Source organism: Mytilus trossulus, chromosome 2, assembly GCF_036588685.1.
Source record: "Mytilus trossulus isolate FHL-02 chromosome 2, PNRI_Mtr1.1.1.hap1, whole genome shotgun sequence".
Lineage (NCBI taxonomy): Eukaryota > Metazoa > Mollusca > Bivalvia > Mytilida > Mytilidae > Mytilus > Mytilus trossulus.
In genome coordinates, this window is record NC_086374.1 from 52,227,987 (window position 1) to 52,300,075 (window position 72,089).

The 72,089-nt window shown below is 32.5% G+C and overlaps 5 protein-coding genes and 2 long non-coding RNA genes across 7 annotated transcripts in view; 3 read left to right on the forward strand and 4 right to left on the reverse strand.

Annotated features, from left to right (window-relative positions):
- Positions 1 to 19,499: 19,499 nt before the first annotated feature.
- On the reverse strand, positions 19,500 to 19,934 carry LOC134705847 (uncharacterized). Its single transcript, XM_063564561.1, has one exon. It carries the CDS (start codon positions 19,932 to 19,934, stop codon positions 19,500 to 19,502), a length of 435 nt encoding a protein of 144 aa, XP_063420631.1.
- A 3,547-nt stretch (positions 19,935 to 23,481) lies between these two features.
- LOC134705848 (putative nuclease HARBI1) lies at positions 23,482 to 24,018 on the reverse strand. Its single transcript, XM_063564562.1, has 2 exons — positions 23,727 to 24,018; positions 23,482 to 23,696 (listed from the first exon to the last, which is right to left on the reverse strand). Exons 1-2 carry the CDS (start codon positions 24,016 to 24,018, stop codon positions 23,482 to 23,484), a joined length of 507 nt encoding a protein of 168 aa, XP_063420632.1.
- Positions 24,019 to 29,424: 5,406 nt separating this feature from the next.
- On the reverse strand, positions 29,425 to 31,036 carry LOC134705223 (uncharacterized). The gene is made up of 3 exons (XR_010105500.1): positions 30,897 to 31,036; positions 30,068 to 30,146; positions 29,425 to 29,507 (listed from the first exon to the last, which is right to left on the reverse strand). It is a non-coding gene; the product is annotated as an uncharacterized LOC134705223 (long non-coding RNA).
- Positions 31,037 to 31,624: 588 nt separating this feature from the next.
- Positions 31,625 to 32,883, forward strand: LOC134705224 (neuronal acetylcholine receptor subunit alpha-7-like). The gene has a single exon (XM_063563987.1). It carries the CDS (start codon positions 31,626 to 31,628, stop codon positions 32,796 to 32,798), a length of 1,173 nt encoding a protein of 390 aa, XP_063420057.1. The 5' UTR covers position 31,625; the 3' UTR covers positions 32,799 to 32,883.
- A 4,443-nt stretch (positions 32,884 to 37,326) lies between these two features.
- Positions 37,327 to 38,391, reverse strand: LOC134705225 (uncharacterized). The gene is made up of 2 exons (XR_010105501.1): positions 38,233 to 38,391; positions 37,327 to 37,680 (listed from the first exon to the last, which is right to left on the reverse strand). It is a non-coding gene; the product is annotated as an uncharacterized LOC134705225 (long non-coding RNA).
- Positions 38,392 to 45,841: 7,450 nt separating this feature from the next.
- On the forward strand, positions 45,842 to 49,422 carry LOC134705226 (acetylcholine receptor subunit delta-like). Its single transcript, XM_063563988.1, has 2 exons — positions 45,842 to 46,153; positions 47,957 to 49,422. The coding sequence occupies exon 2, from the start codon at positions 47,987 to 47,989 to the stop codon at positions 49,193 to 49,195; it is 1,209 nt and encodes a 402-aa protein (XP_063420058.1). The 5' UTR covers positions 45,842 to 46,153; positions 47,957 to 47,986; the 3' UTR covers positions 49,196 to 49,422.
- A 21,493-nt stretch (positions 49,423 to 70,915) lies between these two features.
- Positions 70,916 to 72,089, forward strand: part of LOC134707537 (uncharacterized) — a 16,399-nt gene continuing 15,225 nt past the window's right edge. The window contains exon 1 of the mRNA XM_063567384.1: positions 70,916 to 71,101. The gene's annotated coding sequence lies outside the window, so the exon portion shown is untranslated. The remainder of the gene's footprint in view (positions 71,102 to 72,089) is intronic.

Consider the following 72,089-nt stretch of genomic DNA (forward strand, 5'->3'; position numbering starts at 1 on the left):
CAAGATATCACAAAAAAAAACACGAACTACAAGGACTGATTTTAAATATATGATTTATTCTATCGTGTAATTTGCTTTTAGCACAAATAAAAATCTCTAAAGAACACTGATATTCAATTGATTTTATCGTCTATTTAATATTTATCCCATAAGGACGCGGTGTGTCAGTGTAAGATCACCCCAATGACTTGAGGGTGATCTAACACTGACAAACAACGTCCGAGTTGGATAATTTTTTTACATCCCAGTTGTTTTAGATTAGACGAAAAACATGATGAGTAGATATCAAACAATGTCAACTCGCCCCACTTGCCAATCGGCCCACACTATATCGCCACTTGATAAAACAAAATCGGCCCACTCTTGTTTTTCGACTCGCCCACTATTTGAAAAAGTGTAAAATCAAATTGAACAATCATTCTAAAAACTCACTTATTAACGACAAAGGTTTAAACCCCACTGATTAAAGGTCTGACAACTCATCCCACTTTATAAAAGATCTTGCTTTCTTTACGTACGTCAAATTACTATCAGTTCGTATCCAGTCGTCCTGGTGTAGTGGTATGTGTAGTGGCTTGATATGCTAAATCCCAACATATACACTAAATTTTCCTACGTGAATTTTGATAGGTAGTCTTTTCCGTATAATTAATTAAAAGTTTTATAGTGAATTTGACATTCCCGCCAAAATGTTACAAAACAAAGGAAAGCATGCATAACAAAGAAACTCAAACTGGGGTGATCTTGTAGGGATGATCCGGCTCAGATCACCCCTGTTTAGAGCAAAGGAGCTGATATGTTATTCATATGATTATTCTTATATCATGCATATGATGTGTTATATAAGTTGACGCTCGTGATAAGAACAAACTCACCTTAATAGAGAGTCGATTTGTGAAATTATGTTGAAACTTTATTTATAAAAATTACTAGAGCGGGACACAATTTGATGATGACTTGTCAAAACAGGTTGTGGTATAATAAAAAACAGTTACTTTGATGCCAAACCTCTTTTTTCCCCATTTGAATACAGATTGGCTTTTCTGAATATACAGACTTGTCTATAGTCGAAGTACTCATATGGTCCTAAATTATATCACAAGTAATTGGCTAATATTCAAAATTTTTTTTTATTAACAACAAATGACAATATAAGTAAAACACAATTCAAAATACAATATTCAAATATTTGTTTCATTGTCATTGGATTTTTGAACACACGAATATTCGCTTACTAAAACGTAACCCTTTTATTAACAGTTGATTTGATTTATACTATTAAAATAATGAATATGTATCTTAATTCTGTATTAAGCTTTTTAAACAATAGTTACTGTATATGTTTTCTTCTCTTTCAAATCTGAATAACTTATATTTTGTACCGCTTGTCACTATCTTTTAAATCAAATGAAATACGAACCTTTAACCAATGCAATATCATATACTGTATATTTACTATATTAAATAATTAAATCAAAATACAACATGATATTTTTTCATTTTATTTGCTATTAATATTTATGAGAATGATTAGCAAGTATAATTCTCACGAGTCCCAATCAAACAAACTCCAACCTACATGTAGTTTATCGACATTGAATGCCGCATAATAGCACCTGGAATATTATGCTTTTGGCTATATATAGATCTGTCATCAAGCATATGATTAACAATCTCTTGCTTTTTCCAAAAGAAAACCACAAGAAACTCGTTAATATCGAAATTTACCTTACAGTTATGTTCAATACTATGAACCTGAATGATTAAAACAAGTCTTATAATCCATTTATATTCCATTGTTTTCATAAAAGACAACTCGGCCTCTGTTTTAGTTTTTAGACTTTGAATATATATTACCTACATTCGATGCTATCCGTTTCTTTTTCATCCCTCTATCTGTTATCATTTCCGAAAAAAAAGCTTAACAAAGAAAATTTAAATTACATTGTCAAGGACAACAAGTCCTTAAGGGAATCAATTGACGCATCGGTCATGTTGGATTCTTTGAAAAAATTGAGAAATGGAAAATTATCATACATGGCAAATAACTTCTTTAAAAAATCAGCTGGTTTACTGTAAGTTTTCTTGAGTATCAATAGTCCAAGTGGCCTGCTGTGCTTCAAAACTGGCATGAACATACAGAATTTTTCGTATTAAAATTCGATGTTACAAAACATAGAAAAAAAATCAAGGTCGATAACATGAGATCTGGGGTTTGTTGAATATTTTGTGTTTGAATCCTAATATAGCGACATTTTTGCTTTTTGAAAGTTACTCTCTAATAGTCATAGTTTCTGCAAAGATGCAAACATACATTTAAATATTATTGCAAGAGGAAAATCAGCGTCCGATTGACTAATTCGTCCATGTTAACTATTTTGTACATCTTATTGTGATGAAAAATTGTAGCAGTTTACAATTTAACTTTTACAATGTTTCTGGATCTAACGTTAAATTTAGGTAAGTTTTGCTAATTAGTTTCAGGTGAGTACATTTTTAGGGTACATGTTATGGCAGGAGAAGCAGCTGTCAAAAAACGGAAAACGACAGACGTTGACGGATGTCAAGCGACATCCGATATATCTGTTAAACGGTTATTCCATAACAATCAACCAACTCGTGATGGCGTTCGTAAATTTTACGAAGGGATGATTTCAACTGCACTATCTGGAACTCTTGGTTTTATAGCTTCTCAATGAACAGAAAGTTTTATAGGTACCATGCAAAGTCGGATTTGTCATCTATTCTTAATATGACTTTTAAGTTTTGGCTAATTTTGGAGAAGAACGAAAACAACGGCGTCCGGATATTGTTTCCGTCATCAGATCGACGTCTAAGTCATACAAGACTTCCGGTTTTAACTTGCACTTAATTTTCATAAGAGTAATCGGGGACATGACAATAATTTTCGCGTTGATAGAGACTCCTGCTCTCTATATAACATAGCAGTGATCGCCTTGGAGAAGAAACTTGAAATAGCTGGTCAATAGCCAACTACACTTTATTTATAAATATACGCATTCATATTATACAGAACAAATATATGCAAGAAAACTAAGGACAGTGAAAAACATAAATAAATAATATTATAGTACATTTGTATCAACGACACGAGACGGTAAGACTTTTTAAAAAATGTGAAATACAAAAGCATGAAAACTTAACAAACTGTGACACAATTCCAATTTAGAACCTTTACATTCACTGTATAATAGGAATTTATCTATATTTTGGTTAAAAATTATCAGAAATGGTAGTAATTGTCTGTTTAAAATTAACTGTTAATGGTAGTTTACTTCTATGATTATCCAATTTCTTAATTTTCTTTTTATCTTTTTTACAATCGAGCATAGTATAAAATGGCCTGTTTTACTTTGATTGCTCGTATGCATATCAATTGCATCTTTATTAGATAATTGCCGGCAGTTTGTTTTAAAACGACGAATTTAGGAATCACATTTGTGGGCAAAAGTTTATCTGAAAGGTGTAAATATTTATATATATATATAATGATGAGTTGATGAAAAATACACCTCAAAACTCTATGTTTCAATAAAATCCGACTAAAAAAGTGCGTCATAAAGGCAACAGTAGTATACCGGTGTTCAAAAGTAAAAAATCGATCGAGAAAAAAACATATCCGGATTACAAACTACAATCTAGGGAAACACTTCATCTATAAAAGGAATATAACGGAAGAACAGAAACACTGAAGTTCAACAAAAAAATCCAACATCAATGCAACATACATGGAAACGATCTGTGAGGTAACAACAGCCATATTGCTAACTTGTTACAGTTCGTTTTAAGAAAACAAATGGGGAGTTAAACGTAGTCTTGTGGCTAGCAAAACCTTGCCTTTATGGCAATGTTAAAAATACCGTTAAAGTGACAACATTACAGAAATACAGTACAAATACATGCAAGAAAACTAAGGACAGCGAAATACATAAATAAATAATATTATAGTACATTTGTATCAACGACACAAAAAAAGTGACGTCACAGGTAAATTTAAAAATAATTGGATACAAATCGAGATTAGGTTTGTAATTGTGTTATTTGATGAATGTTATAACAGTTATTAGAATATTAATATAGCATTGTGTAAGTGATTATGTAAATAATTGTATTATCTAACTATGTCAGTTTCTTCTAAATCAAACGGTGTAAAACATATAAATTCTGTGCATGACGTTGATTTAAATTAAAACCATTTAAATAAACTGGGTGATTAATTATCTTTACTTTTACATACGAATAGAAAATGAACAAACGAGTTCCTATTAAAATAACAAACAATAAGAGAACAAACAATATCCAATCATAATTCCAAAATAAAACATCATAACTAAATACATGAATGTTGAATGTACAAATACCGAGACACGGCTTATAGCAATGCGAATTCACACCCAACCGAACAGTCATATTCGGAAATAGGTACACCCCAGTCTAAGACGTGGTAAAATATCCTCAGTTATTTAAGACACAGACATATGGTATGAATCTATCTATTCACAATTTACGGAATGCCATCTTTAATCTTTCATTCTAATAACTTGGAGCAGTTTATGTGTAAGAACCACACTTTTGTATTTAAGTTCGTATAGTTCGCACGTAGATAATTTCGAATAGAGATTTCCTTCTCCCTACATATCCCCTGTGTAGGGCCGGAATATTGCCATTTATCGTCCTTCCCTACGTCTATATCAACCTGCTCTGTCGCTCAGTAATTGTTGAATCAAGACTTCAAAACAAGACCAGGCATTATCAGCGACGACACAATGTGAGAGGAGAAGTTATCAGCGACGTCACAATGCGAGAGGAGACGTTATCAAGCTTGCTTTCGTCAAGTGTAAATCTGCCCTACGGATCGGAGAGGATAACAGACCAGTAGTGGATCGATAAATAGATAATGGGGTTTCTTCGTATAGATATCGTAAAATATCAGCCGCTCGACACAATGTGAAACTTTTTAGCTCGTTCGCTACGTTCACTCGCCAAAAAAGGTTCACATTGTGGCTCGCGGCTGATATTTTACGATATGTGTAGAAAAATCGATAATCTATACATAGGTCTCTAATTACCGAAGATACCTTAAATAAAAAGAGCAGCTGTAGGTATTTTTTTAATTAACGCATGATTTAGATGATACTTGTTCATCTCAATCTTTGAATTATATAATTCGACAGAAATAGAGTCACCAGAATTTCCAAATCAACCTAGAATTTCTCAAGAGATACATCTCAGGGAAAACATCGACAATTATTGAAATGATTCAGGAATTTGAATTCGAACATATCTTTGTGGCATAAAACTTGTTTATCGGAATGAGTACTAAAATTTATTCTAATTAGTTAATTAGTAAATTAGTGGCGAGCCAAACATAATTTATAGTTGAAACGTCAAAATGAAAAAAAGGTCTTTTTTTTTGTTTTGTTTTAAATATTCATGTCCTGGTGAAATTGGGATGTTACATATGCATCCAACGATTGACCGAAGATGGAAAAAAATCCATAAAAAATAAAAAAAAATACTGCGATAACTTTTATGGAAATGCGTTGATGACATTTAGGAAGTAATGATTTCCGACACCTCTAAATGAACCTTCATCAAGCAATGGTTGTACATATCTTATCTCTTTAATTGCGTAAACCAGAACCTCAGTTTAATTTTCATCCTGTATCAATGATTTGCCATTAAACCAATAAGCAAATGCAATCAAACTATTTTGAATATCAAACGGACATAAATATGTAAACATACACTATTTTCTGCTTAAGTAAAGTTAATTTCTTTTATGTGAGTGACTATTTTATAATGCATGTATATACTTTTTGAATGTTTTTTTAAACGATTTTTCAAACAATTAAAAGATAATTATAAAATTTGTATGATTTTTTTTCAACATACATTCATTAATCGTTTTCAGAACATGATAACCAGTTGAAAGAAAATCGTCGTTCGTTTACAATTGAAAAGAAAAATGCAGATGTCTTCCTAAAAAACACAAATAAAAGGTTTATGGGAGGCTTATGGGAAGAATGTAGAGAGGGTTGATCTTATGTGGAAGTTTATAAGGTTGTTGGTGAGTATTGTTTAGGTTAGATAAGGATCAAAACATAATAGTGTTTGCTTAGCTCTTTGTTTCAACATCAAATTAAGGTTGTCTTCTCAATATCACAAATTTCATTGGAGATACATGTAAGTGAAACTGTTAAGATATGTTTATTTCAACATAGTTAATATTGGTTCCTAGCATTTGCTCGTCGTTGTCGTTCGGCTGTTTGTTTGTCACATGCCCAATTCAAACATTCTAAGAAAAATAGAGAACCCATAATGAAAAATACAGATATGTTTTTGCCACAAAGTTTATTACAACTTAACGAATAAAGGTGTCTTCGTAGAGGTCCGCGTTTATCGCATGCACATATTATCAAGTTTGTTTTACACACGAATCTAATTTATATACGTATCCGTCTGACCCGTGCATATAATTAACTAGACCAGGTCAATTTCGCTACAATGAAATACTCCATGAATGTCTGTTTTTCAGACATTTTTGTCAAATTTAAACGTCACTCATTTCATACAAACCTTTTGTTGCGATGAAGTAACGCCTCGCAGAAGGAACCATGCATCATTACAATTTTAAAGACAAGACCTAGAATAACTCCTGATTTGGTAAAATTGAGAATGGAAATTAGAAAAATATACTTTTATAAAATCCAGGGACTGATGACCAAAGTGTATCTGATAAATGCATCAACGATCTGAATTACTGTCTTTGATATATGCATAGCTGTTGTATCTTAAATTTAATTATAAAACTAAGATATACACAAGAAGCGAATTGAGCTTATCGTTAACTTTCGAGTAAGTTTTGAAACTCCAGGTTTAACACATAACTTATAGATAAAAAATGAGAACATCATCTCCTTTTAGAATTCAGAAGTCATCATTTTTTTAATTTTTTCAGACCTTACTTTGACTTAAGGGTTAATAATTCACCATTTGAGAAGAACTGTAGAGAAATGGCATCGAAATAATGAGTGCATTTGATTACAAGTAATTATTCATTAAAAAGTTTCCTGTCATTACAATTGTCATGCACTAAAAAATGAAACATGTAAAGATTTAAAAAAGTAGATTAGGTTAATTTTACAATAAGTTCGATACCACTCTATTTAATGTAAAAACAAAATCCTCCGTAATGCAATAATACAATAGGAAGATAAACATGTAAATAGGTTGGTTATGTCGAGTAATGACTTCAATACTTCCATTTAAAACTTGCTCACTAATCAGATTGGATTTCAATATGGCGGATATATGATTATTGAAATAGTGCAGCATTTTATGTAAATAATTAAAAGCTTATATGAAATAATGTTTATTTACCACTTTAAACATAAAGATAACAATTTGAAATTAACATTAATGCATCAAAGTGCAATCATTAAAAACTAGATGTGTTAAAGTGACACGAATGGTCCCGTCCCAAAATGATGAAAAATCTGCAATTTCAATAGCATTAGTGGACACAGAAATGATGGTAGTTTCACATATCAAAAATCTGTTTCAAAATCTGGAGGTGTAAAGAAAAAAATGCATATAACTGATTGCATTGAAGTCCACAGCCTGTAATTCCGGCACAGATTAGTGGAGCAGAACGAAATTTAAACTTGATCTGTAACTCATCATGGTGAACTCACATATGAGCCCAATATCTGAAGGCGTTTAGAAAAAAACTCTGTATAACTGTGATTTTCGACAATTTTTCAAAGCCCAAAGCCCTTCATTTTGGCAAAAATTAGTGGAGCGGAACAAAACTTAAACTTAAGCTGCAACTCATCATGGTGAACTCACAAACCAAAAATCAGCCCAATATCTGAAGGCATTTAGAAAAAAAACTCCGTATAATGGTTTGTTGCGGAATGACGGAATTACGGAATGACGGAATGAAGTAGTTTACGAAAAAAAAAATGACAGACATGAACCACCGAGGTACAGGCTCCTGTCTTGGGCTAGGCTGTACACATGATGTGTTCACGGTATGCCAAAAAAAAAAAAAGAACCCCAACAAAAAACCATGAATTTATAGACAAAATATAATATTCAAATTTAAACGGGAACAAAAACTTTTCAAAATTGATAGTGATATTAATGCTAAACGGATAACACCACTAAAGGTGTTTATGACAAAATCGGATTAGCATTGACTTGGTTTTATTGGTAAAGCAGTAATAATTGATAACTGTTAAAATTTTAATGTATGTTTTTGAAATGGAATGGTCTCTATACATTAATACCGTTGCAAAAGTCTTCATAGAGCTATATTTCTGACTCAGTACATGAAAAAAATTACTATGTATAGTTACCGTAAATCTATAAATATGGACACTTATCTGTTATTTTTTTTTATCAAAATGAAGCTTTTGATTTCGTTTAACTAAATTATACCAATCAATCTGTTATCAAGTAGTATACATGGAATTTTCTGGAGAACAATTTGTAATATGCAGTCAAAGATTCAAATCGTTTTGCGAATAATACGAAATGCACTAACTGACTGGTTTCAGTTGTATTTGAAGACAAAAACATACACTGGAATTTTCGTTAACGTCATTTAATTTTTATGAGATAAATATATTGTAAACCAACTTATTTTCGCGGATACTTTATTTCGGTTTTTACTCTTTCTGGACCACTTCGCGGCTATTTGATTTCGCGATTTTCTGATTTACTTGATGAAGTTTATTTAGGAAGATCCAAGGTTAACATATTCGCGACGATTTATATTCGCGTTATTTTTCTACTCGCGAAAGTCGCGAAAATAAATCGCTCGCAAAAATAAGTTGGTTTACAGTAGTTGAAATCACGATTTTGTTAATCTTCACATGATCTACAATAGGTATTACTGTGGATTCACTTATTTTCGTGGATTAAGGAACATTTATATGTTCTTGGATACTTAATTTCGTAGTGTAGTCGAAATTTGCATACAAGCCTAAAGGAAATTTATGATTCGTTTCATATTAAATTTCGTGGTTCAGCTTTACCCAAGAAATCCACAAAAATTGGTATCGAACGGATATTAACAAAAATCCACAGTATCATAAGATCGCGTAAATACACGTTTTCCATTCCCTTTATATCGATTTGTTACAGGTATCTTTTAATGAATTGTATGAGCTGTTGATATGGTTACATCAATGATCTGAATGTATGCCTTTGACAAAGTATCTTGAGATTGATTAAAGCATAATGATATAACAAAAATCGAACATACCTTTTACTTTCGAGTGAGGTTTACTTAAGGTTAACCCTATAACTTTTAAATAAAAACTGAGAATATCATCTCGTCTCTTTTAAATTGATTATTTTTTTATTTTTACAGAACACACTTTGACTAAGTAGTTAATAATTAAAAAAAAAGATGCATTAGATTATCAAATATTCTCTTTAAAGTTTGTTGTCAATGCAATTATCATGCGGTTCAATAATCCAACATAAAGATTTAAAAAGTAGATTAGGTTGATTTAAAAATAAAATTGATTCCATCAATTATGTGTAGTCAATGCATCCCTCTGTAATGCATCAATACGTTGAGATAGGGTGGGTATGTTACGTAATGCCTTTTCTATTGAATATTTCTGTTATATCATAGTGCAAATAATGTTAACTCTTTACTCATTTGCAAAACTTCCATATAAAACCTGTTCACTAATAAGATGGGATCTCAATATGATGGACACATCATTGTTGAAATAGTGTAGCATATTAAGTAATTATTTTAAAGCTTTTATGTAATAATGTTATAATTTAACGATTATATTTGAAAATTAGCAGTAACGCATTAAAGGTAAGTCTTTTCATTCTTAAAATTAAAGTAAAAAATAATTAAAAAAGTAATGACATAGTTGATTTTTTTGTGTGGTACAAGCATCTACATTTTAAGGTTCATTTCGGTCTATACGTTTACTACATCCCTACATTTACTCATAGTAGTTATCGAAGGTATCAGGATTATGATTTAATACGCTAGACGCGCGTTTCGTCAATCTAAGACTTATCAGTGACGCTCAGATAAAAAAGTTATAAAGTCAAACAAATACAAAGTTAAAGAGCATTAAGGAATCAAAATTCCGCAATGCAATCCTTGCATCTGGAATCTAGAACCTGGATGGTTTTTTTTTATTTTTTATTAAAGAAACCTTTAATACATTGAAACTGCAAATTGCTTAATTGTCGTTTAGCCTCCGATGGTATCATCAGCAAAGTATGCAGCATTCCTGTGTTGATTGCCTGAATATAACTGTTAGAAATATATGAAAATTTCTTATATCTAATAGTTTTCACTACCAAAGCGTGTATAGCCTTATTCGTATTTGGGAAAAAATGTTTCAATACTCTTTAACTTCGTGATGAGTTTGCCTTCTAACAGTATTCGTAAATTTTTTGTAGACCTGATTCAGCGAATTGTGTAGTCCTGAGAAATGCATGGGTTTAGGATCATTTTCATTATTTGTTCAAACTGCTTGGACATGTAGCTACTAGTATTCTGTATATTGTTCGGCAATACAATGTAGCTCATCAGTACTAATCATTCAGGAACGAGATACTCCATATATAAGACCAATACAGTGGCGGATCTAGAACATCGCTGCAGTGACTGGGTGAGGAGGAGGGGGGGCGGCTGACAACCAAAACTTTTCAAGACTTTTGAAGCATTTTTTTCACATAAGACTTATTATAATTAATCTTTCATAAAAGGTTGATGTTGTGGTGGTGGTGGTGGTGGTGGTGGTGGTGGTGGGGCGGGGGGTGTAACAGCAACAATTTATTATTACACATGTGTATTATACTTAAGCTCTAGGTCATTATGAAATATGTATAACATATTTGCCTTTGGTAAATAAAATTATCAAACTGAGAGACAAGTTCTTGTGGGTAGAAATTGAAAGATTAACTGAAAAAAATAAATAATTTGGGTAAACAACTTCTGATTTCAAAAATGCAATGTGCATAATACCTAAGTTACAAAGTCGCCATTATGTTAAAAAAAATAATAATGAGCGAAAAAAAAGAATACAGAAATGAGAGACCTATACATGATCATACATCCATACCCTTAAATGTGTCGGTTATTACATTTATTTAACAAGGAAGGCAGGCATATAAAACATAATTTTCATTTTAATGACATGTTGATAGATTGTGTTCTACATTGTTAATATTTAGGTATATAACATTTAGTGCATCAGGATCTTTTTCCTTTGCTTAGAAGGAATTGTACAATAAGGCATTGAAAGCATACTACAAGCTACGAAACGACTTCTTGTCACTGAATCCAAATATTAAAAACACCCTCCACGTATTTGATCATACAATTAAACCCATTCTTTTATATAATTCGGATTTTTTTTTTAATCCCTTCGAAACAATTAAATACTCAGACTTCTACAGTTGATTAAGCTAACATCTTTCTAAAGTACTGACTACTATTCTTTCTACAGTTAAAGATGGGCTTCAAAAATATTGTGAGGAGATAAATTCTACCAGTGGTGTTAACCAGATGTGGATTCTCAAAAATTCGAAAGATCTACTGCTTAACCTTCGATCACAATCTTTGCAATTTTGCAGCAACATAAAAACTTTTGATTTTTCTACGCTATATACTACTATTCCCCATGCTCAGTTGAAAGATCGACTTCACCATCTCATAAAACAGAGCTTTTTCTATAAAAATGGGAATCGTAAATACAAATTTCTTGTTTTGGGATACAATAATTCATATTTTGTGAAGAATCACACTGAATCTTTCAGAAAATATACTGAAGATGATATTATTAAAATGCTGGACTTTTTGATCGACAATATATTTGTTGAGTTTGGAGGATTTATATTTCAACAGACAGTCGGTATTCCAATGCGTACTTATTGTGCACCCCTGCTGGCTGATTTGTTTTTGTACTCGTATGAAGCAGAATTTATTCAGAACCTTCTAAAAGACAAAAAGAAAAAGCACCTTGCGAAATTCTTTAATTTTACTTTCCGATTTATTGATTATGTTTTATCATTGAACAACCCATACTTCAGCCAATACTTACATCTCATATATCCCAGTGAACTTGAAATTAAGGATACTACTGATAGTAGAAGGACTGCTTCATACTTTGATCTTTTCCTCAATATTGACGTAGATGGACAACTTCACACGAAAATTTATGATAAACGGGACGATTTCAACTTCCCAATTATCAATTTCCCATTTCTCAGCAGTAACATACCCTCTGTATGGTGTTTACATATCACAATTGATACGTAATTCACGTGCTTGTTCACACTATACGGACTTCATATACAGGAGTGTGCTCCTTACGCAAAAACTGCTCCAACAAAGTTATGAGGAGGACAGATTAAAAATTGACACTCCGTAAATTTTATGGACACCATCACGAATTGGTGGATGCATACGATGTGTCTTTAACCAAACTAGCTAAGGACATTTTTTCCACATGGTAGATTGTGGTTTGTCATTATCTCGTCTAATCTTTTAATTACCAAACGTGCCTTATTCCCGATTGTGACTGTTTTGCTGAATGTGAATTCGCATTACTATAAGACGTGTTTCTGTACTTGTTTATCCCAAATTTATGTATTTAGTTTAAATGTTTAATGTTATATTTGTAATTCTCATCGGATTTTGTCAAATGTGTTGACGTCTTTTTATTATATTTAGGTGTTACGGATAGAAAAATTAATCACCGCCTTTATTAATTATATTTAATCTGGTACGATTATTTTTGTTTGAAGTTGGATTCATAACAAACTGGACATATATATATATATTACAGTTAATTGCTATTAATAAGTATTGCAATATGCATTTTGTTTAAATGTAATATCAGTGTTTAGTTCTAATATAATCTTAAATCAATCCTAATTCTATCTTACTTTTGAATTATAGTTTTTCATATGTGACGTCATGCTGTTTCTAAATTTCATAAATTCAAATTTGGCGTAACGTTTGTGCCTTTTCGCCATCGTATGTGACGTCATTTTTATGATTTATTGCGGTGACGCCTGGACTGATTCGGGTGTGTCTATTCTGTGTTGGTCTTAGCATTATGTATTTGGGTTTAGTTTTCTGTAATTAGTTAATACTTCAGTTTCATTATGTATATCTCTTTCATATTCATTTGATAATATTTACTGTTTGCAATAGCATAAATTGTTCTATACAATAAGGATGTTCTTATCCCGGGCATAAAAAACAATGCCGTATTTGGCAAAACCTTTTTCAACTTTTGATCTTCAGTGCTGTACAACTTTGTACTTTTTTCACTTTCGATCTTTTATATCTGGGCGTCACTGGTGAGTCTTGGTTGGATGAGACGCGTTTTTGGCGTATTGAATTTTAAACCTGATGCTTTTTGTTATCTATTAATCATGTGTTTCTTTGTCTAATATGTTCTCCTATTTATTTGTATTGTAGTCCTGTAATATTATGTTGTCATTTCAATGTTATATTTAACTTTGCCATTAAAGTGCGAGGTTTGACATGCCACAAAACCAGGTTCAACTCACCATTTTTATTCCCCTTTAAAAATGTCCTGAACCAAGTCAGGAAGATGGCCATTGTTATATAATTGTTCGTTTCTGTGTGTGTTGCATTTTAACGTTGTGTCGTTTATTTTCTCTTATATTTAAGATATTAAGATAAGACGTGGCACGGTACTTGTCTATCCCCATTTCATGTATTTGTTTTTGATGTTATATTTGTTATTCTCGTGGTATTTCGTATGATGCTTGGTCCGTTTCTGTGTGTGTTGCGTTTCGGTGTTGTGTCGTTTTTATTTTGTAACCCCGATTTTGTTTTTAGTCCATGGATTTATGAGTTTTTAACAGCGGTGTACTACTGTTGCCTTTATCTAGGTCACAGTGACGACAGTATAGTTTTCCGAAAGACAGTGTAATATCATTGGGATAATAAATAAAATCAGAAACGAAACCACTTCGTTTCTCCTTTGTTAAAGACAAATCCTTCTATTCAGATCTACCAATAATATCTTCTTTATATTTTATATTTACTTTAGGTTAGGTAAAAGCTTCAAAATTAGCAAATAAAAAAATGGGGTCACCGACCTCGTTTTCGATTTAAAACGCCGTCTTTTTCATGAAATTTGGAAATCGGGACTTCTAGTCAATAGCAGTGTAATATTTTTTTTTAAAGTTGGTTTCCCATAAAACTTGTTTTTTCTGTTAACCAAGTTGTTAATACAAACTATTTTAATAATATAACCAATTTCTGAGTGGAAAATAATAGCGATAAGTTGCTATAATAATGTTCCCGCCTTTTTTATTGTGAAATAACTATAAAAGAAGGATGTTTAATAAAAATTGACCAATAATTTCTCGATGAGTATTCAACAGAATATGCGTTGTTTATATCTTAAAAAAATCATGAAATAATAAGATGGGGTCACCGGAATGGAAAAAGAGATATTTCTACAAAAGGGTTTAATAATTTGAAATGGCGGGAATACATTGCGCCAATTCTAAAACAACGTCGAAAGCCGTTCCGCAGGTTTTGGGCGATAGTCCTATACAAATTACGGACAAGTCAATTCTCGTTATTTGCTGTTATGTTGTTTGTTTGTTTTCAACTACAATAAATGCATATTAATGTCTCGATTAATATACACGTGATAGTACTTAGTTTTCAGTTAGTTTCACAGACACGTAATATAAATGCGGTGGTTGGAAATAATGCGTTGAACCAATGTACACGCGAATGGATTATGCTTCTATGAACAACATTTCTATTCAGGTTATTTATAGTGCTTATGTGTTGAACAGAAATTCTTCTTAGAATATTGAAAACGTTTGTTAAATCTTTTCATAGTTCAGTCAAAGTATATATGGTATTTTCGATCATATGAACGAGTAGCTAGGCTAGCTGCAATTAATATCTATGTAGCAGCTAGGCTAGCTACATGTTCAATAGTCAAACATCTACGTAGCCCTATGTAGCCGCTACCATATTGAACGAAACCCGAATCTTTGTTTAAGTTTAAACGCTTAAGATAAATCATGATCGACTTTTCAATCGATCGACCGATCTAAATTAAAGTGTTTTATGTAGATATGAAAATAAATCTGCGCATGGTCAGTTTAATATATTCATATTAGTAACTGATTTCAGAGTTTCATCAGTATATTCAAATGATTTGACAGAATGTAAAGATAAAAAAAGGGTTTTTTTTGCGTCATTTTTCTTAAAAGATAAAAAATGATAGCAAATAACACAACTTTCCACAAGAGACCAATTGACACAGGAACTATTTATAATAGGTCCCCGTACGGCCTTCAACAATGAGCAAATCTCATAATGCATATAAAGCTATAAAAGACGCAGACATGCCAAATGGAAAACAATTCAAACGAAAAAATAACGGCTTAATTCATGAACAAAAAATAAAAAAATGAAAAACAAGTATGTAACACTTAAACAAACGACAACTACTTAATCACAAGCTACTGACCTTGGACAGGACCCGTTTCAGTGCTCGACTGATACCGTTAATAAAATTATTCTGACATTTCTTTGTTTTTAAAAGAACTTATGACGTATCAATCAAAAATATAATTAATAAATGCAGAAGCACATCTTATGAACCCAACATTTTCTTATTCTATTTATTAAGAGGTTTTTTTTTTTACCAAATTACCGATTATTTTAGGATTGCAATGTATACTAAATTTTACCGCACAATTCTAAAAAAAACCGTAAATGCGACTGAGATGCTCCTAAAAGATCGATTCAATTTCGTTGAAGTGTTAACGGGGTCTATTTAACATACTTTCTGTTTGATCATGCATCCATAGGCATCTATGCATATCGAAATATTCCGTCATGTTGCTAGAAACTCAGTCTAAGTTTACTCATACACTGTCAGTTGTCATACCGTGATTATGAATGGAACCTAGTCCGACCTCTTTTTCTCAAATCAACTATTGATTTTTTTCATATGCATTCCTCTTTAATTCTTCATTCCGACAACTTTTAAACACAGGCAGGATTATGGTGTTTTTTTTCATATAAAAATTGCGCACCTAGTACATAAATATAAAATTTGGCAAATCGGATCACACTTGGAGTGGTCACATACAAAGACCTACATATGTTAGAAGCGTATATGTTAACTTCTCTATATGGGACTTTCTTTTACACGTATTGTTTCTGTTTTGTTGGTGTTTATCAGAAATCTAAATATCATATTCGTATAAAAATGTTATCGCCTTACACATTCAAAATACGTATGTGCAATTTGCCATATCCATATAGGAACGTAAGGTTTCTAATTCTATAGATACATTGAATTTTGATGACATGATTGATGATTTTCGTATTTTCTTAATGATTTGTGGAAATATAAATATAATTTAAAACCTACCAAAGAGATTGACTCTTTTAAAACAGATAAGTCCATACACGTAGCAAATTATGGAAATTAGTTTTATATTATAATATGATTGGCTCATCTTGAGGAGGGATAGGAGGGATCCTGATCCCGAAATCCCGGACTTAAAAAAACGAAATCCCGAGGTCCCTTATTTAAATAAAGTAAAGTGAAAAAAGGATTCACAGAGCTCTAAAGGATCAATCCCGAAATCCCGAGCTTAAAAACACCCGTTCCTGGAGTCCCGATAAAGGTCCTATCCCCTCGCCGTCTTGTTGTCGAGTATCCAGATTTTGTTTCTTGACAGTTGTTAGATTGCTGTATAGGTGACCCTCTTTTTATTCATATATTTTATCATTTGCTGCTTTGTTGTCTGTTTCAGATACACTTAATGTGTATATCCAATTCTGGAACATGTTTATTATGTAAAAACAATTTTTCTTTCTCTTCTCGGCAAATCTACCTATCAACACGTTTGTCACTGTCTCCATCGGCTCAAAGAGGAATAACTCTCATTAACGTTTCGAGTTCGCGGAAACCACGACGTCATAAAACACTGACGGCATAGTACTATTGCGATTGTATATGCGCATAAACAATAGTTTCGTTTTCATTTCCTCCCAACAAAATTAACGACCTATTAAATGACCCAGCTTGCGGACGTGATAGAAAGCATTGTTGTTTTTTAAAAAGGCACACACACATATCTAAACTGCTAGATGGAAATTTGGAAAAATATGAAACTGCTACAATATTTTGTTTTATAATTACACCGGAGTTGGATTATATATTTATAACTTCCATCGGGGAAAACATAATATCAACCTCGTGTAACATGTGTGACAATTAAACTAGAAAAAGAGGGGGTGATACATCCGCATTTTCATTGACGATCGAAGACCATTGTGACGGATGGGTTAACTCAAAGTCTAGACAGGCAGTAAAACAACGTCTGGTTCGTTTGATCGTATAATCTCAACTCAATATAGTAACATGATACATAACAATAGCACAACGTTAACAGAAGATAAGATAACGTTAATAATGTGAATGGCAACGGCGTTAAAAGTAGTATTAACGTTTGACGCGTAAGTTAAACTGTCTCTAAATCACCGACATACTCTGGGCCACCACTTTGGTAATGGTAGAATTTCTGGTGCGGGATAAGATTTTCCGATTACTTTTCGGCACGTTACACATTTCATCAATATAGATTTCACGCACTGTCTTAATTTCGGAATCCAAAATGTTTGTTGTATGTATGCCAGAGGGATATTTATACCTGAATGTAGTGTGTTCTCATGTGCTTCTAACACTATCAAATGTGTAAGACGGTCCTTTGCCGGTAAGAGATATGGAAACTTGACTGTTTCTCCTACTGTTGCATTGTCTATTCAGCGGACACCACATCGTAATAATTGCTTTTCGTCTAAAAAGAGCTTTAATTGACGCACAAGTGTTTTACGTTTTGTAGAATTATCTATACAATTTATTTCTTCACTAAATATTTTACCTTGTGTATATCTTATCCATAGGAATTTTGCCTTTTCAATTTCATCACTATGAATCTCATTACATATGCGATAATGCGTGTTAGTTTTCTATAAGAATTGTACACCGCGATATCTATGATTTCTCCTATACCAATACGTATATTTTGATTATTCTCCATAGTTTCAATTTTTTCATCGTTCTCCGACATTGTTGTACATACACTAGACGTTACATAGTTTCCGTTCCATGTCGGCTAATCTTCTTTGCTGTTTCACCATTTAGGTCCACTAAACCATATTTCATTCTGTTGCAGTTCTTCAGATGTTATACCACGTATAAGTAGATCTGCGGGATTGTCTTTCTTAGGGCAGTATCTCCATACATTATCTCCACAAACACTTTTAATTTCTTCAATTCTGTTTTTGATAAATTGTCTCTGTGGTTTTACGGATGCAAGCCAACTTAGAACGATTTGATTATCACTCCAAAATTGTATTTCACTAAAAGTTTCTGCAAATATAATCAGCAAGTCTTGCTCCAATTACAGCCCCCATGAGCTCTAGTTTTGGTAAAGCAATAGTCTTGATAGGCGCAACTCGATTCTTTGCCATTACTATTGTTGGTTTTCTGTCATACAAGATGTACGCGCATGCGCCGTACGCATGAGTTGAAGCATCGGTAAATACATGAAGAGTTGGTAAATTTCTGTAATTCTCGTTCTGTGTCTGAGTACTTCGATGAATCTCTGTTTCTAAGCTCGATGCTAGATCTCGTGAAATTAATATCCATTTTGATTGGATATATTCAGGTAATATTTCGTCCCACTCCAAATTTAGCCTCCAAAGTGATTGCATAAAGATTTTCGCCTTTACAGTAACTGGGCTTAATAGTCCTAACGGATCGAAAATCTTGTTTTGTCAGTTTTCTTTTTTTGTCCATCTCGAACGTGTTACTTTGATAAAACAACTTGTCCGATTTAGCGTTCCATTGCATGCCAAGACTTTTAGTGAGCTCATCTTTGTCTAAGGTTTGTTCTTTGCTAGCGATTTCTTGTAATTTTGGACTGTTTGAATTCCATGAGCGTAGGTTGAATCCGCCTTTCGTAAGTAATTCTCTCGATCTCCTGTAATAATCTATTACGTCATTTTCGTTATCAAAGCTAGTTTAAATGTTGTCAACATATAACCCATTTTCAAGGGTATCTGAAAGTTTCCCCGGATTTTCTTTAAAGTGCTTGAGAAGTGTGGCGCTCAAAATGAATGACGAACATGTAGCTCCGAAGAGTACGGACGTAAAGCGATATATTATTAGCGTGCTTGATGTATTTGTAGGATCGCTAAGCCATAAGAACCTCGTTGCATCTCGGTCTTTCTTGTCGAGCTGTATTTGTAGAAATGCCTTTTCTAAATCTGATGTTGTAGCATATTTCTTAGCGCGAAATCTCATAAGAATTCCCGTAATGTCATTCATAACAGGTTGATGTGATTCTATGCATTCATTTAGACTTGGATTATCTCTTCCATCTTTGCAGCTTCAATCATAAACCATGAGTATTGGCGTAGTAGATGATTCCTTGGCAACAGGATGATGCGGGATATAGTGTACGGGTCGATCGGTAGGAAGTTTTGTTTCCTCAACCTTTTCAATAAAATGTCTTCTCTCCTGCTCCTTTATGATATCTCCGTACATTTTAAGTAAATCAGGTTTGTTTGCTAAACGTCTAATAACGCTACCTGTTCTCTTTTTAACCAATTCCATGTTATGCGGCAGCGGAAGAAAGTCTGGTTTCCATGGTAACTTAGCTGTGTACTTTCCATTTTCTAGTATTATAGACTTTTCTCCGTATTTTCTTACAACTTCAGACTGACTTTTAATATTATCGCTTCCTGAAGCCCCAAACGATTCTAAGTTCCAAAACTTTTCCAAGTCGCTAACAACTGCTGTGTGATCAGTCAAAATATTCATCATTGCCGATTGATTTGAACTACTTCCGTTCTTAGTTAATACGGGTCCCGACAAGAGATAACCTACTCTCGACTTTACTGCGGTCGGTCCATTTCCTCTTATTATTTCGTCTTCAACTATTGACCAGTAATAGTCTGCACCAATAAATAAAGATATGTTAAACTTGTCTTCTGCGCATATCGGATGTGCGAGTCGTAAACCACGTAAGTATGACAGTGCTTTGATTTCCTTTTGTGATTTTATCTAAATAGGAGCGGCAATTTTCGGTACAATTATTACATCTATTTCTATTCTTTTATTGTCAACTGTTTCAATAGATATGTTTGCTTTATCAAGATGACGAACTTGTCCTTCGTTTCCTCCAAATCCCGATATTTTCAGTGCAATCTTTTCGGTGGACTCACTTTCTTATTTTCTCGCTAAATCGTCCGTTATGAATGAGTTCTGTGCTCCCTCGTCAATTAAATATTTGTCATGATAGATCGATTTTCGGACCAAACTGGAGTTACGGCAGTTTTCAGTAAAACATCTGTATGTGCAATAACAGTAGAATGTAAGGATGTGGTTAGCTCCAGTGGTGTTTCCTCTACGGCGGTATGTGCTACGGTCTTTTGTGTACTACTAGTATGCTGGTTTTCAGTCAAGCTCTTTGGTTCTGTGTTATGTACTTGCACATGTATACTCGTGTGATGTCTCTTTCCGCACTGACGGCATTTAAATTCAGACTTACATTCAGCTACTCTATGACTTCCGAAACAGGTAAAACATACCTTTTTTTCGCTTCACAATTTCTATTCGTTTCTCTAGATCTTTCACGTTTTGCATGTATTTGGATGGTGGGATTCTTCACAAAATAAACATTTCTTACATGACTGTTTTCCGTTCTTTCCTTTAAATGTTTCGGCAATAAACGAAGCGGTCGGTAACATTTCTAAATCTTCATTACTTTTACCTGTAGATTGCGACCTGTACGCATACTTCCCTTTTATTGCTGTTCTCAATGATTCGATGTCCCAGTCGTCGTTTCCGCGGTCTCGGGTTATGTTTTTTTGTACATCGGACGGCAATTTATTGTATATAATAGGCGTAAGAATGGCTCCAAATATACTCTCGTTTGTTCCTAACGATTCTAATCCGCGTATGCTACACTCAATTCTGTCGGAAAAGTTTCTCAAAATGTCTGCGTTTGACCTAGGTGCGGGTAAATTAATTAAATTTTGAATATATGCGTTCGTGATTTTGTGGTTCTGACCAAATCTCTCTCTCAGTATTGATACGGCTTGATAGTAATTTGCACTTGTGAGTGGTAAACCGGGGATACATTGCGCGGCTATTACCTGAATTTGATTTTGCAAAAACGTAAATTTCTGCACGTCTGTTAATGTTGGCATTAAAATATGGTATATTCAATTTTGGTAGCCTGTGGTAGATGCTTGAATTTGTTGCGCTCATTGACGATCTGTATTGCATATCATTATTCTGCATGGGATGTGGAGTATAACATGTAGATGCGGAGTTGATACAAAATCTGCTGCATTTGGATTTAAGTTCTGATTAGAGCTAGTTTCATTTGATTTATTTTTCTGTTTTGAACTTGATGAATTGCGCACTTTTGTCAAAATTCGTTCTATATCTAAAGCATACAGATCTGAGTCTTCTATCTCTGCTTCCATGTTTTCTTCTGCAATCTCCTCTAATATTTCATTATCAAGTTCCGAAAGAATATCCCTCTTTTTCTTCAAGTTTAAGGTTTCACATAGGCTTTCTATTTCGTCGCGTTGTGTTGTATCTTTCTCTAATTCCTCTTCAATCTTTGAAATTAATATCCTTGCGGCTCCTCAATGGCCCACTCTAATGGCTAATGGTCACGGCACCAATGTGACGGATGGGTTAACTCAAAGTCTAGACAGGCAGTAAAACAACGTATTCACTAAAGATACGATACAACTTGTCGTATCGTAATTATTTATCGTAAATATACGACATGCATACGACATGTTGTAATTTGTATTCTCCAACGTTGTGGTAGTACTGTTGTAAGTTTCTCGCAGTTGCTAATGTCGTAAATCACCAGAACAATCATTTTACGTAACAGAGGAGGATTTTGGTCAGCAAGTGCCCGATTTGAAATCAAATTATAATTTGAATTTGAATTCAAACACTTTCAATATATGATGTCATATTAAATGCACTGGAACGATCCGTGTTACACTTAACAATTCAAAATAAAAAAAAATTTGATCAGGGTTTTTTTTTCTCATCAAAGTATTGAAATATAAGTATTCTAAGTTTCAGTTTTTGAAAATGTCATCAAATACTTAAATTATAAAATTTGTTTCATCTTGTTAAGTAGATGTTTAAGCAAACTTTGAAAATGCTAAAAACTTGACGAGCAGTTTTGATCATATATATATAGATTCTTACATTGGTACCAGTGGATTATCGGATTTATCCAATCGAGATAGTTAAATTATCAATTTTAAAGTCCGAGCCGCCTATCGAGATTGGATAAATCCGATAATTCACGAGAAACTATGTAAGAATCTGTTTCTCTAATGATTAAAAAATACATTTTCTTTTTTTGTTAACCAAAAATCCCCCTCGAGTGCCTTTCATATTGCACGAAGTTGTCAATTTCATTAATACCTGTTAGCATATTTTGATTCATCCAGTTAGCTAAAAAGGTCATGAACCTTAAAATCATCCAATGATATTCTGAGATCACCGGCAACCACACGTTGATTAATTTTTTTTATACAATGGGTTCGGAAAGCAATAAATTTCCATAGAATTAGAGAAATCTTTTTAAAGGTTGAAATCTTCAATTTTACATTAAAATTGTAAGAATAGTATCAAATCGCGTTTGAGGTACCTGCATGTAAAGTGCAAAACAAAACAAAACAAAACAAAACAAAATAGTACCAAACGAAAACATAAAAACCAGAGGAAGACGGGGATGAAAGCGGAGGGAAAAATGATTAAAATAGTTAATATATCTAAAAAGCTGAAATATCAAGAAAATAGTCTTTGTTACAATATTTGGTAGCATTATTTTAATTCGCTATAATTTTTCTATTTCTATTTTCTTTTATGAAATTAAACTCATCATCGATATCAACACGGTCATGTTCATGTCTTAATAATTTTTGAATAATTCCTACAACATGCATGCACGCATTGTCCTCATTGTGTAATTTGTCACGCCAATACCTATATTATATGAATAGGTATCTTGTATTGAGATATTTTATTTAAAGAAATTTCAGTGACATCAGTGTATATAAAGTGCGAATCCAGTAAGTTCATTTTCACTGTTGTATGCGAGTATGTTCATTGTAGAATAAAGGATCATGGAGAAACTGTATTTGTTTCGTCTTGAAAATACCAAAATAATTGGTTTAAAACAAAGTTTTAAAGGGATAACACGCGAGTTTTCACTTTTCATCTTATTATGTTCATAATACCATAAAAAACATATTCACCAAGTTTTATTTTGATATGTGTACTGCCGGGCCACCTGAAGACAGCGTTGATAATTTTGAAGTTGGCATCACATATACACTGAACGTTTATTGAAATGAAAATTCTTTCTGTTTACATACTGATATTCATTGTCATTGGGCGCCTTGATTGGTATATGAGTACCATCAATGACACCCACTACATTCGGAAAATGCGCTATCTTGTAAAAGTCACTTTTATTCGTTCTTCTTTCGGCTTCATCTGGGAACTTTATGTACTGATTTATCCTTCTAACTAAAGCGTCTGTAACATCACTTATTCATCTGCTGATACTTGGTTGGCTCAATCCAAATACATCCCCAATGACATTCTGGAAACTACCACTTGCATAGAAACACAAAGCAGACAAAACTTGCAGTTCCACAGGAATACTATGAGACCTAAGAGTTGCCTTCTCTAAATCTGGTCTAAGTTCATTGCACAGCTCAATCATTTTATGCCTCGGAAATCTGTATGCCCTCAATAAAAAGTCATCAGGCCTATCTAGGGGGTTAGATCTATCTAGAAATACTCGTTCTCGTCTAAAAAATCTATCATTTTCTCTCAACATGAGCGCTGCCGCCATATTTGCGATAGTAACTTTGCAACTTACGACAGGCCTCGAGCAGTCGTAAGTCTATAACAATATTTACAACATCTCGCATCGTAAGTTTCTTTTATGAATACAAGTTACAACTTACGATATCGTAAACCTTACCTTACGACAGTCGTAGAGTTACGATAGTTTTGTGAATATATATTTATAACTTCCATCGGGGAAAACATAATATCAACCTCGTGTAACATGTATGACAATTAAACTAGAAAAAGAGGGGGTGATACATCCGCATTTTCATTGACGATCGAAGACCATTGTGACAGATGGGTTAACTCAAAGTCTAGACAGGCAGTAAAACAACGTCTGGTTCGTTTGATCGTATAATCTCAACTCAATATAGTAACATGATACATAACAATAGCACAACGTTAACAGAAGATAAGATGACGTTAACAATGTGAATGGCAACGGCGTTAAAAGTAGTGTTAACGTTTGACGCGTAAGTTAAACTGTCTCTAAATTACCGACACTCATGAAACATCTATTGTGATCTATTGTGTGTTGGTATGTGTGGAATTATATACTAGGATAGATTGTGGTGGGAGAGATGATTAAATCCATGTTTGTAGTCATTTTTCAATTAATTTTTGTAATGTTTACGTTTGAATGGAGACTTTTCTTACCCTCAAACTGAACGGTACACATATATATATAAATTTTCATTGTTACTAAGTAAAATTAATCTTTGTCTAACTCTTACAAAAAGATAATATTCTAAAGAGTATACCTGCATTTCAACTGAAATTGGCTGACTCCTTCTTGTGGTGTGGGACAAATCATTCCGTAGCAAATCTGATATAAATTGGATTGATTCTCTTTTGAATCGAAACCTTGATCGTATCTGTCTATCACTAAGGGTGGCAAGCTCTATCCTATCGCGATATACTCGCTGTTTTCGCAGTGCAAAAACATTACCAACAACAACTGGTTTGTTATCTTTGATTTTCACTGACTGTTAAATATTTAATGTTACCCCTCGGGCTTAGTTAATCTGTAACTTAACTGGGGGAACTAACTGTCAGTTTACTGCTTGTTAACTTTTGTGCAACGCTTTTAATCCCTCGTTAAATTTAACGTCGTGTTAAAGCCGAGATAACGGTTAGTTAGATTTAACTAACGTTCGTGCAACCGGTCCTGATCGATTACTAGTATCAAAAACACTCTGTCTACGTCACCAAAAGTGAAAATTTCGTCCCCGTGTGCTATCACTAATGTATTCCTGCGTTGACGTAAGAAATCGTATTAATTTATGAGCAGATGTGAATTTGAGTTTTTATATAGAAGTGTTATCTGCTTGGACACGTTTCAAGGGTATTTTCACCCCTTTAAATGCATTTCATGTTAGAAAAGAATTTATTTGGTTCAATCCGTTTATCAAAGATGACAGACCGAGTATCTTTTACAGATCTTGGTACGTGAAAGGCATAAGGTTCATCAATGATATTGTAGATGATAAAGGCGAATTTTTATCTCATGACGCTTTTAACAAAAAATATTATCTGAATGTCACTTTTGTAGACATTATATCTATTTCTAGGCTTGCTATACCACGTGACTGGAAAGATTTGTTATTACAACAACATATGTCACCTATCAGCGACTCATTTGAATTCGTTTTTGAGAATGAGAATAAAAATATGCCTGTCAATAAATCATTTGCTAAAGATGTATCATCACTTTTTATCGATCGGGAAAGTGTTTCTCCTTTTTCACAACAAAGATGGGAAGAAAGTTTTAATATAGAAATAAGTGAAAAACAAAGGAAAAATATTTATTCAATAGCTTTCAAATGTACTATAGAAAGCAAACTACAAGCTTTCCAATATAAACTATTACACAGAATAGTCTCAGATAATTATTTTCTTGAAAAATATAAACTTTCCTCAAATTATGAATGTGCCAGTTGTAAAGAAAAAGAAACTATAGAGCATACATTTTTGTAATGTACAGAAATAAAACAATTTTGGAGACATTTTTCTAATTGGTTATAGTTGTTGGAGTAAAGATATTTTCGAATAAAGACAGTGTCATTTTTGGAGTATTGAATTCTGATAAAAGAGGGACGAAAGATACCAAAGGGACAGTCAAACTCATATATCTTACTTTTAAGTTAATTTTTTGCATTTTGCAGGCAAAGTATTACACACAATGACTCAGACTTTTCATATCTGTGCAAGCTTTTCTTACATTTTTGAAAAGATGTCTGGAGATATTAGAATATTTATAGTTTTTTTTAAGACAAACGAGTCATTTGTCAAAAAAAGGGGGCGGGGGGGGGGGCGGGCAATTATGGAAATATGGAATAAAATTAACGGTACCAATTTTCTTATATTTTAATAACACAAAAAAATCGTATTTTCATGCCAGTACCGAAGTACTGGCTACTGGGCTGGTGATACCCTCGGGGACTAATAGTCCACCAGCAGAGGCATCGACCCAGTGGTAGTAATAAAATTAACGGTACCAATTTTCTTGCACCAGATGCGCATTTCGACAATTCATGTCTTTTCAGTGATGCTCGTGGCCAAAATATTTGAAATCAAAAGCTTATATAAAAGATGAAGAGCTATAATCCAAAAGGTCCAAAAAGTATAGCCAAATCCGTGAAAGGAATTAGAGCTTTGCATGAGGGAGATACAGTCCTTAATTTATAATAATTTCTAATATTTTGTAACAGAAAATTTTAATAACACAAAAAATCAGTATTTTCATGCCAGTACCGAAGTACTGGCTACTGGGCTGGTGATACCCTCGGGGACTAATAGTCCACCAGCAGAGGCATCGACCCAGTGGTAGTAATAAAATTAACGGTACCAATTTTCTTGCACCAGATGCGCATTTCGACAATTCATGTCTCTTCAGTGATGCTCGTGGCCAAAATATTTGAAATCCAAAGCTTATATAAAAGATGAAGAGCTATAATCCAAAAGGTCCAAAAAGTATAGCCAAATCCGTGAAAGGAATCAGAGCTTTGCATGAGGGAGATACATTCCTTAATTTATAATAATTTCTAATATTTTGTAACAGCAAATTTTAATAACACAAAAAATACGTATTTTCATGCCAGTACCGAAGTACTGGAAGCTATTCAATTAAATTTATTTTTTAATATGGTTAAATTATAATGTAATCCAAAGTATTCTTAAGACGTATCATATACTGAGTATTCACACCACTAACTGGCAAATTTTTACTATGTCTTATTTGCATAATATCAATAGCATAACAATGCCATACATTTTATGTCATTCACGTATGTCTTGTAAACAAATATGTATGCACTGTAGTTTGAACACCAAAAAGATCATTTGAAAAGGTAATCGTATTAGGTTCCTTTTGATAGCATTTACTAGTTATCATTTTTGCTTCAATCTCATAAAACATGTTTGACTCACCTATTTTGTGCGCCTGTCCCAAGTCAGTAGCCTCTGGCCGTTGTTAGTCTTGTTAAATTTTAAATTTTAGTTTCTGGTGTGTGTTTCGGAGTTAAGTATGACGCCCATTAACACTGAACTAGTAAGGTCCAGTTGAGAACCACTGATAGGTGCTGTTTTATCTCGCTGCACTGAAGACCCATTGGTGGCCTTCGGCTGTTGTCTGCTCCTTGGTCAGGTTGATTTCTCTTTGACACTTTCCCCATTTCCATTCTCAATTTCATTGTATTTTGCCATGAAAGATTGCATCAGTCGTATTTAGTACAACTTTTTGGGCATTCGGTTTTAATTCTCTTCTACGTTTGTATCGATTTATCCTTCCAATTGTTTCAATTCTAGCGCTATTGACGTATCCAATATAGATTAAACGCGCGTCAAGCGTACCAAATATGTTTGATAAAATTGAGAAGTGAAATTGGTATCTTTAATATTTCTTAATTAACTGAGGTACGTTAATACCATTCTTTTGCACAGGTGTGTCATTGCTGTAGAATAGGAAGTTGACGATAGGAATATAATATTTCATAAGAAAGGGTCTGATTTAATCCTGTCAACTTTGCAAATCTCTAGGTTTCAAAATGCATTAAAATTGTATTGTTTTTATACCTACATGTATATTGACTACCAGTTAATCTCATATTGTAGTCATTGTCTTTGTTTTTTAAGTATGTGCGAAAAATCATGTCCATGTATTTCATACATCAAGGATATGTCAGAGAATGGAAACAGGCAATTCTATTCACTTGTCAGTCAATTGAGAATATGACTTTCAAATTGGCATAAAAATTACAGTGAATGTTCTATCAAGCAAATCGTTAATCCATTCAGAGTTTACTGAAATTAGATTTGTGATGCATGTGCCAAGTCGGGAGAATGACGGTTGTTGTCCTGTCGTTTGATGTGTTTTATTATTTGATTTTGACATTTGACCATGGACTTTCCGTTTTGAATTTTCATCGGAGTTCAGTATTTTTGTGATTTTACTTTCTCTTTTTGATTGGTTAACTTCCAGTGATGGTTATTATTTTATTTTATCTTATATGCAATGAGATGGTATGTGAAAATTTGTGTCTGTAGTGCTGGACAAGATAAAACTTACTGATGCCATGCATTTCTTTATTTGAAATAAAAACTAATCCGGCGCAATTGTTTGAAAAGATTATAATAGGTGTAATACCACCATTGATTTTTCCCTATTAGTCTTTGTTAAATTGGCACTTTTAAAAAAATTGTACAGTATTTACCTTTATTTCAACCAAAGAAATACTTTGCATGAATAAAGTTTAATCCTTTCCAGTGCTACAGTGAAAATTTCACACTACATTTCATTGCATATAAGAAAGTAACCTGCACCGGAAGTAAACAACCAAATTTTTACCAGATTATTTACTGGTTACCTGCTTTGGTAACTATGTAACCTTAACTTTCCAAAATATTTTATAAGACCATCAAATAAAAAAAGAATGATGCTTTCAGACACCCAACATACATGTTTATGACTCAGAAAAATTTAAGTGCATTGAAATGCAGGGTTAATTTTCTACAACTGTCAAATTCAAGGGAATATTTTTTTAGACCTACTTTCGTATGCAACCGGATGTGGCGTATCATGATTTGGTGGTATTACACATAAAGAACACCTAATTGTCAAATAAACTTAATGTAATTTTTTCCCTCCAATTGCAAGTTATTTCAAGCATAAATGCCAAGTTTTGTCTCAGTCAGATCTATAGTTTCAGAGAAAACCACTATAATGTAAGGCCATATCCTACGGCGATTTCAGTCTAATTTCTTCAAAAAATCCTTATTTCAGTGTATCATTATAAAATGCAGTTTTGACTTATATCTGATCATATACTCATGATCTAAGCATTCAAACAATTAAATAGGATACAAAAGACAACTTTAAGATGATATACAGTTTTATTGCACCTTTTAGAGTTCATTTGAAGGTCTGTTTTGGTGTGTTTTGGTCCATTGTCCTTCTTCCTTCTTTTTTCATCAAAACTTGGTATCTTTTGCCTAAAAAATAAAACAAATGTAATTATTTTCCCAAAAGAAATGAAAGACATGTAATGTCAAATCAATAATTAAAGTGTTTTAGCTGAAAGAACTGTCTCTATAAATGTTAACAGTCTCCACCGAAGTTTCTATAAGCCCTTATGTGTAACTTGAGATTTTGGTCTGTTCCCCGAGTATGACAAATAACGGTTCCCTTTCAGTCAACAATTTATTGTTACTGATATCAATGTCATTTCATTTATTTATTGCAGTATATTTCTAATAGATTTACACCAAAAAAAGTCCACCTTCTTGTATTTTACATTAGAAAATGGGGAGAAAGAGTAATAAAAAATACATCAAAATGGTTTAAAAAAGGGTTATGTCCCTTTGAATGCGGGTAAAAAATTAAATTGGTAAGAATTATAAAATTTAGGTATGTGAGACTGGATTCTGATATATATGTATAAATCCAAGGCAAGTGTTTAGATGATATTTTGTCGGTGCAAAATACAGACGGCACAATGGCAAATTGTAAACTTTTGCGGCCAAAAAAAAAAATGACATTAGTTGATACATACCTCAATGCTAAAGTGTCATCTGCAGACCAGTTCACATATAAGATTTTTCAACAGAATGCTTGTCACATCATGGTTAACACTGAAATGAAAAATCACATGTTGTATAAACAAAACTGTAAGGGTGATTTAAAATTTGACACAGAGGCTTACGTAAAATGGTGATTTGCATGGCAAGCTATAAGAAAAGTCTCAATGTAATATATGTATGTTGATTCAAAAGTGTATTTCATAAATTATATCATATGAAGAAAAATAGGACTTCTCTTTTAAACCATTATTGTTTTACCATTTTAAATCAAACAGTCTTGGTAGGATTTGTGTTTTCGACACCTTGTTGGGTGTGTACCACGACAAACTTGGCGGTCTTGGTTAATATGAGGCGGCTCGAAAGACAAGTGCTCAGGGTTAATGCATCTCTTCTGGTGACAAAGATGAGACACATGAATTTCATCTGATATGTCAAATTTCTCAGTGTGCAACATGTATGCAAATCTGTGACCATACAAGGTTCTTTTTTTTCTGTCCCAAGGAAACCTAACACTATACACTGAATACAGCCTTGTCTGTCCACCCTTTTGACTTAGCAAACATGCGTAAACCCCCATTTCAATGCAATTTTCCCTCAAACGTGATTTCTGTGTCTCAATCCATTCGGAATAGTCCATTTTTACAACGTATGAACTAGTTTAGTAATAATTTTTAAAAATGAAAGTACAATAAGGTCACGAGTGCACGTGTTGTTTCCCTAAATAGGTGTAATACCACCATTGATTTTTCCCTATTAGTCTTTGTTAAATTGGCACTTTTAAAAAAAATGTACAGTATTTACCTTTATTTCAACCAAAGAAATACTTTGCATGAATAAAGTTTAATCCTTTCCAGTGCTACAGTGAAAATTTCACACTACATTTCATTGCATATAAGAAAGTAACCTGCACCGGAAGTAAACAACCAAATTTTTACCAGATTATTTACTGGTTACCTGCTTTGGTAAATATGTAACCTTAACTTTCCAAAATATTTTATAAGACCATCAAATAAAAAAAGAATGATGCTTTCAGACACCCAACATACATGTTTATGACTCAGAAAAATTTAAGTGCATTGAAATGCAGGGTTAATTTTCTACAACTGTCAAATTCAAGGGAATATTTTTTTAGACCTACTTTCGTATGCAACCGGATGTGGCGTATCATGATTTGGTGGTATTACACCTAATAAGAAAACATGATGGTATTTAACATATCAATCCAAAGACAAATAATTACGATTGACACACTTCTTTATCAAAAAAAGGAGCCTTTAATTACAGATTGATTTTTTTAGATGTTTACGTAGCAGCTGCATATTCTAGTATAATAAATTACTAACGATCATATTATGCAAAATAATATTGCATAAAATGCACATTCTGCTGTGCTTGTTGCAACACAACAAACACAATATGTTTTGTAAACTGAGATATTGATCAAAATTATATATTTTTTAATTGGCAGATTAACTCCAAGACAGAGTTGGAAAAATGAAGATGAAAAATTGTGGATGTATATTATTAATGATGCTGCTGTTATGCCTTTTCAGAGAAAGTTTTTCCGTATCATATAGGAATTTTGACACCTTCTTGAAAAAAATAACCGGAGGTCAGAACATAAATTTGCGACCAGTCCTTGACCATAAATCGCCAGTGTATATTTATATGTTTTTTCATTTAATATATATTCAGGAATTCAATGAAGTTAAAGGGAAACTAACTTTTACAGGATACTTTAATATAAGTTGGGTTGATCAGACTATATCATGGAATAGCACAGAAAACGGAATCGAACAATTTACTCTCCAAGAGCATATAATTTGGAAACCATCTTTTGTTCTTGGAAATCCCTATGACGAAGTAAAGTTAATCTATAAGGACGAAAATGTAATAAGAGTACAGAGTAATGGTGTTGTTACGTGGACCACTGGAGATAATTATGAGGTATTCTGTAATGCAGACGTTTCGAGGTATCCATTTGATACTCAGATTTGCAAACTTGAGATATTACCCTGGGGATATACAAATGACGAAATAGTTGTTGTACCGATTTTCGACTTTGTTGTGCAGGAGTTTTACAATCCACAAAAGACATGGGACCTTATTGGTTCAAGTGTTACAAAACGAGAATACCTTCAACTCCTAACCTTTACAATGTCACTCAAACGCAATCCCATGTTTTTCGTTCTAAATCTGATTCTCCCCATTTGTGTGATGATTATTTTGAACATTTTTGTGTTTTTGCTTCCACCAGAAAGCGGAGAAAGAGTTGGATATGCTGTAACCGTTCTCTTGGCAATCGCAGTATTCTTAACTATTTCATTTGACAATCTACCTGCAACTTCAAGTCCACGAATATCTTCCATTTCTCTTCTTCTATTTACCGATGTTTGCATAAGTGGTCTTATTGTAGTGATGGTCATTGTAAGCTCAAAGTTTTATCACCAGGAGGATAGATATCCGGTGTCTACATTCATGAGGGGATTTGTAAATGTTTCAAGACGACTACGATGTCAAGTGTGTTGTTGTATTAGTAAAAAGGAAAAGTATAATGAAAAGGAAAACGAAGAGGAAATTAAATGGACCGATGTCGGAAAGGAGATTGACCTTGTGTGCGGTATATCTATTATTGTGGTGATTTGTATTGTCAATGCTTTGTATATCATAGATGTCATCGTTGGATTACCCGTATTTGATTAGCCTAAAAGTAAATCATTTGAATTCAATCATATCCTCCAAAAAGACGTGAACAAGACTAGATGGACTGAATTACATTTAAACAATGTTTAAATATATGTGGTGCATTTTAAAAACAAATAAATATCTTTAAAGGTTGTGATATTCAAATGCTATAGACGTCTATTTCAGGTGATCATTTTTTTTTATCTTTGATATGATTTGTTATATAATTGCACCAGAACAAACTGATCTTTTTTTAATTAAGTTTTTAGATGCATTATTAACACATGCTTTTTTGAAAATCTCTTTGTGCTTTCTGTAAAAGAGGGACGAAAGATACCAGAGGGACAGTCAAACTCATAAATCGAAAATAAACTGACAACGCCAAGGCTAAAAAAGAAAAAGACAACAGACAAACAATATTACACATGACACAACATAGAAATCTAAAAAATAAGCAACACGAACCCCACCAAAAACTGGGGGTGATCGCAGGTGCTCCAGAAGGGAAAGCAGATCCTGCTCCACACGTGGCACCCGTCGTGTTGGTAATGTTATAACAAGTCCGGTAAATAGTATAATTTGGTAGTTCACATTAATGAAAGGGAAGGGGGATATACACCTTGATATTATCTTTATATGAACATTTTCTTAAGAGAACAAAGTTTTCGATCATTTTTAAAGAACTATCAAAGATCTTCAATAACCTACTTTGTAATATACACTTTGAAATAATCTTTATATGAGCATTTTCTTGAGAGAACAAATTTGTCGATAAATTTTACAGAACTATCAAAGATCTGCAATAACCTATTTTTTTTAAATAATATACCAGTTTATGAGAAAACATGAAAATGAAGAAAAATAGTTCAAAAATTACAAACCTTTAAATTCCCTAAAAAGTGCATTTCCCCTTCTTTACCATACAAGAGAACAATCCCATGAGCCGTGGAATGAATATCATTTGAAAATTTCCATAACGATCATATAAATTGATAGCGCTATCACAGTGCAGATTGCATAACATATACCGATTTAATTGTTTATGAACCAATCAAATCGGTATATGTTATTTAATCTGCACTGTCGGTATGACCCTTCAACCTAACTCCTACGTCGTTGGGGTCAGGAATTGTGATCGAGCCATGCACATTAAATGACATATACTGATTTGCTTGTGCAATAACTATAGCATAAATATCAATACAGCGGGAAACAATAAGGATAACATATCAACACATATTCTGGTTTAATAAATGTGACTTTACAACCACAACGTGATCCTTCATAAAATTACCTGTGATAGTTCGAGTAATAATTCTCATTAACTGATAGTTGAAACTTTGCATACCTAACACTGTTCGAAAGGTCAATATTTGTTTACAATAAGTCCAACATGAATAGTGTAGGTCAATAAATAAAAAAGAAGTCGTGAGATTTAAAAAATATGGTAAATGGTCCAAGTCGGAAATTGCTTGGTAACGGACTTTACTATTTCCTCTTTCAAACATTTGATTCAGTATTCTCATAAATAATCAAAAGGCTTTTCAAATAAATAAATGAAAATAATCAAGAGATTTGATTGGTCTAATCTTGAATATCGAAATCGATGTGAAAGTCGCTGAACTGTTTTTGGGTGTTTTGTTACGAATTTTCCGTCTGTCGTGCTAATAATTCTTGGCCTCAATTTCACGAATTACTATCTTCTTAAAAATACTGTATGATTTTTTTTTCATTTGAATTTCTAACTTTTTTTTTCCATATATGAGTAATACGATAACTTCATTTGGTATATGGGTTCTTTAGAAGTACTGCATGTCCATCAGACAGTGATAACCAAACCTTGACCTCATTGTACATGTTGCATAGATCATTAATCAAGATTAAACATGCATAATCAAGGCCTAATCACTATTAGAAGTAGGTAAACTTTTTTTTGAGTATGTAATTGTTGTGAGGTGTACATGTTTGCCGGAAGGTCTCATCAGACTTTGACCTCATTTTCATGGTTCATATTGATCAATGCTAAGTTTAATGGAAAAGTCTCATTTTCAAATACTATAATCAAAAGGTTAAATACATGTGTGTATGGAATGATTGAAGGTGTACACGTCTATATTACAGGGTTCATCTGACCTCAACCTTATGTTAATGGTTCAATGGACAATGTTTATGTTTTATGGTTTTGTTTTCAGGTCAACTATGTTTGATATTTCAAATAATTATACGATGTACATGGATGTTCTGCAGGTTCTTCTGACCTTGACATCATTTTCATGGTTTAAAGGTCAGACGTTATATTTTGTGTGGTTAAATCTGTTTCTTAAAAGATACAATAATCAATAGACTTAGATATAGGAAGATGTGGTATACGTGCCAATGAGAGAACTCTCCATCCAAGTAACAACTTATAAAGGGAAACAATTATAGGTCAAGATACGGCCTTCAACACAGAGCCTTGGTTCACACCAAACAGCAAGCTATACAGGGCCCAAAAATAACTAGTTTAGAACCATTCAAACGGGAAAACCGCCGGTCTAGTCTATATAAAAATGAGAAACACTTATAAACCACATAAACAGACGACAACTACTGAACATCAGATTGATTTCCTGACTTAGGACAGGTGCAAACAAATGCAGCGGGATTAAACGTTTTAATTGTACCAAACATTTTCCCTTTTCTGTACAATAGTATAACATCACAACATAGAAATACACACTATAACATATCAATTGAATGCTTAACTCAATAATACTTATGCTTCATATTGTGACTCGAAGCTGATATTTGACAATCTCAATTAAGAAATAGTTGATGCAAGCTATACTTTATATTCGTGATCGTTTTTGCCCTAGCGATAGTGAACTACAATATAGAATAGCTTGCATCAATTTTTTCGATTCTGATTAGGACAATTAAGGTTATTTCTATGTCCGATGTGTATAAGTGTAAACGGTTTGTGTAGGCTCTACCATGAAACTCCTTTTTTTGTTTGTAAACAAGCAAATGACTGGCATTGTGATTGTAGAAGGAGGAGTTTAAACAGCCAGTTCCCATTTTCGTGGTTTTAGCAAAAAGTATATGTTCGTTGGTTCTTCAACTCGTGAAATACACATATCCTCAGTGATTGATATAATCTTGCATCCAGTTCATGTTAAGTTATGGGGATAGAAAACTCTAGAGGAAAGAACCGAATACAAGATAATATCTATAGTTTCAGAAACCGAAATGTGGACTACTATGCACAATGCAATGCACAAGAGCTCACTGGATAATGTGCGCAGTTGTTTCTTATATAACTACTCTGGAGCTCAAAAAATGAAGCATTATAATCAACATTATTGTCATCCGAGATATATAATCTTATTTTTACCATTGAAATGAAAAAGTAAGCACAAACATACCAATACACTTGCCCTATTTGACCTTTCCCTTGAACATCGATAAAGCGAAGGTATGTTCCATCAACATGATCCCATGGTAATGCTTATGTTTTTCTAATGTTGTCTCGTGCTCATCAAACCAAAATGCATACATCTAATACCAATATTAAAATATGAATATAAAAACAAATCCACATTTTGGTCCTATGGGTGGGAGAGGGGGGAACTTATCAAGAACCTCATCAACCCAAACAGGCAATTTATATAATATTAGAATTATAATAGCCCTTTAACCAACCACTACTTGGATATTGAAAGAATGAGGATGTATCACATGTACTTCCTCCAAAGATATCAACCAATGAGGTTATACACATATCCTCAGTGATTGATATAATCTTGCATCCAGTTCATGTTAAGTTATGGGGATAGAATACTCTATAGTCCGTACAGCATATTTGCAGGACAATCTCAAATTACACCACTAGCAAGGCTTTCCCTTAAGGGCATACGATACAGTTACAGGGAAGGTAATGACGTTGCTAACGTAATTTGTTATTTTCGCGACGTCAACCTGTGACCTATCGGGAAGAGATGCATTTTTCGACTGATTTTTATCATTCAAACTGATTTAATTTGAAAACGAGTTCATGGACCCCTTTTTTCCGAAACGGCATTGGGTTTCATTTTGCAGGGAGATTATGTGACCCAAATTTTATAAAACTGTAAATAGAGGATTTTTTTTAATTGTGATAAACATGCAGTGAAAAATTACGTTATTTCCTCAATTCATGAACATTTGATAAATATGAGTTATATCTGAATAAAAAATTGCATATTTTAAAAAGATATTTATAAAATACAGAAATTACCGATTATTTAACAAAAAACAATTTGTTTTTATCTTTTATAACAAAAAAGTTATGTCTTTCGTTCGAAAAACAAATTACGGCCACAAATCTGAATTTCGAGCAAATATTCAAAATTTCGACCTCATTTTACTCAAAAAGTAGCGCATAAAGGTATATTTTTTATTACATATTTGATTTTATCAGGTGAAAAATAGCCTATATGCAAATTTTTGTGAACTTGTAAATACAGGATCAAAACTGTATCGTATGCCCTTAAGGAATAGTATTCCCAGTACTCAAAACAAAAATATCTTTAACACTTTTATTAAATATTATTCCTTAATTACTTTAAAACACTTCTAAAAATTTCAAGATACATGTACACAGTTCTTTATAAATAGTTCATAATTCAATAAATTCTCATGAATTTGACAACATAGACTTTTAAAAGTTGAGTTAAGACAATGAACTTATATCAAAATGAATATTGTCATTATTTAATAACATCTTCGGCATATGGAAAGCTTGTAAGCAAAGGGACTTCACCTCCAAGTGTAAACTATGCTGGCTTGTATCTTTCTTTACTGTTGTTGAATCAAACACACTTTTTACTTCTTAATCAGGAACATGGACAATTGTATTTCCACTTGATTCTTCACAACTCTTCTGAAAATATATTAACCAATAACAAGACAGAATTAGTCACACTTTGAAAAGGAAAAATCCCTTTACCTACAATCCACGTGGAAAACCACTAGGGAATCAGTGTCCCTCAATCTGTAGACAAAGAAATTTAAATTAAAATATTTAACCATAAATAAAATTTTAGTATACATTTGTACTAGTTTACAAAATCATTCAACATCATATTTATTAAATAAAACAAAACAAAAAATAGTACAATCATTATTTAATCTGCCAAGACAAAAGATTTATGTGACAGATTTTAACACATCAATGAAATTATATACACATCTAATAGTAAACATGAAATTACGGAAAAATTATTAGAATTACTTAATAGGTTCATTTGAACATAAAGCTGCTTCCATCACATTTTTTTAAGTACCGTGCCATATTGACTTCTTTTCCCTTTCTCAACGCAGACATACATAATTTAGTGTTATATCCGTATTTTTCCCATTTTTTTTTTTTTTTTTTTTAGTTATCTTCAGAAATCAAAACATTACTTCAATATTAATTGCAATTTGTTCTCACCATATTCTGATCAGAAAAATCCTTTCCTTTTAGGTTATTCGAAACTCATTGACATGAATCATCGTGTAATGTCATATTGCTTCTCCTTCATTCATCAGAGGTAACACCATCTGAAAACAAAAACATTCTATTCAATTTTATGTACAATCAAACAGACCGTTGAACGCGGATCTCGACGAAGACACCTCATAATTCAATACACATCATTCCGGTAAACAACAATAATATCAAGTGACATGTCACACTAAATTATTCGACTTTCTCAATATTTCTATTCTTTTCTAACAAAGTCTTTAAAGAGCATTTTCTATCAGTATGTACGATGTAATAATCAATGAAAACACTCAAAAGAAACAAAAGAAACGATTTACGCTATAAACAATTTATTATTCTCCTTTCAATTACAGGTCTCCAAAATGGCCAGAGCCCCCACTTCTACATATATTCTATATAGCGATAGCACTTTGCCCTGCGTTTACAAATATCTGACCACCTGGGTTGATAATAACTACCGGCCAAGGTCCAAATCCCAATACATTTTGCCACCAAGGTCAAACATTACTATCTAGTTCTATCAAGAAGCCGCCAAGGCGAATATAAATGACCACCAAGGTCTTGACGCCCCCAAAGCTAGTATTTTTAATTTAATATTGCCATCAAGGCAAATATGAAAAATTATAAAAATGACCACCTAGGTCTATTGCCACCAAGCACAGGCACTTGTCTCAAAAAAATATTTCCTATATACCTTAATATAACACAAGGTACTTAACTAAATTTTTGAATAATGACACCCAGTCCCAAATTCCCGTTATTTTTTTTATTTCTCGGCTGTCAAACCTACTTAAACTTAATATGCCGTAAATCTAAATTGATTTATCTACACAATGGTATACGACACGACTATCATTGTTGTCGGGATCATTATAGTGGCAGGCATCAGAAGTCGGTCATAAGGATGCTTTTTTTCATTCGTCTCAATTTTTGGCAACACCCAGCCCGCAGTGATTGAATTGTTATAAAAAATTATTAAAATAAAAACTGTCAGCTTCCCTCTGACTATGAATTATTACCTTTATTGTAAATTCTTTACAGATTATGTGAAACAAACCCAAATAAGTTTGTAATAAAACACACGTGTACACAACGACACTAATGTAGAGTTATAAATTGACCAAAATTTCCCACATTTATTTTTAGCCAGACGATTGACCAATGAAAAACCAGTATAAAATTACATGCGGACTGGGTGTTGCCAAAAATTGAGACGAATGAAAAAAAACATCCCGTGTACCGACTTCTGAGGCCTGCTACTAATGATCCCGACAACAATGATAGTCGTGTCATATACCATTGTGTAGATAAATCAATTTAGATTTACGGCATATTAAGTTTAAATAGGTTTGACAACCGAGAAATAAAAAAATAACGGAAATTTGGGACTGTCATTATTCAAAAATTTAGTTAAGTACCTTGTGTTATATTAAGGTATATATAGGAATTATTTTTTTTGAGACAAGTGCCTGTGCCACCAAGGCATATATAAATGACCACCTAGGTCTATTGCCACCAAGGCATATATAAATGACCACTTAGGTCTATTGCCACCAAGGCATATATAAATGACCACCAAGGTCTATTGCCACCAAGGCATATATAAATGACCACCAAGGTCTTAAAGCCACCAAGGCCTTGAAGCCACCAAGGCTATATTGTAACGGATTTATCAACACTGACTGTCCCTACCGTGGAAGTACGTTTCGTTCTTGACAGAAAAAAATAATAATAAACTATTTTTGTATATCATGGCAAACTATGACTTCATTTGATAACTTTCATACCTCTCAAATATTACTAACTTATTTTATTTTTTTAATATCTTTTCACTATTCTGAGAATTTAAAGATAATACATGACAACATAGTCAAGTCCTCAATTATTTAATGTTTGTGTTTACATGTTATAGCTGTGTTTTCTTCACAAGGTTTATACTACATAAATATGGTTATAAATGGGGTAAACATATAAATGTAGGCTCAAAATGTTATAAGTGAATTATTGCTTTTGTATTTATAGTTATGTTAAAACGTTACTTCGTGATTTCTTCAAATTATGAGAGAGAAAGGGACATATTGGAGGATTTTCCTCAATTGAGTCAGTGTATTACTTACCATTTTGTATTATTCTGTTGATTAAATTATCCATTGTACATGCATAAATTATATTCCAATGTGGTATTTTTATCTGTATTAATTGTTTCTTGTCATAAATAATATGTATGTATCGCTTTCACCATATTTTCACTGAGTCACAAACACAACTTTTGACGTTAGACATTTTGTTTACGTTGTTTTACTGCCGTAAAACAGATCAATTGTCGTAATCGATGTTGTGACGTCATAATCAAGTGCGTTGGAATTTAGTATAAATAGAGAAATTTTTTTAAGTAAATTTCAGTCGTGAATTGGCTCCTGAGGTACTAAGTACTCTCAATATTATCACTTTGTGATATTGCAACAATCTTTTCGACGCTCAGTGTGTTTAATAAATATTACACTAAAAGTTTCAAGGTGATTATAATAAATCATACAAGCATACTATAGGTCTATAAAAAGACTCTATAAACGCATAAATAAAAGACTCATTACATTTTAAAAGAGTCACGGCTATTTAGACAAAGAATAAATGACTAAGTCGTTTAATTACTATTTACTAAAGCCACACACCGTCACATGACGTCTTTTTGGACTCACGTAAATTGTTAAGCCATTTAATTTATACTGATATATTTATAGACGGGAGAATAAACTTCCAAAAACTATGTGTATATATTATTTAATTAAATCGTTATTTTGTTAATCATGTTGATACTGAGATAATAAATATTTCATTTATTTATTCTGTCTTGATCATTTACATTTGCAATAGCTGCCTGCCCAGAGCATTTAACGTTGTGAGAAAGAGCTTGCCATTGTTGCCTAAAACTGGCTTAATAAATTTACCGTATTATAATTTCCAGCCGTAACGTGGAAAACGTTACAATATTGCCACCAAGGCAAATGTAAGTAAAAGTTAAAGAATATAGTTACTTTGCCGACAACACGTGGAGCACCGCCACGACCTTCCCACAGTGTGGATATTGAAAGAATGAGGATGTAGCACATGTACTTCCGCCAAAGATATCAACCAATGAGGTTATTTAGTTTTCCAAAAAACAAATTGACCGAGGAATTTGAAGCCATTAAAAATAATGTGTCTAAAAATAATTAACTGTTGTTTTATATTGATTTGTGGGACATTGCAAATATTGTGTTCATTTCCACTTACTTTATTACTTCATTAATGACAACATTCATTAACAATTAAATAAATATTGCTTTCTGATAGTAGCTTTGCTAACGAATTGTATCTATTGAAGGATATTGCAAAGTAAACATTTTAAAGCATGTACATGTTGCATTCGTAGAATCAGAAGTGATGGCACTTATTAACCTGTGATAAACAGATATACTATAATCAAAGGTGTTGATTGGACCATCAACTTGTCACTGAATGAAAACGTTTTCTGGAGAAAAAAAACCTGTTGTTTTGTATTCATTTATGTGACATTGCAAAATAAGGTTATACTTTCACTTATTGTTCGTAATGACAACATTCATTAAATATTTAATTTTAATTTAAAAGAGGGACGAAAAATACCAGAGGGACAGTCAAACTCATAGATTGAAAATAAACTGACAAACAGACAAAAAGTTGAAGGCCGTACATTGACCTATAATGGTTTACTTTTGTAATTTGGATGGAGAGTTGTTTCATTGGCACTCACACCACATCTTCCTATATCTATAAACAATAGTACTGTACACAAAACATAGCAAACTAAAGACTAAGCAACACGAACCCCACCCAAAAAATGGGGGTGATCTCAAGTGCTCCGGAAGGGTGAGCAGAATACAATGATTGGTTTCTGATATGAGCTTTGCTTATAAATTGTCTCGATTGAAAGATATTGCAAACTAAACATGTTAAATGTTTCATACGTGAAATCAGAAGTGATGACCCCTATTAAACTGAGATCCACAGATAAATGATCATTAAAGATGTTAATTCTATAATTGGATCATAAACAGAACATTTAAAAAAAAACCGGTTAAATATAAAAGTCCTACAAATTTCTTTTAAGTATGAGAGTTTGAGCACTTCAATATATCATCTGGCATATCATCATCGGAAATCTGACTCTCGTTGAAAACTATAACTTTTGCTAAAATTTTATGATTAAAAGTCGGTCAGTTCAGGTTACTGAAAAATTATTACACCAGGGTTTTCGATATCACAAACTAGTCAAAACATTTACTAAATATATCATCGGTATAAGGAACTAATTCGTAAATATAACTCAACATGCAGCCATCTTATATGTTCAGGTATTTCACATCCAATCTTTTATGGTAATATTCTTTACAAAGCACAAAAAATGTCAGTATCCACCTCAAAAGCTAACAAAACCTTAAAACAGACTTATTAAGAAGGGATATAGTTACAATACTGTTGTCAGGTCATTAAAGATTGCATATTTTGGCTTTAATATTGATTCACTTATAGGGTCTTTGCATCGGAATAAAACACATTTATTCTAAAACCAGTTGTTTGCATGGCAGGGGTTATGTTCTTCTCATTTATTTCATGATGGTATAATACTAAACCCCGAACAGGAGGGATCGTGCCTGATATTCATATGATGAAGATATACTTTTTCAATCAGTTTTATTGAGGTCTGGAGCTTGCAGGTCAGTAACTGCTAGTAGTCTGTTGTTATTTTATGTATTATTGTCATTTTGTTTATTTCCTTTTGTTTCATATTCTGACATCGGACTCGGACTTCTCTTAAACTGAGTTTTACTGTGCGTATTGTTTTGCGTTTGTTTTTTTCTACATTGGCTAGACGTATAGGGGGAGGGTTGAGATATCCAAAAACATGTTTAACCCCGCCGCAATTTTGCGCCTGTTCCAAGTCAGGAGCCTCTGGCCTTTCTTAGTCTTGTATGATTTTTAATTTTAGTTTCTTATGTATAATTCGGAGTTTAGTATGACGTCCATTATTACTGAACTGGTATACATATTTGTTTAGGGGCCAGCTGAAAGACGTCTCCGGGTGCGAGAGTTTCTCGCTGCATTGAAGACCCATTGCTGGCATTCGGCTGTTGTCTGCTCTATGGTCGGGTTGTTGTCGCTTTGACACGTTCCCCATTTCCATTCTCAATTTTATTCTTTAATGATTAAATGGGTAAAACCCTCTCTGACATTTTAAATGAAGGTCATAGTAATTTTGTTTATATTTCGATGTATTTTCAGAGATTAAATCAACAATGTCCGAATCATGACGTCAAAACTTTATGGGAATCTGTGTCTTGATTTAGACAACAGTTGTTATATTTCATTGAACACTTAACACTGGTATCCTACGAATAAAAATACCTTCACAATAGTCTTTCAGACTAAGTCTGGCTTATTAATGTTCCAGAATTGTAAAGGAAATAAAAATCAATCCATGAGAGTTTGCCTGCCTGGTGGTCTAAGAGATAATATTCGGAGTCTTTGGTTTGTTGTGTCAAAGGAGGAATAAGGAAAATAGCAACGGCTAGATAATTATGTATGACCCGATTTTTTATAAAAGTGATTGATCATTCTTATTATTAGTCCCTTTATCATGTGAATTTACGTAACTTAATGGTAAGGATCTTAACTCAAATAATTCAAAATGAATAACCCTGCATACGGCTTTGTATAAGGTAAGGGAAAACATTAAAATTGTTATTCGTTCAGATTGTGTTTTTAAGACTGAGCGACAATGTTTGATTTGGCCCTCAAATATTTAATTGTGGAATAAATTTTACCCTCTTTTTTGGCAATATACCCTGAAAGTTATACTTTTGTAATATCGAGTGTGTTCACACACTCGCACCTAAATTTGCACATACACTTTTAATTTCCTAATAGTGACAAACCTGTAATTTTTGCAGAAACTGTATTTCTGGTAATTTGGCTTATTTTTAACAACAACCAGGAATAGTCTAGAATCATCCTTAAACATTGTTTAAGTTTTTCGTTAAAGGGTCGAAAAGTGTCCCATGGACACATTTTAAAGTAACACAGTCAGTTTCTTGGCTCCATCTTAATATTGTATCGTCCGTCCTCACTCTTAACATGATGGAATTCTGGCCAGTGTATATAAAGTTAGCATTCAGAAAAACAAACAGTTTCAACGTAAATGTCACACATTTTAAATGAAGAACGATAAATAAACAGATGCAGAATTTATAATGTAATTAAAAATTATATATCAAATGGATTGTTTTATAAATTTATGATATAGGTAAGATATGCAGTTCAGTTTATATTGCATATACTGCAATCATAGTGTGAAATTATTACTCAAATAAATAAATATATCACGTATTCGTATTAACTGTCGAATAATGATACAATACTTTCATTTTCGTTTTCATTTTTTCTGTAAGGGCGAATCATTTCTATTGAAAAGCAGTGCATTTCTATAGTAGGAATCTTTATCATCTTCATCAAATAGAGTGTTAGTTCAATCAACTCACAGACAAATTAGATAAAGTCTGAAGTATTTAATAGTGCTTACTTTGTCAGTGAAAGTCTAACCAATTACAACAATGATTTCCGTAAACATAAGAGTACTGAGAATTAAAGATGCTTAATTCTTGTATTATTATTTTATCTATTCATCAGGATATACATGACGAATTAAATTTAACCATCCAAGTGACAATTTGCATTGAATACATATACCTTGCACAGTTAAGCACATAAGCGGCCACCTAAAACTATAGTTAAGTTTTGGGTCTATATTTAGTGTATTGTATCACATAGTAATGAAACGTCATAAATGTTTACATCTTGGATAATGAAGAACGTTCACACAACGGCCTTGTTAACGCATGAGTGACTGGTTATTTTCGTTTTCACTTCAGTTTATTGTTTAAAACCTAAGGACCTATACATCACGTTTTTATGTAAATTCATCAGCGCGTATTTAATGAACAAAAATTGAATATGCTATTTTAAAATTATAACGACATTTTGAGAACAGTTAAAATGGTGCTGTATCACTGGTGTATATGTAATAACTCTATCATTTAGTCGGTGTTTCATTTTTAGGAATAAGAAGGTGTGTCTGATTGCAAACGAAACTATTCTACAATGGATACCAAATGACACAGAAATAAACAACTATATCACATACGGACTTCAACAATGAGTTTACGCATACCTCATTGCCAACTATAAAAGGCCCTGAAATATAATATGTAAAGCAATTTAAATGTCTTTTGAGAAATTACCGGGTATGATTAAGTACAATTAGTTTCGATTTTTAAATTGTAAATAATCAATAAGTAATCCATCAACTATATATTGTCAGTAAACGCATGTCCAATTATCTTATTAGCAACAATGTAAATCCATCGCACCAAACAAATCAAAAGATAACATTATTTTTTGTAATGTTTTTTCTCCATAGCTTATCTAGAAATCTGAATTTTTAACGTATCCCACTTGTTTACATTGAGACGACGTCGAGGCTTTGGCTATGCTCTTCTATATCACAAATCGTTTGTTTACTTTTTAAATGACCAAGCTTTCATTTGTAAGACGCATGTCATTATATATAGTGTATAATACCTTTGTGACAACAATGTTGAAGTTTTATTCATTACAATACTTACTTTCAAAGCCTTGTTTATTAATCGGATGGGATTTTAAATAGTGGACACATGATTGTTGAAATAAGATAGCATTTTACGTAAATATTTAAAACCTTATGTCCAATAACGTTTACTTAGAACATTCAACATAACTTTTACATTGTTAGTTTTGAAATAACACATTAAAGGTAAGTCAAATCATTTTTAAAAGTAAAAAAAATAATATTCAGGATTTTGTTGTGTTGAGTGGTGTAGTACATGTAGTAATGTGTACATATACCCTGAAAATGTAGTACAAAATAGTCGCCCTACTAAATTTACTCTGAGTGCAGACCAACATCGGCATCTGGAATTCAAGTGTTTGTTTGTTTTATCCTCTAAATCAAGAGCGAAAAAATGTGCTTTTCAAATCCGATAAAATTAAAACAATTTATGAGCATTAAATGCATTTCAATTTTAAATATCTACGTCATGTCATGTGAGTAATAATTACTATTACATTTTTTCCCCCAGAATTTCACTTAAAATAAACAGAAGCTGCAAAATGTTTGGTTTCATTGGTTACATTGGTTACATTTTTCTTTTCATATTGATGACAAGTTGTTTTTACTTCCTTTAAAAAAAGTCACAATTCCAGTGTCATGATTATGATGGTTACACTATGGTAACATTTGTTTTCATAATAAATCGAAAGAATCTTTAAAACGCTTGGTTTCATTGCTGACATTTCTTTTTTAACAGGCTTCAGTTACAGGGTTTTACTAGTTACCTTGTAGTAACACTTGTTTACTCTTAAAATTATACTCTGGAAATTGCTTCAGTACATTTTCTGGCAATTTTAAAATTGTACATGAGAACCTAATTGAATAAAAAATCAGACACTCGAGCAGCAACGACCTCTGTATGTATTGTTTCTAGTATTATTTATAAAAGGAAAAATCTTTACTATGCGTTTGTAGATTTTGAAAAAAGACTTTGTCTTCATACATCTTTACGTCCAGTGATAAACATTGCATACATTTTTAGATAAAGAACAAACTAATATTTATACAATAAGAAGGTCCCGCAGTGTGAATTGACTAAGTTTATTTGAGGGAAATGTGGACCGCTACTAGTTAGAAAATGAGTGGACATTGGATAGTGACATATATTAAGCCTTGCAACATGTTACCTACGAAAATAATAAAATTACTGAACTCCAAGATAAATTCAAAAAGGAAAGTCCCTAATCAAACGGCAAAAATGCTCAAACACACCAAACGAATCGATAACAACATATTCCTGACTTGATACAGGCATTTTATTGTGTAGAAAATTGTGGATAGAACCTAGTTTTATAGCTAGCTAAACCTCTTAACAACAAAAAAGACACTAGGTACAGATCTGGGAGTACTCGCAGTTACAGACAGATAGTTCAAAGTCACTAACAACAAATAAAAAATATCATGCATTTAAGACGAAATAGTCAGCTTATGGTTTCTAATACAATTTGCTAACACCACGTTCATTATTTAATAGATCATGGGTATTTTGGAGTATGCTAAAGGTTAATTTCATTCGTGTCTTGGTAAATTGACAATATGATTTGGACATATTGCAGAGTCAAGGTTCCATTGTGCAAATTTACGGATAATAAACATGATAAATGTGTATATGCTCCGTGTACCTGTTCAAAGTAAAAATATGGTAACGGTTTTCCGTTAAAATGTGGAATTCAGTTGTTGATATAAAATGCAGATCTCGTAATAAAACCGTTTTCATGAATACATACATTATAAACAAGCCAAAGATACAACACAAATAGTTCACGTTGACAAAATTATTTAAAATAAAGACATGAAATAAAAAGTAAATGTGGTAGGATTTCAAATGAAACAACTATCTTTTCACTCATTATTTTTGTGGTGTGCTTGTTACAACAAAAAAAATCAAACAAATTATGTATGCTTAACTGAGAAATTTATCAAAATTAAATGTTCTCTTATTGACAGATTAACTAACTCCAAGCCGAAGTTTGAAAAATGAAGATGCAAAATAGTGGATATATAGCAATTATGATACTGATAGTATCGTTTTTAAGAGAAAGTTACTCGGTATCATACACGAATTTTGATGCGTTCTTCAAAAATATTACCGGTGGAAAAAATATAAATTTGCGACCAGTCCTTGACCATAAATCGAAAGTGAATATATATATGTTTTTTCATTTAATATATATCCAAGAATTCAATGAAGTTGAAGGAAAACTAAGTTTAACTGGATACTTTAGCATAAGCTGGGTTGATCAAACTATATCTTGGAATAGCACAGAAAACGAAATTGACATAGTTACTCTCGAAGAACATATAATTTGGAAACCATCTTTTATTATTGGAAATTCATATGACGGTGTAAAATTTATTCATAAAGACGATACTGTTATGAGAGTACAAAGCAATGGTTTTGTCACGTGGACCCCTGGAGATAACTATGAAGTTGTCTGTAATGCAGATGTTTCGAGGTATCCATTCGATGCGCAGATTTGTAAACTTCAGATGTTACCATGGGGATATACCAGTGAGGAAATCGATGTGATACCGATTTACGATTCTGTTGTGCAGTGGTGGTACACTCAACAAAAAACATGGGAATTAATTGAATCAAGTGTTGCAAAAAATGAGGACCTTCAACTCCTAGAATTTTCATTGACACTGAAACGCAATCCCATGTTTTTCGTTCTGAATCTTATTCTCCCAATTTGTGTGATGATTATTTTAAACATTTTTGTGTTTTTACTTCCACCAGAAAGCGGAGAAAGAGTTGGATATGCTGTAACTGTTCTCCTGGCAATCGCAGTCTTCTTGACAATTTCATCGGACAATCTACCTGCAACTTCAAGTCCACGAATATCTTCCATATCTCTTCTTTTATTTGCTGATGTTGTCATTAGTGCGGTTATTGTACTGATGGTCATCCTTAGCTTACGTTATTATCATCGAGAGGATAATTATCCGGTGTCTTCATTCATGCGGGGATTTGTAAATGTTTCACGAATACTACGCTGTCAAGTGTGTTGTTGTATGAGAAAAAAAGAAAAGTGTAATGGCAAGGGAAACGAAAAGAAAATTAAATGGACCGATGTCGGAAAGGAGATTGATATTGTATGTGGTATATTTATTATTGTGGTAATTTTTGTTGTCAATGCTTTGTATATCATAGATGTCACCGTTGGACTTCCCGGATTGGATTAATGAGATGTCGTTTGTTATATGACTTTTATACTAGCATATCCTCCAAAAAAACGTGAACTATACTCGATGCACTTAATTATAATATAAGTGATATCAAATAGGTTAGTCATCTGTTGCGAGCGACATAAGTCACAAGTTGATAATCGTTTTCAAATCAATAACTCATATAAATTCTCTAGCTTTACTTTCAACTTAAACGACTGCCTGTTTTACGTTTTGACAATAAATAAACGGAATTTCATAAAAAATATTTCATATTTTGTCTTTTTTTTTAAAGTAATTTGATTATATCCAAACAGTTCACATCTATATTTATACATTCAACATATATATATATTAACATAATGGGTTGTTAGCTCCCTCTTTTGACTCAAATTGCGTATTCTTGATAATTATTTCATTTAATCTTCATTTAATCTTAAACCTAACAAATGATTAAAAAGTACTTTTGTTTGTGGGTTACTAATGTTCGTGGTTTTCACGATTGAGTTCAACCACGAAGTCAAATTCCCATCAAAACATTAAATTTCCGTTTAAAACTCAAATGCTCTAATAAAATAGGGGCGAAAAATACTAGAGGGACAGTCAAACTCATAGACTGAAAATACACTGACAACGCTATTGCTAAAAATTAAATAGACAAGCATACAAATAATAGTACAAAACATAGAAAACTAAAGACTAAGCAACAGGAACCCCACCAAAAACAAAGGGGATCTCAGGTGCTCAAGAAGAGTGAGTTGATCCTGATCCACAGGTGGCACCCGTTGTGTTGCTCATTTTATTACAAACCCAATTAGTAGTCTAATTTGGTAGGTCACATTCTTGCAAAAGAGAAGGGGATCGTAATTACGACATAAGGAACAGATCCGATATCATCTTTGAAACGGTTATTCCATTACAGTCAATCAACTCGTGATGGCGTCCGTAAAATTTACGAAGGGAGGATTTTAAATTCACCATTTGGAACTATTGGTTTAATAGTTTCCCTGTGATCAGCAACCCTGTATAAAGGAAATCATGATAGGAAATTCAAGCCCGGGAATATCGTTTGAATTGGGAGATATATACTGCGTATGCAGGCACTTCTGGAATGCTGCTTCATAGAAATTGAAAGTTCCCAAATGGGAAGCTGAAATAATCTCTTTTGTCGTAAAGTGTTGTTTTCAACCGATCCTAATTTTCAATTTCTAGACCTAAGTCAAGATATGAGTTAGACGTAACTGTATCTGGTGTATCCTTAATCTCTACTTGGATGGGATAGATGCGTTCAACATAGCCATCAAATTTTAAATTATTCGGCGAGAGAACATCATCTATATAGCGGAAAGTAAAGTTGGATATTGCTAAATTCTTATCTTTCTTCCTAAGAAGTTCTTGTATGACGTCAGCCTCATAATAATAAAGAAACAAGTCGGCAAGGAAAGGGGCACAATTGGTTCTAAATGGAATGCCGACAGTCTGTAGAAAAACACGTCCTCCAAACATAACAAGTATGTTGTCAATCAAGAAATCAAGCATCTTGCTAATGTCTGTTTCAGAGAATTTTTTGTTTGAATCAGAGTGATCCTATACAAAGTAGTATTCATCCCTCCCTCAGACAAGATACCTATATCTACGTTGGCCATTCTTTTTTATGAAACAAATCAATACAACTCTTTCAATTTGTCTTTCAGTTTGGAATGGGGAATACTTGTGTAAAGTGTAAGAATGTAAAATATGTTAATACTATTGCAAGATGAAAGAGTCTTAGATTGTATGTACTCTCAAAGATCTTTGAAATGTTTAAGTATAAACATCTGATTCACGCCACCTCCAGTATAGGCAGTTTCACAATAACTTTGAAGCCCGGCTTTGTTTGCTGATCAAATAGATGTTTATAATTTAGAAAGAGGTTTCGTGGTGGCACTTGGAAGACCCAGCAATATACAATTGTTTGTAAGGACACTTATGTAGTTTAGGTATCCAATACAGTGATATAAGATCCAATTCTTCAACTTTGGTTGAAATTCCAAAGGAACATATGATAGACCTTTAATTATCCAGGATTTCCTCTTTGGTACATGTAAGTGTCTTGGGGTAATATGTTGAGTTTCCAATTGAATTGTCAATACCTTTTTCATTTATGGTTACTAAAGCTTGTAAAAAAGTAAAAGGAGAGGTGAAAATAAATCTACATGCTTTTCAAATAAATGAAACGCATCAAGAAATTTGATTTGTCCAATCTTGAATGATACAATCAATGTCAAGGTCGTTAAAAATTGGACCAATCTGACCTACAAATGTGTTATGCTACAAAGTTTCCGTCTGTAAAATTCATTGTTCTAGGCCTCCTTTTATGAATCATTATTATACATTTTTTTCCATGTGAATTTCTGACTTATCACTTATATGAGTTATTTATGGGCTCTTGCACATGTATATGAATATTTTTTTACCCAAGTTCAAAAGTAAGGCTATTCAGAAGTAACGTTGATAAATGAAAGAAGTCTTTCTGACTCAGTACCATTGTCTGGCTTAATCTTATTAATGTCCAAGAATTGTAAATAAAAATCAAGGAGAAATCAGGAAAATAGCAGCGACTTAATACTTAACTATGATCTGATTTAAATCAAGGTGATAGATCAATCTGATTATTGTGAGTCCATTAACCATTAAACCTTACGCTATTATGTTGTTAGGACCTTAACTTAAATAAGAAAAAATAATTCTGCATACGACTTGTTTAAGGAAACTGGTATACTAAAATTATCATTCGTTCGGATTGTGTGTTTTAAACTGGGAGTCACTGTCTCTCATATACTTTATATATTGAATATATTTAACACTAGTGTTCTTTCAAAGTTATATTCCATTGTAATATCTAATATTTTAAATATAAGGTGTCAAAAGACTTACACCAAAATATGTTTAAAATTTACACATACTTTTCACTTTTCAGTTATTGACAAAATTGTGACTTTTGTAGTTGTTTTTCTTCTGCTATTCGGTTTATTTTTTAACACTCACGATGGTCTAGAATCATTCTTTGTTAAATGACGAGAAGTTGCATGCCCATAGAAATATTTTTGAGCATGACATTCAGTTTCTGAGCTCCATCTTAATTGTATCTTCAGACTTCACTCTTAACATTCTGGAATTAAGGTCAGTGCGGATTCTGAAACATTTATTATTCTTTTATGTTTTTTTTTTAATTTTAGTTTAATTTTTATTTTTTGGAATTTAGTACGACGTTTTTTCTTACTGAACTAGTACACATTTTATAGGGGTCAGCTGAAGCCCGCCTCTGTGTATAACATAATAATACTACTTGAAAACTTTTCAAAGCTTTATTTTACTTGGTGTTGGTATTTTTGTTCTGCCATTTTTGGTTTTATCAAGTACTACAACTTTTAAAGAGAAATTTCAAACTCGGGACGATGTGTCGATTATCATCATGACCTTCGTGTGACCTCTATCTAAACATAAAAATTCTAGATTTGTAGACTTATATTTTCAAAATATCTCAGAAACTAGTTTGCAATCATGTTCTCCCCATGAGCGCGCTCCGCTTGATTTCACAAAATGTAGGTGCTTTAATTATCCAGGAAAATTGTTAGAAATGACATAGCTAAGTCGTTACACAAATATATGAGGAGTGTTTCAAAAATGATAATCTATGTTCTTCTCGATATGTTTTAGCAACGAATGGTACAGTACTGTAACAAAAATTCCCACTAACATGCATATAAAACAGTCGTTATTTAAAATTGGCTTAGTTTGCATTGTGAAGCATTTTTAGCGAGTTTGGCAACACACGTGTTTGTATCATTCAGTAAGTTCAGTGCAAATTGAAATGCGAATTTGTAAATCAATATTGATGATTTAATATGCATGCAATATGTATGATATATTTTTGTGTAAATATTGCGTACATAATTAAATATTTTAGATATCATATATTGGCTTCTCTCAGCTTGTCCTGTATCGCTTAAAAATGCACAACGTCCGCAATGAACTGACTGTACGGTGGTTAATATAAAAATCTCATGTGGTATGATGGTCAAGGAGAAACTCTGCACTAGAGACATAATGACAAAGAAATTAACAAATTAAAGTCACCGTACGGTTTTCAACAATAAGTAAAACGCATACCTCATAGTCAGCTATACAAGGCCCCGAAATGCCAAATAAAAAACAATACAATCGAGAAAACGAACAGCCTGATATAGCATTTACGATAAGTTTAGATTTTTAGTGAGAATAAAGTTAACGCTTAATTTATTTTCAATACTCCCATTTAAAACTTGCTCATCAGATGTGATTTTAATATGATGAACATATGATTGTTTCAGTTCTGTAGCATTTTATGTTTATGATTAAATGATTTTGAACAATAAAGTTTACCAAGAACTTTCAACTTAACGCTAACATTTGGTAATTTAGCAGTACCACATTAAAGGTAAGTCTAATCATTCTAAAAAGTAAAAAAATATATTGTTGTGTTGAGTGGTGCAGATCATTTAACATACATTTTTTTAGGTTCATCTATACATCCGGGATGAAAAAAAAAGTCGCGTTAATACTACTGAATTTACTCTGAGTGCAGACCAACATCGGCATCTGGAATTTGGAACTAATGTGTTAAGACTTTAGCACTTCCCATTTTGGTCCAAGTTCTGACTGTCCTTCCTAACCCCCCAGAAGGGGTTTTGAGGGAGATTCAGAATATATTTTTTAACTTTTTATGGAAAGGAAAACCTGATAAAGTGAAAAGGGCAGTGATAATGTCTGAACACTGTGATGGTGGTCTTAAGATGCCCAATATTTATTATTTTTGCTATAGTGTAAAAATGTCTTGGCTGTATAAATTATTAGATCCCCAAAACTACTCTCCTTGGAAAGTCTTGCTACTTAGTTATATACTAAAATTTGGGGGGGACAAGATTTTACACTTAAGTCAGGAAGGTTTACTTTATTTAGCAGAAAAAGTTAATCCATTTTGGCATGATATCCTGGTAAATTAAAAAGTTAAAAAATAAGCTTAAAGCTGAAAACAATACTGAAATTTTGACCCAGTCCATATGGCTGAATCCAAACATCAAAATAGATGGCAAGATGATTTGGAGGTTCAAATATGTTGAAAATAGTATATTCTTCATTAATGATCTTATGTCAGATAATAATACATTATTCTCATATGATGAATTTAAAAAAAAGTATGATATCAATACTAACTTTGTAGAATTTTATAGTATTTTAAGTGCGATTCCAAAGAGATGGAAAAGTATAATAGAAGGTAGTTCAAAACTGGAAATTATTGAAAATAAATTAATAGATAAAGTTAAAAAGGAACCAAAATGTTGTAAATTTTTCTATACATTATTTTTGGAGGATAATAAAGTGTTATCTTTATCTTCCCGTGAAAAATGGGATAGAGATTTAGATATGCAGATTGAGGATTGGAATGCTATTTATTCCATGCCCTTCATCATAACCAGAAACTCTTTTTTGCAAAACCTCCAATTTAAGATTGTTCATAGGATTCTACCATGTAATTCATTTTTATTGAAATGTAAATTAAAAGAAACTGAACTTTGTACTTTTTGTTCAGAAATTAAAGAAAATATTTTTCACATTTTTTGGGAATGTAATGTATCACAAAACTTCTGGCTATCCGTTATAGATTGGATTAAAAATTATGGCATTCTCCTGCCTTTCAGTGCAAAAGAAGTCATTTTAGGTGTGTCTGAGGATTTTGTCAACAATAAAATAGTTAACAATATTTTGTTGTATTTCAAATATTATATATACAAATGTAGATGTAAGAACATATTCCCCACAAAATGTGGTGGGGTAGAATATTTAAAATATTGGATTAATATAGAAAAATACTATGTATGTTTCTTAACCCCTGTACAAAAAGTAAAAATGGATCAGAAATGGCATTTGTTAGAAGCAGCTTTTATTTAATTTATTTGATTAATTAACAAAATCTTTTTGTAATATTTATATCTATATCTTATTATATCCATATGACTTAATTGATTTATCAAGTATTACTTTATTTTTAAAATGTGTATTGAATACTGTAGTATGTAATTTCACATGTTTCATCATCAAAAATAAAATAATTACAAAAAAAAGTATGTTATGAACATTCAAGTCAGGAGCCTGTAATTCAGTGGTTGTCGTTTGTTTATGTGTTACATATATGTTTTTTGTTCATTATTTTGTACATAAATGAGGCGGCTATTTTTCTCGTTTGGATTGTTTTACATTGTCATTTCGCGGCCTTTTTTAGCTGACTATGCGGTATGGGCTTTGCTTGTTGTTGAAGGCCGTACGGTGACCTATAGTTATTAATTACTGTGTCATTTTGGCCTCATGTGGATAGTAATCTCGATAGCAATCATACCATGCATACCACATCTTCTTTTTTTGTAATCAATGAATTTTTTTAAAAGATTTAAATAACTGGAGAATTTCAGAAAAGGTAAAAAAGTAATAGGTACTTGAGGACAGGACAATTGTTTTTCTAAACCGGATCCTCCCTTATTTTTTTCCAAAATTCATATTTTTTTTCTATTAATTTTAATAACACATGAATAATTTTAGCGCTTAACTGTATTCATTACTATAAATAAAGTGTATTTGGTTCTTACTTTCAATTCTCAGTTTACTAATCGATCCACGGCGGTCATTGATATATTATACAGACTCTCTCTATCTAATAAACTCTGTGACCGTCGTGGATAGTAAACTTGAAAATGATAGCAGATAGAAAATACACTTTATTCGTAGTAGGGAAAACGGTACTATTACATTTTCCCAGCATTAGGTTGGCCTTTTGTGTACCCAGGGCAGGTGAAGGAAGTCAAATTAGGAGCGCTGTGATTGGATGTAAGGGTACAATATATTTTTTTAATTATCTATGAATAACTGCAGTGTGTAAATTTACAATATAAATTTTAAAACCTATTGAAATATTTTCTAGAGAATTATTCAAAAAGGCTTCCAAAATTTCCAAAATTTGGTGTAAAATGACGGTGGACATGGATAACATAAACAAGCTCCGTTGAAAATTGGTCATGATACTATTTGGCTTCATTTTTTAAAATAGAATAATAAAGTACTTACACCACACATAACTGTTTTATCAAGGTTTTTATTATAAAAAGTGGTAAATTTAGGAATTGTTAGTATTGTCGCCTATGGCAGAATAAATAGTACCGTTTTCCTTAGTATATGTATGTTAAAAATATACAGAAAAACGGAAACCGGCAGTCTAATCTGACTTAAAATTTCGTCCAATGACGGAAACAATATCCGGCTGTATTTTTTTCTCGTTTTTCTCCAAAAATAACTCAATTTGAATATTCATATGAATGGATGACAAATGCGACTATGCACTGTACCTATAGGACACAGAGGCATGATGATTAATTTATTGTAGAAAGAAGAGAAGCGACACACAAACTGAGTTCTTCTCGTTTAATAGTATAGATAAAAATAGCAATTTGCAGGACATGGGCTTGATTATACTAATTTGACAAAATTAAACCATACTGGCTGCTAAAAGCGAATTATTATTTCACTATTAAACTAAATGATTGAACAGAAAAAACATACTTTACATTTTTTTTTATATATCTCGTAGCTACTGCCCCTTAAAAAAATAAATCCAGACTTCATGATTAAACATATAACTTTTTTAAAATTCAACCAGAAATTATATGATTGATGAGGTAAACGGAAAATACCCTATTCTAAATACCGTCACGGTTTGTTAATGTCTAGAATCGCTTACCAGAAGGAAAAGAAAGCAAATTATCATGTCATTATATACGCATCTAAATGTAGATCTCAATATATATGGTTATGATAGTAGATTGTAATCCAATAGACCTTTCCATGAATTTAATTCAGGAATTATGCATTTTTTTCTCTAAATTTGATAGTTTGAAGAAGTTATCCTTGTCAAGAAGTAGTTGGTAGGTTTAAATCCCTTTTGATTTTAACCGTCTCTTTGATACATTCCCCATTTCCATTCTCAATTTTGTTGTAGTCAGTTGGCTCAGGATCTTTACGAATGATTATCAATTCATACGATTTTGAAAATCTTTACGTTGACCTTGACCTTTGATCTTTATTTTGGATAACATCAGTATGATTACAGAAGTCCTGAATAGCGGAAAATTTGAGTCATTAATACGCAACATTGTTACACATGACCGAAGATATTTCAATTTTCTGTATGGGGCATACATCCCGTTAACGATGTGCGTTTATACCAAATTAGCTATGACTATAAACCCAAAGGTCCTACTCCCATCGGATATTTAACATTGACATTGAGAATCAAAGGCCTTCACAAAGGCCATCAGATTAAAATCATGTCCGGGATAGAAAATTGAGTGTTGTACTGTACACCCTATTTGAAAAGTTTTAAATCCGTTTTACTTATTTTTTTATGTTGACCTTGGCCTTTGATCTTTGACCTTACATCTTGTTATGGGATATTCCCGAACTAAACCAGTATACTTATAGAAGTCTTGAATAGTGGAAAATGTTTGGGTCATAAAGATGCAGCATTTTGTTCAAAGACAAAATCCAAAGGTCCTTGACATGTTCAAAATATGTCTTTAATCCCTTGATTATGTATGTGTGTGTTTTTAAGCTTTTCAGTGTATTCTTCGTCTATTAAATCTTTTATTTTATATTATGAAAAGGGTAAAACTCTCAATCGAACAATTGAAATATGGCAAACAGCAACCAAAAAAATAAAGTACCGAAATATTCGTTTTTTACTTGGGGTACAGTACATAATGTGATGATTTTATGCATGTTTGATAGTGCACTATCCTCCCCCCTAGAAGAACACAGTGACAAATCAGTCGATAAACTTAAAGGTTGAACTCGTCAAATCGATACAATGCACGAAAAACAAGAGTGCACACGTTGAAATGTCTCGCCTTCTTCAAAGGTCTAATAAACCAAACTGGTAATACATGTTTATTCCATACACCAATTATGCTTTTGATATAGTTGATTTATAGTATATATCTAACAAACGAAAACGTCCACTCTGTGATTTTATTAGATGCATTTCTATTTGTATCCATCTTATGAGTTAAGCCTTTTTCAACTGATTTACAGTTCGTTCTTATGTTGTACTTTTATACCACTGTCCGAGGTTAAGGGGAGGGTTTGGGTCCCGCTTTCATGTTTAACCCCGCAAAATTATGTGCATGTCCCAAGTCAGGAGCCTGTAATTCAGTGGTTGTCGTTTGTTGATGTGGTACATATTTGTTTTTTGTTCATTTTTTTTCTACAGAAATAAGGCCGTTAGTTTTCTCGTTTGAATTGTTTTACATTTGTCATTTCGGAGCCTTCTATAGCTGACTATGCGGTATAGGCTTTGCTCATTGTTGCAGGCCGTACGGTGACCTATAGTTCTTAATTTCTGTGTCATTTGGTCTCTTGTGGAGATTTGGCAATCATTACTTAAATATCTTCTTTTTTTTTTAACCAACCAGGAAACTGAACATTGATCAACGAGCCGTGAAATTGAGGCCAAGGTCAGATGAACCCTTCCAAACAGACATGTTCACCTTACAATCATTACAATCGTTTTCGCCTTTCATATTCTATAGGGCGAAAACGCAAAAACGCGAAATCGCGAAGTCGAAAACGCGAAAACGCGACGTCGAAAAGCGAAACCGGAAAGAAAAAATATTTCGCCTTATCGCGTTTTCGACTTTGCGATTTCGCGTTTTCGCCCAATAGAATATGAAAGGCGAAAACGCGAAATGGCCTTAACCGGCCACCATACCTCAATGAATAACATTATCAAAATAAAGATGTTATATCCCGTTTTCATAATTCAAGAATTTACTGAAGCTTTTATATAATTTGTGGTAAACAAAAAACAAAAAATCTAATTTACTAGTAATACAGATTTTATTTTTTTATTACTTACAGATGGCGGGTGGTATTCTGCTTTTCTTCTGGCATATTCTCTTGACTGCTCATCTTCCCTCCTCTCTAATCTCTGTCGCTCTCTGCCGTTGCGTTGATGTCTTCAGATGTTTCGATCCTGTATCAGTACATCTTCTGATTGGCGGGTCAGCAGAGGTGGCCAAACCACTACTCATTAGCATTCGGCTGTAGCCTACTACTACTAGGAACAGCCATGCTTTCCAAGTTCTATCTCTACATGTTTTCATCAGCTCTGAGTACTTTTCCTTCTTCCGCTGGTATGCCTCTTTATATCTCTATTCCCAAGAAACTGTTAGTTCTATTGCTGTTATCCTCTTTGACGACTGTTGTGACCAAGCTACAATGTTTGGTCGTAGGGGTGTCTATATATTAAGGTAACACACACTTCTTGCCAATGTCAGCCCTCATGTTCCATTCACTACCCTTGTCCAAGATGAAGTGCTGTTGTGACTTTGTTGCATGACTAGTATATCCCTCTCTCACGAATCTGATCTCCTTTGCCTCTGTTATTGATGATCTCTTCTCCCTTCTCTCAATATCAAGGAACTCTGTCAGATGTTTCAGGACTTTGTCGCCATTAATATCTTAACTTGTCATAGCAAACTTACAGCCTGAAAGTACGTGTAACATAGTGCCTCTTTTACCACATAATTTGCAGCTGAAGGTTTCTAGTATAACGAATAATATCATTGCCATTATACCAACATTTTAGTAGAAAATGTTTGAAAGTTGATACAAACAAGGAGCATACACAAACTGTTTCGAAGACATAAAATGAACATGAAAAATAAGTAAAACGAAAACAAATAGTTCTAACAAAAAAAAAAAAAAGAGAACTCAAAGTCTAGCAGTAATGATTATGTCTTATTTTTCTAAATGGACAGTTGCTTGGCAGATTAAAAGTCTCAATTTTTCACCTTGCGTCCCGACACAAGCGGATTAAAAAGGGCGATTAGAAAATTTAACATGAGAATTGCATATGAATTAAAAGGAAAACGCGACGTCGAAAAGCGAAAGCGGAAAGAAAAAATATTTCGCCTTTTCGCGTTTTTGACTTTGCGATTTCGCGTTTTCGCGTTTTCGCCCAATAGAATATGAAAGGCGAAAACGCGAAAACGTGAAAACGTGAAAAAAGCGAAATGGCCTTAACCGGCCACCATACCTCTATGAATAACATTATCAGAATAAAGATGTTATATCCCGTTTTCATAATTCAAGAATTTACTGAAGCTTTTATATAATTTGTGGTAAACAAAAAACTAAAAATCTAATTTACTAGTAATACAGATTTTATTTTTTTATTACTTACAGATGGCGGGTGGTATTCTTCTGCTTTTCTTCTGGCATATTCTCTTAACTGCTCATCTTCCCTCCTCTCTGATCTCTGTCTCTCTCTGCCGTTGCGTTGATGTCTTCAGATGTTTCGATCCTGTATCAGTACATCTTCTGATTGGCGGGTCAGCAGAGGTGGCCAAACCACTACTCATTAGCACTCGGCTTCTAGCTCAGATAATCTCGGCGATACCATAACCAGAAAGATGAACGTTCTGCTGCTTCCCCTAGCTGTCTTACTGTTGTATTCCTTGCCTATTCGACTATTCCCATTGCCTGTAGCATCCTCCATACTGACTGTGAAGGAAAACCTCTGCAGCCTACTACTACTAGGAACAGCCATGCTTTCCAAGTTCTATCTCTACATGTTTTCATCAGCTCTGAGTACTTTTCCTTCTTCCGCTGGTATGCCTCTTTATATCTCTATTCCCAAGAACTGTTAGTTCTATTGCTGTTATCCTCTTTGACGACTGCTGTGACCAAACTACAATGTTTGGTCGTAGGGGTGTCTGTACATATTAAGGTAACACACACTTCTTGCCAATGTCAGCCCTCATGTTCCATTCACTACCCTTGTGGTAGTTGTGACTTTGTTGCATGACTAGTATATCCCTCTCTCACGAATCTGATCTGCTTTGCCTCTGTTCTTGATGATCTCTTCTCCCTTCTCTCAATATCAAGGAACTCTGTCAGATGTTTCAGGACTTTGTCGCCATCAATATCTTAACTTGTCATAGCAAACTTACAGCCTGAAAGTACGTGTAACATAGTGCCTCTTTTACCACATAATTTGCAGCTGAAGGTTTCTAGTATAACGAATAATATCATTTCCATTATACCAACATTTTAGTAGAAAATTTTTGAAAGATGATACAAACAAGGAGCACAAACAAACTGTTTCGAAGACATAAAATGAACATGAAAAATAAGTAAAACGAAAACAAATAGTTCTAACAAAACAAAATGAGAACTAAAAGTCTAGCAGTAATGATTATGTCTTATTTTTCTAAATGGACAGTTGCTTGGCAGAATAAAAGTCTCAATTTTTCACCTTGCGTCCCGACACAAGCGGATTAAAAAGGGCGATTGGAAAATTTAACATGAGAATTAAAAGGAGTTTATTGCAAAGTGGTCATATTAACTTATTTCTACCACATTAAAACGTTATGCTTCTTTAAGTGATTAAATCATTTAATCAATGCAAAGTGTAGCAGTGTTTACATTTACTATAACTAAACATTTGTCTATCATTTGGAATTGGAAATTTGATCTTACTTGAGTTTAGAAATAATTGATATTGATTCTAATGGCATTAAAAGCGATGCTATCAGTTTTACAAACAAAAGGCTTTAAAATTTGTGTTTGTTGATTGGAAGGTTCAAAGTCTTTCTAAATAAACATGATGTGTAACTTAATCAAACGCAAATTTAATAGCAACTAAAATAATATAAAAAAGCATCTTTAGGGACACAATTAGGCTTCAATAATGGATAAGCCGCAATCATTAAGGTTAGGAAAGTTATAAATTAATTATATTCAGAATAAACTCATCATAGATACCAGAACTGAAATTTTATATTTATGCCGGACGCACGTTTCGTCTACAAAAGACTCATCAGTGACGCTCGAGTTAAAACAATGTTAAAAAGGCCAAATAAAGTACGAAGTTGAAGAGCATTGAGGACCAAAAATTCCTAAAAGTTTTGCCAAATACTGCGAAGGTAATCTATTCCTGAGGTTGAAAAGCCTTAGTATTTCAAAAATTCAAAGTTTTGTTAACAGACATAAAATTCATCATCAATACAAAATTCTAGACGAACACGAAAATCAGTTTGTTTTACATGAACATTCTAAAAAGCACATTTAAATTTGTAAGTATCTGATTCCCCTGTCATCTCGGATCAAAATTAATGCAAAATTCAAAAACCAAGGAGCATAACACTTGAATACGTTGGTTTAAATAGAAACTTGTACTGTATCATAAACAATTTTTATGCATTATTCGTAAATGCTTGCTGGTGTTTAGCAAATTTATCACCCACTGTATTTTTAGTAATAAAGACACAGGAATCTGATGTTCAGACGTTGTCATTTGATGATATGGTTTGTATTTAGTTTCCCGTTTTTTATAAAGGTTAAACCGTTGGTTTTCCCGTTTAAATGGTTTTACACTAGCCATTTTGAGGGCCCTTTTTAGCTTGCTTGCTGTTCGATGTGAGCCAAGGCTCCGTGTTGTAGACCGTACTTTGACCAATTATGGTATACTTTTACAAATTGTGACTTGGATGGAGAGTTGTCTCATTGGCACCCTATCATATCACATCTGTATATATATATACTAGAACACACCCGTGATATCGCGGGTCCGTGACTGAATTAAGGTATATAACTATGCGCAAGCCTTATTTTAGTATTAGTATTGTCATCTGATAAAGTCATGCCGATTATAAGATACACAGTTTTTCTCTGCTTTCAAATCTTTCTGTTTGAACCCGTCGAACTGGAACTTATCAATTATTGGTAATATTAATTATTTGGAAAACAAAAGGTCCTGGAATGGAGTATTTTTAAATCAACAACATTGTCCTATATTAGTTATAAATAAAGATGTGGATTGAATTCTTTGATTCGCTGTTTTACGTCATGTATGCCCACTAACAAATTGAAAACTGTTCCTCATTTTTAGTCTTGTTATCTTAGAAAGTCTTACTGATTAAAATACTACAATAGGTAGCTATTTGACAATTTAGTAGTGTCAACCCTGTGATTATGACCCGTGTATATAGCATATTAACCCTGAATACACCGTTTGGTGGTGCGCCTGTCAGATGCGGAACGTACAGATTAGGTAATAGGTAACAGGTGAATATACTATTGGTATCGGTATCGGACTCGACCCGGAACTTCTTAATTATTGGCAATATTAATTACGTGGAAAAAAAAAGGGCCTGGCGTGGTGCAATTTTCAATCTACGCCTTTGTACTATATAAGTGATATATAAAGTTGAATTCTTTGATTCGTCATTTTTACGTGATGACGGCTGAAAAATTGGACTTCGTAATTTTAGTATTATAGATTTAATTTTACATTGATTCATCAAAATTTCAAAGGATCTTTTGAATGTAAGATCTGACTTTAAACAACTAAATGAAGGGGTATTATGCTGTTGACAGGCACATGAGTATCCTGCTGGGTTGAATTTTATATCATGAGGTATAATGAAATTGGCATATCCATATCAAACTTCAATTCAGAAAAAAACCCGCATTAGTCCTATATGTTCTCCCATTTATTTGTATTGTAGTCCTGTCATGCATGTCATTTTATCATTTTAATGTTATATTTACCATAAAAGCGGGAGGTTTGGCATGCCACAAAACCAGGTTCAACACACCATTTTTTTCTTAAAATGTCCTGTACCATGTCAGGAAAATGGCCATTGTTATACTATAGTTCGTTTCTGTGTGTGTTACATTTTAAGGTTGTGTTTCTGTTGTTTCGAAGTTTCCCTCTTATACTTGATGTGTTTCCCTCAGTTTTAGTTTGTAACCCAGATTTGTTTTCTCTCAATCGATTTATGAATTTCGAACAGCGGTATACTACTGTTGCCTGTATAGTCCCGTAACTTCGATATGGATGTAAACTGCAAAAACAAAAGTTTACGTAAAGCGATGACTAACAAAACCGTGTGGCAATAACCACAGCAAGCACAAAGTATTCAAAAAAGATGCGAAAGATACCAAAAGAATATTCAATATCATAAGTCGAGAGCAAAATTAACAATGCCATGATGAAAGAACGAAAAACGAATACATTTAAAGAAACACAACTGTTACAGTACAAACTACACAACAATGACATGGTGTCTATCAACACCATAAAAAATGCATGAAGATAAGATTTGCAAAGGCCACACAGTAAACACAAAATTATATGAAATGCAGAAGAAAAAAAAAGCAAATAATAGCATTTTCTTACGAATAAAATTTCCACAGGTTCCAGGCAGTTCTAACCATATCAAAACACAAACTGTGTGTGGTTTTTTTTTTTTGGAGGTGGTTCTCAATTTATGATATCTTGATCCCTACTATTATAACTTAGATATCCAGATCTACGCTAGCAGGTTTCTGAATTGTACTAGAATAGTGGGAGAATTATCAAAAATATATGTAATAAATCAAATATTTGTCTTTCTATATAATGAAAACAAATATTTTTAAAAGACAATTTGTAGGGCCAATTTTCTTTGAATATATTTCCAAATATTATTAGATTTTTTTCAAACGGGTTTAGTTTAAACATATTTTATTTGTTAAAGTACAAATTGGATAAGACACAAGTCAAACAGACTTATGAAGTCTTCTCCATTTAACATTTATAGCAATATAATACAAAAATATATGTATGAGCATGCATGTAAAGAATGGTATATCTGATTTAGTAAATATATATATAAATATGGATCAAAAGACGGAAAATTGAAGATTGAAGAAAAAGAAAACAATAATAATACAGAAAAAATAAATAAAAATAAAAATATATAAATGAATAAATTATTTTGAAAACAGAAAAAACAAAAAACAAAAAAAAAATAATAATAATAAAACAAAACCCCAATTAAAAAAAAAATAAAAAGGACAAAAAAAAGGGAGAAGAAATCTTAGATGATGATGTGTGTGCGATCATGGTTTGCTACCTAGACAATTTGAAATCTTTCCGAACTTTTAATAAACTCAAAGACATTTTTGAAAATGTTTCGGTTTTGCTCTAAAGTAAGAAGACAACTACCCGAGGTAAGTAGTTCTATGTTAATTTTACAATCATTTGGAAGCCAGCGAAGACTTTCAAACATTTTATTTCGTATGTTTGAATATAATATACATTTAAAAAAGAAATGATAGGAATCTTCACGATTAACACCACAGCGGCAGGAAGGGTCAGAAATAATGTTGCCCCTATATAGATCATAGTTTAAGGATGATGCAAAACATCGAAGTTGGGTGAGAATTATATTCAATTTTCGATTTCCAAATTCATATTGCTTCGGAACAAAAATATTACTCTGAGGGTAACGGTTTTTTAGTTCAGTTTTAAATTTATTAATTGATTCCACATCACGAGTTGAATCATCAAGATTATTCCAAAGACGTATGGTTGATGGAATAAAAGAATCATTAGTTAATGCTAGTCTGCAGAATGGAATAATGATGTCATTTCCATTGCGTAGAGGATAAACCGTCATATTTTGTATTTTTTGGGGAATTAAATTTGACAAATATTCTGGAACATTATTATTTTGAATATTATAAAACATTTGGATTTTTCTTCTCTCTCTTCTTTCAGCTAATGTTTCCCATCCAAGTTCCTCATAAATAGCCCTTGAGCTTGTGAATATAGGTAAGCCCGTAACTATCCTAGCAGCTTGGAGCTGTAATTGCTCCAGTTTATTGACATAACCTACCCCAATATTATCCCAAACCTCACTTGCATACTCAAATAAAGGTCTTATAAAAACTAAATAGAGTTTTTCTAAATTTTTCCTGCTCAGTTTATATTTCAACTTCCTTAGCATATTTAAATGTTTAGACGTGCTTGATATAATATTATCAACGTGGGCATTCCATTTAGCATCATTGCTAAATGTTACCCCTAAATGTTTATGCATATTTGTAATAGGTATATTTTTATCATTGAATATAAAGTTCATTTCTGGGGTTTCAACATTAGAAAATAACATAATTTCTGTTTTATCTGGATTAAAAGACATTAACCATTTTTTGGACCATTCGTTCAGCTGTTCTAGATCATGGTTTATCACAGTTTCTATCTGAAAAGCATCACGATCCGCACAGCTGAACGATGTGTCATCTGCAAAGAGTCTGCACAGTGAAATAAGTCTTTCTGCAATATCATTTATATATATTATAAAAAGTAATGGTCCAAGGACCGACCCTTGAGGAACTCCAGCTGAAATACTGCAAAGTTTTGAAGAAGATTGCTTGATAACCACCCTTTGTTTTCTATCACGTAAGTAGCTTCTAAACCATTTTAACAGATTTCCATTTATACCATAAGCCTTCATTTTATGTAATAAACCATCATGCCAAACTTTATCAAAGGCTCTAGAGAAATCGCAAAAAACGAAACAACTTATCTCTTTCTTTTCAAGTGAGTTCAATATGCAATTATATATTTCTAACAGTTGGTGAACCGTTGAACATTTAGGAAGAAAACCCGATTGATACTCATAAATTAATTTAAATCTTTGTAAGTGGTTGTAAACATATTTATATACAACACGTTCCATGACTTTGCCTATGCAACTTATGAGTGATATAGGTCTATAATTTGAAGGTAATGAACTATCCCCCTTTTTAAATAAGGCTATAACATTTGCAATTTTCCAGCTGGAAGGATATTTGCACTGATGCAAGGATTTATTAAATATAATACATAATGGAATTGCAATTTTGTCGGGACAAATTTTAAGCATCTTATGACTAATGACATCCGGGCCGGACGCTTTTTTGGGATTTATAGTTTTTATGATATCAACAATTTCACTAGTACTAATCACTATATCATTCAATAAATTGTTAGTTTTTTTGTCAAAATCGGGTAATTGAGCATCAACATCTGCTAGCGATGAAATGAAACAAAAATACTTATTTAGAATGTCGCATTTCTCGTCGTCTCTATCGGCGAACTCCTCAAAACGATTATCATTAAGAATATTTTTTAATGGGGGTATGTTATTAGATCCTCTATTTGGCTTAATCAGCATCTTCATAATTTTCCAATAAGTCTTAGAATCTGAAGCGTTATCTAGTATTATATTTTCCAAGTTTTTCTCAAAATTTTCTTTCGCTTCCTTTTTCATATTGTTCACTTTATTCCTCTGTTTCTTATATTTATTAATATCCGTTTCTTTTTTAGATTTAATTGATTTTTTTCGTAATCTATCCCTTATTCGAATTGCTTTTCTGATATTAGTGTTAAACCAGTGTTTGTCATTACCACGTATAGTTACTATTTTGGTTGGAATGCTCTCTCTTGCAATGCTGAGGATTTTTTCAGTGAATATAGTGACCATTTCGTCTACTTCCTCAACATTGGAAAAGAGTTCATTCCATTCAATTGCATTCAACATATTTGAAAACTTTTCAACATCTGTTTTTTCATATAACCATATTTCCCGTTTAAACGACTTTGTTTCGGACTTTGGACATTGTAAAAAAATAATAGAGGCATCGTGGTCACTGATGTTATCAGGTACATTCAGTACATCAGAAAAAGAAAATTGTATAGCATCACTTAAAATGATTGGATCAAGTAAAGTACTACTGTGATCAGTTACCCTTGTTGGTTTATTAATAACGTTTTTTAAATTAAATTGATGAATTATATCATATAACTTATTATTATTATACGAAAATAAATCTGAATTCAAGTCTCCAGAAATCACAATGTTTTCTGTATACTGATAACCAAGTTCTATAGCATGATTTAGCCGTGTCCAATATTCAACACCTGACCATTCCGGTCGATAAGTACAACATAATAAAAAAGTTTGACCTTTACCTCTGATCTCCACCCAGATAGTTTCGTCAATGTGGTTTTCGAGTACACCTTTTCTGGTGACTGACATATCATCTTTTGTATAAATGAGTAAGCCTCCTCCGGCGTTATTACGATCTTTACGGAATATATTTTGTGAAAATGAATCTATCATTAATTCTTCGTTATTTATGTTTGGATCTAAGTGCGTTTCAGTGACTGTTACAATATCAAACTCTTCTGCGAAATTTTGAATGAAATCAATCTTATTTCGTAAACTACGAATGTTAATATTGCATATTGATATGGAGTTATCAGTTTCACGAGAAAAATCGTTTTCATGTTCAATTGGACCAGGATTTTGTTCAACGCTTCCAATTATAAGGATAAAATGTAACACAAATAGAAGGAATAAAACATTTATGTTTGGATCAAGGCTTTGAAGAAGTGACAAGGAGACGACGAGAAATGAACAACGACAATTGGTAAGTAGAATTTCCGAAAATGTTTCTCCGTTACAAAAATTATCTGATCCGGAAAAATGAAATTTACCTGAGTTAAATAACCCTATGGCCAACCTGTATTGTTCGATACAGTTACCCATTAGGTAAAAGTACAACAAACAATAACATGTAATAAGACAGGTTGCCATTCAGGTTACACAAAAAAAATAGATCGCACACATCATCATCCAAAGTCATACAGGTATTAAACATATATACACAAAGAAAATAAGAGTACATTGTAAAACAAATTAAATTGAAGGAAATCATTTTCGATTCATAAAATGGGAAAATTAGTTCACAAACAAAATTTAAATATAAATTCCGGGGTTTTTTTCTTCTTTTTTTAACAAAACTATTCAATACTTTATGCTATTATCTATAGCAAATCTTTTTGATTATTTGATTTTGATCAAAGCTTTAATATATAAAAGGGGTGTTCTGTAGCTGCACATGAAATATACATATAACATCTGATAACATGACTTGAAATTGATTTCCTACAACTATGATAAACTTAATTGCAATATTTGATAGCAGTATAATAGTTTTATACAGGTATAAATTATTTGGGACAATTATATGTTGTTGTTTATTTAAATTTGCTTTTTGTACTGACATACAGATGCCAGTTCAAATATTCTTTAAACGAGGTTTCAAGAATTTTATATATTTGATTAAATTAATAGAAAATAAAAGAAATACCAACAACAAAATCGATATTAGGAAAATATGTCAAATGGAAAAAGAAAGAAAACCGTATAACTTGATTTTGTATATACTATTTTCTCATTGTAACCCGAGTTTATGAATTTATTCAGACGTTTTAATTGTTTGACACATTTTGATACAAGTAAGTTATACTAGATTTACTTGCTTGCAATATTAATAACACATGAAGCAATTTTTAAAATGTACATTAGAGACATTTAAAGAACAAGTGAAAACTGTCTAAGATACATATATTTACACTATTTATGTTTTTGTAATCTAATCTGTGCCAGTAATGTGGTTCTCATCGCTGTTCTGATTGGTGGTACCTGGGGATAGATGTTGATTGTCGTCGTCTGTGGTTGTATCAAGAGCTGTTATGTCGTCATAGTTTTTGATTAGTTTTTTGGTGCCTCTATCTGTTGTTTTGGCAAATATGCGACCATCGGATGTCCAGTATACGAAAATTTTATGGTTAAACTTGAGATCGGCTAACTTTTGTGTAAGACCAAACGGGTCCTTCAATCTTCATCATATAAGGTACTTAAGGTTTTAACAACACTTTTACGTATAAAATGTAAGTATGTAAGTAAGTACTAGTCTAGTTAGTTTATTACAGTGGCACAATCTAATATAATACATAATATATTATACATTATATAAAATCAGCATTAAAATATATTGAATTCCTTTCTTAAAAGACATTTGAGACACTTTTACATCATGCTCTTTAAATGCATACACAATTTGAAAATCATTTTTCAAAATTAGAAATTATTTAAAAGTACAATTCAATTACTTTTAAGATCAACATTTTTCCACTAAAAAGAAAAAAGTAGAAGTAATAAACAATTAACTCTTAATTTTTAGACATTATAAAGTAATTCTTAACCAAAACCAAAATTTGTTTTCGAAAGTATTTCAAATATTGATTATCATGATAAAAGTAAATTAATGTATTCAAATAATATCTTTCGATATAAAATTTTGCAAAAAACATGTTGAATTTTCAATATATCAAATTAATATTGATTATTTTCAGAAGACAGTATTGTTTATTTACGCAAAATCTGTTTACTACATGTAGTTGTCATAAACAAAATGATTAGCAATTTTATTAAAAATAATAGAATACAAGAATTTAAAATGGAATTATATTATTAATTGTTAGGTCATTTTACTTTTAATCATCAAGTGTATCTCAGTAAAAATGATAAATAATGAAAAATAATTAAGTAGAATTCAGACATCAATTCAGAATCATACTAGAATTTGATTTAAGTAATTTCCTGAATCCTGCTAGGAATTTAGTACAATCCCCAGAATCATCCTAGACTAAGTACAACTCTTAACTTGTAAACCCAATTTCCTCAAATAGATATTGGAGTTTCAATTCGTACTAAGAGGATTTTGAATCATACCGGGTCCGCATTCCAATTTGTAATGTAACATGTATATTCATATGGAAAAAATTCCGTAAAAATACACAATGTTCCGAATCCGTTTTCCTATTACATTTTGTGTTTACACTTTCTTTGTTTACTTAGCAACGATGTATAATTATATAAAAATAAATGAATAAACATAACCATTTAAAGAACAAAACATTTTCTATACATTCTTAATTTCTTATTCACTTTAAAATACTTCATTGTTGCCTTTTAATCATTTGTTTAGGTATTATAAACTGATTACATGTATGTTGAAATTATCACATCGAGCGAGTTCATTATTTAGAACGACATGATCAGTGTTTATATTGCGAAAGAATTTATATAGTAACATGAATAAAGAAGTCTGACCATGTCAAAATCTGTAATTGTAAGTAACTGTATTTTGCTTATTCTAGTAGTTTATATTATAACAGCAACTACATGTTTAAAAACAATTCAGCTGGGACCTAATGTTTTATCAGGTCCGAGCTACATGTAACATGTTGCAAGCAATTGTTTAGGTTTGAATAAAGTAGGATAATGGCGGTGCAAATTCAATACAGTTCACGAAAAGGAATATGATTTCACTATATATATTTATGAAATTAGGTGTGAAATTTTTATTTAGTTTATACAATGACAAATGTTAAAAAAATAACATTTCTTTATCTTAATTGATACGTTTAAATTTTTCCAATGTGTTTCATAATCTTACTGCAACATGTATCAAATAAATTAATGTTGCGAAGCAGGCTATATAGACACCACACATACGTCTTTCATGACCATATTCCCATTCATGCATGTCGTTCAAGAGATGTATTGATTGAATTGATGTTTAATGTCCAGCGGCAAATACTACATTCATATCCAGATTTTATTTTTGTGATGTAATATAAAGATACTCTATTGTGTACTATACCGAGACACAGAGTGGGATCTTTCGTGTATTAACCTACGGACTATGGTCGGGTTGTTGTCTATTTTGACACATTCCCCATTTCCATTCTCAATTTTATTTTGCTAGGAAACGCTGGTCCTTTTAAATGTACCTACATTTTAAATGACAGTAAAAATCTCCAAAAGTTGAACTCTGAACATTCTATTTATATCTGGTGTCGTTTCATAAGCACCATCTTATGAAATTTACAATTTGGACCCAAGGGTTGACTGTTGTATAGATCTACTTGTTCCTGGACTTCTCCCATTCGGTAGTAAAGGCTAAACAAAATATACTATGAAGTGCATCTGTTTGGATATGTGGTATATTTTAATAAGCAGCAACGTCCGGTAAAAATGAAAAGATATATCCAAAGCCTCGTGTAGAGAGAGAGACGTGGTGTCTGCACGATAAACAAGTCTTGCAACTCTTTGAA

Bases quoted from the DNA above. Each gene is read 5' to 3' on its own strand.
- LOC134705224 (XM_063563987.1), top strand. From the start codon at position 31,626: ATGCTGCTGTTATGCCTTTTCAGAGAAAGTTTTTCCGTATCATATAGG.
- LOC134705226 (XM_063563988.1), top strand. From the start codon at position 47,987: ATGAAGATGCAAAATAGTGGATATATAGCAATTATGATACTGATAGTA.
- LOC134705847 (XM_063564561.1), bottom strand. From the start codon at position 19,934: ATGATGAATATTTTGACTGATCACACAGCAGTTGTTAGCGACTTGGAA.
- LOC134705848 (XM_063564562.1), bottom strand. From the start codon at position 24,018: ATGGCGGCAGCGCTCATGTTGAGAGAAAATGATAGATTTTTTAGACGA. The intron at 23,697-23,726 runs GTATCAGCAGAT...GTGATGTTACAG, and splicing joins ATTTGGATTGAGCCAACCAA to ACGCTTTAGTTAGAAGGATA.